Source organism: Callospermophilus lateralis, chromosome 12, assembly GCF_048772815.1.
Source record: "Callospermophilus lateralis isolate mCalLat2 chromosome 12, mCalLat2.hap1, whole genome shotgun sequence".
Classification (NCBI taxonomy): domain Eukaryota; kingdom Metazoa; phylum Chordata; class Mammalia; order Rodentia; family Sciuridae; genus Callospermophilus; species Callospermophilus lateralis.
The window spans coordinates 44,268,530-44,340,618 of record NC_135316.1 but is presented as its reverse complement, the minus strand read 5'-3'; the positions used below and the strand labels follow the sequence as shown (position 1 = coordinate 44,340,618).

The following is a 72,089-nucleotide window of genomic DNA, read 5'->3' as shown; positions in this document are numbered from 1 at the left end:
AAACATTTTTTGGTTAGGATATCAAAAGTATGATTATTAAAACAACAAATGTATAAGCTCAACTTTATCAAATATAAAATATAAAATGAAGATCCTGTGAAAGGAATAAAAAGATGAGTCACAAAAATATTTGCGAACAATATATCTTAGAACATACAAAGAAGATATAAGCAACTTTCAAAACTAATACAATAAAAAACTGGACAAAATATTGTACAGATGCCTCATCAAAAAAAATAGCAAGTTAGCACATGAAAAGTTGTTTAACCTCATTATTAAGAAAATATAAATTTAAATGCCCTAGGATGCAGCTACACATCTCATAGAATGACTGAAATTTAAAAATCTTAACATACCAAGTACTAGAAAGGATGTGAAAAGCCTGGAACTCTTTAGACATGTAAAGTGACACAAACACTTTAAAGAACAGCTTGACAGTTTCTTATATGTCAAACATATGATAGGTGTTAACATACACGTCTCACATGACCTAGCCATTTTCCTTGTTAGGCATTTACTTAAGAGAAATGAAAGCAAATATCCACTAAATATTTCTGCTTAAATATTCATAGAACCTTTATTTGTAGTAGCTCCAACCTTAAACAACCCAAATGCCCATCAACAGGTGAATGAATAAACAAACTGTTAGTATATTCATGCTGTATATAAAATGGAATGAACTATTTATGTGCACCAATGAGAATGAATGTCGAAATAATTATGCTAGGTGAATGAATGCAAACAAAATGAGTATATACTGTGTGATTCCATCTATGCATAATCCTAGAGAATGCAAAGCAATCTATTAGAACAGAAAGCTGACACTAGTTGTTTGGGGATAAGAGAGATGAAAAGTCAAGAGGGAAGGTCATGAGGAACTTGAGGAGGAGAATAGTGAGCATGTTTATTATCTTGATTGTAATGATGGTTTTTGGATACATATATACATCATATATATATTAAATATATATTTTTTATCAAATTCTACACTTTAATCATAGATTTTATTGAATGTAAATTATACCTAATGTATACGAGTACTGCATTTGTGCATAAAAATACATACATAAATAAATATTTTTAAAAAGAATATGTTGTTTTCTATATTACTTTGAACAAATTCATACCTTAAAACAACAAATGTTTATTACCATACAGAGTTCCTGAGAATCAGGAATCTTGGCATGACATAATTATATGGTTCTCTCTCGGGGTTCAAGTGTCAGACAGGGATGCCACTCTCGGAAGTCTGGTTTGTGTCTGGAGTCGTCTTCCAAGAGGCTCACTTGTCTGGCTGTTCGGCAAAAGGTCTCAATTTCTTTCCACAGGGACCTTGCCATAAAGCTGCCCTGGTGTCCTCCAGAGCAAACAGTCCAAGCAAGAGAATAAAGGAAGACATGATGTCTTTTAAGATACAGCCTTTGATGACACATCATCTCCTCCCATATTCTGTGGTCATGATAGAATGTGGGAGGGGATTAAACAAGGGCATGAATCTTAGAAAGAGGGGCTAATTGGGGGCCATCTTGGAGCCTGGCTCCAGCCTATGCTCAATGAAGACGATGTTAGTAATCACATTTAAAGAGAAAGCTCTTGGTATTCACACAAAGTTATCATTTTCCACTGATGTGTATTTCACAAAAGATACCAGGCCTATTGTTTAATGTATTTTTCTCCACTCAGTATCCTGTGAATATTCTTTCTTGGCTCATAAAGATATATCTTATCCTTTAAAAAAAATTTTAAAGAGTTTTCTTTAGTTATAATTGATATACAATAAACTATGTATTTAAAGTAAACAATTGAAAACTCCCAATGTTTTCAAAAATTAATTGATATATCTCAATAATTAAATTTCTTCACGTTGTCTATTTGCACCCCCCATGCCTAATAATTTGTCATTTGATATGAAATATTAAAATTTAATAGATATAAAGGTTAGGCATACCTCAGACTTAGCATTTTCATTTTAATCATTTTAGAACATTTTGAGTTCCATTGTTATGATGGGGGTTTTAGAGGTTATGTTTGGGGCATTTGAGTTGTCTAGACGAGGTGATGCACCCTTGCAACTTTAAGGCAGGATGAAGGAACAGGAAGAACCTTGGTGCTCTTACATGCTGACCACAATGCAAACAGCTAGCAATTAGTTATCTTCATAGTAAGCATTCCATTAACAACATTTAAGTAAAGATGCTTAGATAATAGTCTAAGAATTATGTGTTAATTAAAGAAATCTTGCATACTATCATATGAATGTAGATAAAAAGTACTTGACCTTGGTATTATTTCTTGCATAATGTTTCATATTGAATAAGAAACAAACACAAAAAGTCATAGAAACCAAAAGAAAAGAGTATGAATTTGATAAAGTGGCTTTATCTTCATACTCCCTGTTTTATTTCAGGTATAACATGAGGGGTTTTAAGATTCACATGTAATAGTTATACTTCTTTGGAAAAACTTTCGTTCTCTTCCTTGGAATTAAATTTATTAGGACAAACTTTTACTTTTATAAATATTCTCTCAGAAACATCAGAACTGTTCAGAAATGCAGAGCATCATCAAAACACTTTTTGAGACTGATGGGAGATTTAAAGAGAAATAGACTCTGAGCTGCATGAAGGAAAGCTTACCAGTATGTCCCCAGAGATAGCTACCTGCAGGTGTCTAGAAATAAGAAGTCAAAGAACAAATGTCAAGAGAACTGGACACCAAGCACAGCCCACAGCTAAGCAGCTGCAGGTTGAGTTCAGCAAATTACTTTGACATTTCAAGGTCTCATTTTCCTTGGGTGCAAAATGAAGTTTTCCTGGTAGATACTGTTAATGGGGATTTTTAATTATAATAGAAATTAAAATAAAACCAAATTTTTTAAGATGCTTGGTAGCAGAATTTGTTTCCTGTGGCTAACTAAAAAAATCCTAAAGTGCCACTCCTTTTGCCACATCTGTCCATGAAAGGGTCACTGAGGCCACAGCGTGTAGTGTTCAGAGGCAAGGCCGGTACTATGTGTCCACCCTGTTATTGCTGGCTGAGCATGGGAGTGGGAGAAGGGGCCTTTCCATCCAAATTTAATGGAATGGTAAGAATGATTTTATTAACCAAAGGAAGGATGCTGTAAAAATAAAAACAGCCAATGCCCATTACAGGGAACATCTTCCACATCTTAAAAAATGATTAAATACCTGTTTCTCTTTTCAGGAATTAATATCTACCAAATAATCCCTATATACCTTTTATATGATATTGAGTTTCTATTAGGCTTACATATCTTAAATGTGAAAATCAATCATTTGGAATACCATGTGCAGCTATTAGTCATTTTATGGCATGATATTCTCTTACTCAAAAAAAAAAAAAAAAAAAAAAAAAAAAAAACTTTGAGAAACTTGAGGAAAGTTTCTTGGCAGTAAAGTTCCTCTTATTCCAGACACACTTCCCAAGACCATGTTCTGGACTGGACTTGATTAAGCTACACTTTTACCATTTCTTTGTTCTTTTGAAACTAAATACACAGGCACACTTAGGACTGCCTTCTTCTAAGCAGTATTTATGCAAAACATTCCTCTCTACACAGTCTGTCCCCCCAACTGTGACACAGGGGAGAGGAGAGTCAGCACCTAGGACAGAAGTTTATGTTTTTATAAGACCAAAGTCAGGTGGTGATAACATCGGAATCACTGTGATGTTAATTTCTAGTAAAGTTGTTTTTGTTTTTGCTGTTTGGTACTAGAGATTGAACCTGGAGGCACTTAACCACTTAACCCCAACCCTTTTTATATTTTATTTGGAGACAGGGTCTCACTAAGTTGCTTAGGTCCTTGCTAAATTGCTGAGGTTACCTTTGAACTCACAATCTTCCTGCCTCAGCATCTGTTGCTGCTGGGATTATAGGTGTGCACCACCTAGCCTGGTTAAATTGTATTTCTTTTTACTCTCTTTGTTTTGAGTATGTAAGTGCTTAAACATTGTGAGGTTTATAAAGTATGATTATGATACATGCCTAGTTAAAAATGGAAGGAAGAGAGGGAAGGAAGGAAGGAGAGAGGGAGGGAGGGAGAGAGATAAGAGAGAGACAGAGAGAGACAGAGGGAGAAAGAAAGAAAGCTAGAGATGTATCAAAGAGGATATAATTCTAAAAGCATCAATTGGATCATGTTTTACTGAGAGAGGTATCATTTCTCCAATGCATCTAAAAATAATTTGAAGATTTTTTTCAGGGTAGAGTAGGAAAACTTGGAGTGATGTAATCACTACCTTCAAGTGCATGGAGGGTTTCTATGCAATAGAGACATTACTTTTTCTCTTTTCATGGTGAGTTGAAAGAAATAAAATAGCACTAAATTAAGTCATAGGCAATTTAGGTTGGAGATAATGAAGATCTTCTTGGCTCTCAGAATTGTAATACAGTGTAATTCTTCCAAGGGAAGGCTGAGAACTCTTTGTTCTATATGGTCATCCAAAAAGAAAAAGAAAATATTTCTAAAAAGGAAGAAGAAGGACGAAGAGAAGGTGGGAGAGAAGGAAAAAACGGGAGGAGGAAGAGGAAGAAGCAAGCAAGCAAGAAATGAAGAGAATAGACCATTTTCCCAGTCTCCAGAGTTAAAATGGTTGTATTTGCTCCTGACCTTTGTCTCATTCGATGGTCTTTGGCAAGGGAGACTCTGCTTTGCTTGGACCACAAGATTGCTAAACCCCAGCCAAAAAGAGGCTGAAAAGAAATTGAATGGAGCTTGGAGCCATACATCCAGGCTGCTGATGTTTCATACGTGGTGTAACTTAATACCAAATAACTCAGGATCTGGGACATGTGGTGAAAACAGTCAAGACAATTGCATAACTTTGGAACCACAAAGCTAGGTCATGTCTTCCTGTGTGGAGTGAAAATTATACCAAGACGGGAAATGAGGATATGGAGGGAAAATGAGATCCTTCTTTTTTTTCTGGGACTGGGTTCAGAACTACCTCCATATAGAGGAAAACTCACCATGTTAGGAAACAAGATGGACAGAGCAGCTTCATCAAGGAGGAAAGAGGCCCAGGAGACCCAATCCAGGTGTCCTCTGAAGTTTCCTTTCTGTTTTAAGACACTGCACTAACAGTTAAACATTGGTGTATCTACAAACACAGCTGAAGCCTCAACCACCCACAGGTGACCTTGGAATGACACTGAAGGGAGGAAAATGGTAAACGTGCAAGAAGGAAGACAGCAAGAGTGACACAGCAATGACAGGAGTGAACATATATTGTTGAAGTTGAAAAGCAGTTTGGGGAATGGTTAGTGACCCAACAGATCCCAGAAAGCTGAAACCTAATGTCTGCAAGAAATATGGCAGCTTACTCCAGGGGGCTCAGGAAAGGTGAAGGGCTGTAGGCAGAAGTCATCCCAAATCGGGTGAGGTAAGAGAGCCTGAATGGGGGTAGACTGGCACCCCAGCGGTTCACATTCCATTCTGCTCAACCAAAGTGATGCCCTACCTATACCCCTGGAATGGATAACAGCTCTATTTCCTGTGGAAATTATATCAGAGAAGTCCTGGCTCAGGGAAAGTCACAGAGAGAGGGGTTGAGTCCATCACTCATGCCAAAGAGGTAGTTCCCTTCACCCATTCAGATTGGCTCCATACAGAAAAGGCTGGAGAATCTCCTCTGGAGAAAAAGACAAGGAAAGATTTGGGGTTCCCTCAATACTACAGTTGGTCAGACACACGGCTTTACTGCCTCACTTTTGAGTCAGATGTCAGAAGACATTCAAGGAAAACCTCTAGCTCTAAATAGACAATCCAAACTCACAAGATACCACCATCCCTGTGTAGTGTCTCAAAGTAAGAGAGAATGCATGGAACAGAAAAAAAACTTAAAATCTAGAATTATTATCCTCAGGAAAATATTAGATTTGTGAAGGAAAGCCATGATATTATTTTTGAAAAATAGTTTAAAACATAGGGACATTACATTTAAAAGGTATTTTTTTAAAAAAAATTTGAAAGAAGAGTGAGAAGATAAAGGAACCTACATTATAGGATAAAACAACAAAGAGAAACAGCAGAAGAGAACAGGAAATAAATTATCCTCAATGTTGATCGAACTTGCTACCCGAGACTGGTACCACTTCTAACCTCCCACCTTTTAGATTCCTTGGACTGTGAATATACTGAAGTGATGTGAAAGATAAAAATATAAATCAGACTGGCTGAGTGACTATTTCTCCAATTTCCAATTTGTTGGAGAGTCCACAATATATTTAAGAGTCTTTCTACTTAGCATATACATCATTCTAACTTAATATTCTAACTTAATTAGAATAAGTTATACTCTATGTATGTATAGTGTGTCAAAATACACTCTCCTGTCATGTATATCTAATAAGAATAGACTGGCCTCACCTTGAGCCCAACCAGTCACAAGTAATACTGGCTGCTTAAAAAGCTACCTTTTGGCTAAGACAGGTCTCAGGAGCACAGTATTACTACTTCTTCTCATATGTGGAGCCCCTTTTCAGAAGAAGGCAATCACCATTCATACCCAAGGAACATTTTCCCAGTTGAGTAGGCTATATCCGCTTCTAACTGAAACCCATCCATCTTTTGCCTTCTGTCTTGCCCCTGTGAACTCTTGGTACCTTATGATTTTCAGGGTTTTCCTTAAGAAGCCAACCTCCAATAGATATTCTAGCTCTTAGGTATCACTTTGTGACCATGTTAGAGGGAGAATTAGGTAGAGACTACCTATAAACCAAAAAAGTTGAAAAGTACTCCAAGACAGGAATAGTAGGAGTTATTCACTAAGATGGTTGTGTTTTAGAGAGAAGAAAATGATGACTAGAAAGCTGTAGCAATTTCTTATGTATGAAACAGTTAGACTTCCTTATTTCTAAGTGATGAGCCCAGAAGAATAACCTCCCCCCAGAAGTGTGTCACTTTTCCATACTCTCTGAGAAATGAGCTTATTCCTACACTAGACTCAGCATCTCTCTGAAGACAGGTAGGCATGTACACTTTTAAAAAATGTCCTTTTGACTCTTCCTATATTAATTATGCTCCCTCTTTTATGTTCTTCTTATTATAGATTAAATACAGTCAAGCTGATTTTCATCTTACAGCTCACAAAGAGTAACTATTTCCCCAATTTCCAATTTGTTGAAGAAGCCATAATATGTCTAAGAGTCTTTCTACTTAGCATATGCAATCATATGCTAAATTTTTCCATAATTAGAAGTACTAATTATGACTTATTGAAAGAGGTTTTATTAAAGGTATCTTTTGATCACTCTTAAAAGATTCCAAAATAAAGATAACATGATTTGATTCAATACTTTTGAAATAAAGACATTTATATAATTTTAATCCAGTGAGAGGGAGGCAAACTTCCCAGAAATCATAAAGTAGTAAAAGTCTTTATTTTTCATTTCTTAAATTGTAATATTGAGCCTGTATTGATATATCCATGGCATGAGACTTGCATAAGTAAGACTATTTTAATAACTGAACATGCCCCTCATAGTTAAATAAAGTATTTTAAATACTGAGGTTTAAAATATAGATGTGATCTCAATATGCATATTTTAAAGATTCTGGTCTAATATTTTCACTATTGAACTCTGTAATACACTTTCCTTGACTTGAAAGAAATGAGAAAATTTCTTAACTTCTTGTTTTCCTCTCGGTTCATTTCTGTGCCTTATTTAAGCAACTCCTTTGAAAATCAGAAACTTGGCATTGTTCTTTGTATTTCTGAAAAGAATCCTCCCTCCCACAATTGTTCTTTGGTTAGAAATGCTGATTACAATTTCTCTAAAGAGCTTTTATTAAATGTATCTTTTCATAGTTTTTTAAAGATTCCAAAATAAAAATAACATGATTTGATACAACAATTGTAAAATAAGTGTACTTAGAATGTTCTTCTCACAGGAAAGTAAAAGGCCATTGTTTAAAGACTTTTAAGCACTGGCCAGGCACATTATTATTTTCTGCTTGGAGGCCATCGATCATGGTAAAGTGAGATCTCCTCTGAACCTCTTGGTCTACAAACCATTAATCTGCCTGGTCTCTTAATTACTTAGTTCACTTTGCAGACTGGAATAATTCCCTCGCCTTAAAAAAGCAGAACAAGTTTTATGATCAGCTAAAATCCTAGGACTATCTTCTCTAAGTCTCTGCCCAGTTGTATAAGATTTTAACTACTGCTGGGGCAGAACCTAAGGTCCATAAGCTGAACAACAGCCTGTTTCAAAGGATCATTTTGATCTTTGAACTGGAAATTGTAACACTTCAAAATATATGTAGCCACACTCATCTATGTGATTGTATCTAAAACTAAAAATAACCTATGGTCCTGCAATTGAGAACTGTTTAACTGTTTTATATCCACATGCAATGGGTCATGGCCAGTCATTGAAGCAATGATAAGGATGGATATTAAATGACAGGAAAGGATGCTTGGAATACAGAGGTAAATTTAATAATGCACGTATGAAAAGTATGTGCACAAGATCCTATTTTTGTGAAAAGTGGTATGAAGGTGTTTGCATAGTGCATATGACAGCCTGCGGGAGGGGTTATGAAGACAATTGTGATGAAGACAATTTTTCTGCTTTTCTTCCTCTGTGACATGTTTCCTAATGCTTTCCAGTAAGTACATATTGCTTTGTCATAAAACTGAAAAAAATAATTTATAACCGAGAGGTACTGTCTCATTGAATGTTTGCTATCAGTTCTATCTTGGGATTAAAATGGAGAAGTTTCTGTCTGGATGACCCGTCTAAAAATAGGAGTGAGGAGCAGACTCTTAAGGGATGCTCATGGAAATCACTCCTTGCTTTGGACTTCCAAGTCCACTTGAACTCAACCACATCACTGGCAACCTGCCTGGTGCTCTTTATCCACTGTTGTGATTACCATTTCATTTTCATTTGGGTGAAACACTAACTCAGATTCACATCCAAGCAGCAAAACGGGATGGTAGAATGGAAAAGAAGAGCCCCACTGCTGTAAATTAGCTGAGCTACTCTTCGATGGTAGCAAAATCTCCAACAAAAGACACAGTATCCGCTCTCTCTTTCTTGTTTCCAGATAACAGACTTTAATAATGTATGTGACAGTGTAAGGATTCAAGGGTGACCCCTCCTCTGCTGCAATGGTTGAGTAACTCCTAGTGCCACACTCTGCTCGTGTTCGAATCACTTCAGTGAATTGCAGTCAAGTGTTTATAAACACCTTTGAGAATGTGTCTGGTGCATCATCTGAGGATTCTTCATGATACTATGCTGAGGACTTCACTCATTACCGATGTTCAGTAATTCTGTGTTAAAGAGAAGATAGATACAAAAATATCCATAAGAGACCTTGATTCAGTATAAGCTGGAATAAACTTTTCTTTTCCTAGGATAAAATAATAGTCTTTATTTGTATTTGAGGGATTGGAATTGCCTAGTAAATGATATTACTATCTCCAGTACATCTTGGTATGTTGGTACTGACTACGGGAAGCCAAGGAAATGAAGATGAAGTCATGTTGGAGGATATGGATGGCCACAAAGGACATTTTCATTCTGCACTTGAAAGCTAGGCGGACTTACCACAGGTCTTCAAGGCAGCCATTTCTCAAGGAAATCCTAAGTTTCAATAAACCAGCTCCATTTGGAGAGGAATTTATGCTGAAGTCTTTTAAATCAATAATTCTCAAGTTTCACTCTGCTTAAGAACCACCTGGAGAACTTATTTAGTAAATAAATTGTCAGAGGATTCTGATTTAGTGGTCTGGGTAGAGCCAGTTATGGGAACCTTTTCAGATATGGCTGTATATTGTACCAGGAAACAATTGTCACAATAAGATAATGAACTAATAGTATTTTCTTTCCTCATATAGTAAAGTTGACTTTTCAAAGAGCAAGAGCATGCACAAAATTCAATAAGCAATTAGTAAAAGCAAACTAATTATTGCTAATTGGTGACGAATGTGTAGTCAGTTTTCATGATAATGTTTCTTAAGGGGCTTCATTCCACCCAGTGGCAGACCACACTGCTTGGCTGGAAAAGGCCAGCGTCTGCATCATCCTAGGGGCATAGATATGGGCTTTGGCTTGCAAAGTGACGAATCTACATCAGATGCCCTTGCATTATGTGGCCATGGTAAGAATGCTACAAGCCATGCAAATCAGACTGGGCCTTTGAGAACTGATTTTTCAGCCTGAAAAGTTAGTCATCATATTGGAGGAAACATAAGCTACACAGAAAGTAGTATTAATATCTTCAATGTTTCCAAAAGAAAAGATTGATTTTTTTTTATGTGACTCTTCCCATTCCCTCAATATACATGCAAATAACTTGAAAAAGAACTGAGTGAAGACCAGGTTTAGGCTGAGGGTCACTGATTAATGGCAGTGAAGAGTTCTCCCAGACTCAGCTCCCAGGGACACACCAGTGCTGGTGACAAGGCACTTCTGATGTTATTACTGTTCCCTGTGCTTATGGCTCCTTCTCTCACCCGACCTGCCAATGTGAGAAAGTTACTGGGATGTGAAAGCTGACCCTCTAACGGAAAACTCTTCTTTCTTTAAAGCAAAATGCTTTAAATGAAAGGTGAAGCTTTATTATACTTCAGCAAACAAAATCAAGAAACTAACATTTATTGAGTTGAATTCCTCCTTTGTTCCAGAAATGGCTTACAGACCCACGAAGGAAGTGAGGAGTTAAATATCCCAGGAATTCACTGGGAAAATAAATTATACTCATTGTAACAATGTAGTAATTTACCGATTATTTTTCCCATAGACATTAGTCATGCCATAGTGGCTAACCTTTAAATTAGCTGGCAAATGTTTCTCTTTATAAACGTTCCCGTTAAAGATAAAATGCTGGCTAATTTCAATAGCAGAGAAGACCAATTAGAAAATCAGCGAATCTTTCTTTTCATGCGTTCATTTCAAAACCTTTATGTTACTTTGAGTAATGCTTTATGTTTTGATCAGAGCTATTAGCAGATGGTTCTATTTTATGAAAGACAAGAGTACATCTAAAATGCCAACACATTTGTGAAGTCCAAATCTAAATTGCATTAATTAATGTCTATTAATAAGGTATAAATTCTCTGTTAAAAACTTATTTGATCTGTGCAAAAATGATTATTAATTTAGTCGTTGTCAAAAATCTTTTGGTCATGAGTAGCAGAAACCCACCCCAACTAGCTAAGGCAAAAATGAGTAGTTTATTGAGAAGTAGCAGATTTGTTCTTCCATTCTGTTCCCTGTGTTGGTTGTTTTTTTCTGCTAATCTGTGTGCTTGGGCAGCACAAAAAGCGGCTCCTACCCACAACAGTCTCTCTTTGTTCTAACTCTTCCTCAATTTATGTAATTTCTGAGTCATAAATCTATTTGGATAGAAAGGAGAAGCTTACAAGTATAACTTGGGTTGACCAACTGCTTCATAGTCCCCATAGGACTTGATTGAGCAAGTAGCAGTTTCTCTGGAAAGTGAACTAAACACAGCAGTATAGATTTGAGCAGTTGCCAGAACTGCCACTAACTGGTACTTGAACCAGTTGCTGCTCAGGTTTATGGCTTCACCATAATCTTACCTGCAGAATCAACAAGTCAGAATAGGTCATTTATAAAAGTCTCTTTAATTCAATATTTTAAGCAATTATAATCATCATTTATTTCAAGAGAATACCTTCCAGGCTAATGATAAGAAAACATTACATCTACATGTTGCAAGATTTCAATGAAAGCAAACTCAATTGTTAGAAAAAATCAGAAAATTGAAGAGTATTCATAACCATAATCAATAATTTTGTTTACTTTATTATTTCATAATAACAAATTAATTATTTTTCTATTGAAGGAAAATATTACTATTTTAGGGTGCAATCTGTTGCTACCTAAAACAGCAGGGCACTATACTATTTAAATGCATGATCTAATTTAGTTTCACTTTTATGCAAATTTGGCATCATTATCCTCAATTGGAGGTGAACTTATAATTGAGTTAAGTAACTCACTCAAAGTCAAATGCTTCCTAGAAGGACATTTGATCATCAGCTTTGATTCTGACACTTTGGGCACCCTGGGTATGTCTGACTGAACTTTCATTTGAGCAGTCCTCTATTGAGGGCTTGTGTGAGATCCTGAGTAAGGGGAATTCAATTTGATTTCGAACTGGTTCTCATGTGCTGCCATAGTTATTTGACTCTCCCACCCAACACTACCTCCCAAGGCATATACAGAGAAGTGGAAGAAAGGAAAAAGCAAATGTAAAGTTAAGGAGAGATGCTGTTGGCCTATGAGACATAGGGGATAACCTTCAAAACATCACCTGATGTCTCCCTATCTTATTATTCTACACCCTTTTATAGAACTACAGACACCAGTATATTCCATGCCTACATACTAAAGAACTTTTTAATTCAGACTGATCCCAGGGAAGCCTGTCTAGCCACTCAAGGAAAACATCACAAATCTTGATAATAATCCAAAGAGATAACCAGACCAGGAATTAATGAGAGTTGACATTATGATTATTGGATTTATTTTTGAATCATTACTAATGGGGAGAGAGAAAACTTTTCAATTCAATATCCCAAGTATTTATAGAACAGTAACTACAAATATTTAATGGACGATATAAACACATATCTAATAATGTCTCAGATAATATCTTGGATTAAAAAAACTATCTAGTTCAGCATATCTGATAAGACTGAGAACACAAATAGGCATGAGTCTATACGGAGGCAGACTCTCAGACTGAGCTAGACAGGAAATAGATGGAAGGAAGCCAGGTCTACAAGACTGATCACCATATTCATAGACTTCATTTTCTTTGCCATCAGTGTGGTCTTTGCCATTGTCATTAATATTTGCCAGAAAATGTACTAGGTCCCTGGGAATCCAGTGGTAGAGACAAAAATGACCACTTCCTTCATAGAAATTAGGTGTCGTGTTATTCATTAAGTAGCAAACCCAGCAGAGATTCCTGATTGATTTAAAATTGCCTTAATGTGGCCTCCATTTTACATTTTGTGCCTCATTTTTTTTTTTTTTTTTGTGATCCAGAAATCACCCAAGCTTTTCCAGGCTTATTTTCTTGAGAAAAAATTAAAAAGGGAGAATAGTCAAAAAATGAAAGGAGAAAAAGAAAAGCATTCCCATCCATTCCCTGTAACTTTCCCCTCTGGGTTTAGAAATGTTTATTTTGCACTTTTTGTGTTGAGGGTAACATAAGCCAGAATTATCCTAGGAGTTATATCTGGATGCACAAAAAGAGGACTGTCAGTCTTTCGCTGTGTGAAGTACCCGCTCTGGTGCCTCCTTCAACTATGAAACAGAACAATATTTTCCTTCACCTCTAGTTATATCTATTCTTCAGAACTATGTCCAGCATTCCAGTCCAGATTCCTGTAGTAGGGCTTCAATCTATTCTTGAATTCAAAAGTAACCAACGAATCCAAACTACAAGTAGGGAATTATAAACATCTGCTTATATAGTTCATTGCTGTATTCCTTGTGCCTAGCAGAGTGCCGGGTACATGGCACTCAGAAAGCAGTCAATAATCTTTACTAAAGGAAGTGACCACTTCTGCTTCTACCACCAGATTCCCAGAGACCTAGTACACTTTCTGGTACAGATTAAGGACAAGGGCAAAGATTATACTAACGGCAAAGAAGATGAAGCATTTGTAGGTGGTGATCAGCCTTGTAGTCCTGGCTTCTTCTTCCTTCATACTTTTATTTCAATTCAAAACGGAGTATTTTAGGGAGCTCTATCAAGTCCCCTATCCATTTCCATCTCTTTGCCTGTTCCCCAAGGCTGTTTTATTTTGTTGTCAGTGTAAATGTACAAGTTAAGCTACTAGCTATGTGCCTGGGCCTGTATTATATCTACTTCAGTGTCCCAAGTATATCTAATACTATCAAGCTTCTTCATTAATTTTTGTTGTTATTTGTTTTCTCTATGTGGTTTTGTTTTCTCTATGAATCTGTGTATTCTGTTGGAATTCCCTTTGAGCTGTTATTATTAAGCAACTACGATGGCTTTTCCTTTACAAAATGCATATTTGGTTCTTTCCTTCATTCATTAGTAAGAATCTTTTCTTTAAATATAATAGTTCATAAACACCAAAATAATTTTTAAAAAAGCAAAACTAACGTGCTTGTTCCCAACAGGAATATCTTTAAATACATGAAATTAGGTAAAGGCTAAGAAACCAGCTACCCTGTTGTTTGAAATTCAGTTTTCCTTTAGATTAATTTCCAAGACCAAAATTCTGAGTTAAATTGTAGATTTCAGGTTCCCAAACAATTAGAATACTATGTCTTAAATATCAACACATCTGAATAAAAATGATAATTCCTTAACAGTATCTGTTCTGTTAATGTTCACATTTTCTAAGTTTTCTTGTAAGTGCTATACAATTTTGTTTACAATTTGATTTATTTGAATTGAGGTAATATTAAAAATGGCTGATGCATCTCTTAAGTCTCTTTTAATTTATGATTTCTCCCCTCTACATCCTAATACTTTCTACAGAGGAAAATAAATCATTTATTTTGGAAGATTTTTTTTCCCCAACTCTCTGGATTTTGCTAGCTGCATTAAATTTTAAGTTTCAATTATTTTTAGAAAATAATTCCTTAGTCAGATATCTATTCATGCCATTTTAAAATTATAATCCCCACCTTGATGAGACATGTTTTAAAAGTTAGTAAAAAATATTCTGTTAATTATTAATGAATTAAATATTTTTATATGGCAAAATATTTGACACGTCTACTAGAACCTTTGTTTTAAACATGCAAAGGAAATATTGTTTATGTGACAGAACTTTATTCCATACTCCAAATTTTCTTCCTACTCTGTCCTTGCATATTGAAGCCATACTTGGAAGACAGACCATGGATCATGAAACAAAATACAAGTTAAAATGCAGTTAAGTTCTTTAGAAATTCATCTTGTGCTGCATGACTCCTTTACCCCTATTGTCCTAAAAATACAACTCTTGTCTTTGACAATTTCCTCTGAGACTCTCCTGACCAAATCTATGTGGTTTTCCCCTTTTGAAAGCACTCCTGACTTTAATTAGAGTTGGAGTTTGCATATTTAAAGTCAAAATTTAATCATACACTTATAGAATACTTTGCCCAGACCTCAGAACTATTGTTCCAATCCTTCAAATATTCCTAAGGAAAATGGAAATAAAGTCTGTCCAAACTTGGCTTCTGTGTATATATAAGTTAACTCTGGTAAGCACCAAGCACACTAAAATTCTTTATTCAGCAAGGGACCACTCTGTGTGGATGAAACACGTTCTGCGCCTGAAAATATGACTTCAGTTATTGGTTGAATCTACCCACTTTCCTTCAGCAACACTTTAAATGGTGCTCTGGGACTCTAGATTTTATAGAACTTTTGGCTAGTCAAAGGTGAATTAGCCCACACCACTTACTTGATTTAAATTGCGAGTGTGATTCTGCTGTTAACTTTAACATCTGCTGTGTGAGGACAATGAATTCCTTGTGGAGGGAGGTTCCTTGTCCTGATCTTTCTTTACTTTCTTCAGTGTATCTCCTCCATGCTCTAAGCCAGGGCAAATGCCACACTTCTTTTTTTCAACATCTTATAATGTAAACACCTCTTCTTCATATCAGAATTCACACACTAATTAAGAAGCATCAGTTCATTGCAGTTGCTCAGGCCTGAAAGAGTCATTTTGGACTGTTTTCTGTTATTTCACTGCTTTCATTTATATCTTCCAAAGTGCAGGTCCATTCTGCTCACTTCCTATGCACATATTATCAAACATGCCTTTTTCAACTGCTTGGGATTGTCCTAGGAGAAAAGAAATGGTGGGAGTACCAATTAATATCAGTTCTCATAGAGAATAACTTTGGGCTAAGTTTTACTCCAAGGTATGTGCCTCTGATCTTTAAGGAAAATGAAATAAATTCCTAAAAAGGAATTTAGGAATTTATGAGCATGGTACAGCTATTATCCTAGTCTGTACAGACACTGTATTCAGACTAAATACCCATTGATTGCCAATGCTCTGTATGGGGGTCACCCTTCAGACACAAAACTTTCCTTAACCCTCATTCCCTCTGTATTGGCAACAAAATGGTCAGAAGGAAAACAACCTCTAAAACAAAAACAATAAAAGTTAGCAACTAGCAATTGATGACTAGAGATTATAATGTGACAATAGTAACTTTCAGTACCAACTGGATAACAGGAACAGGAACAGAGGAGAGATTTAAATGTTCACATATCTCATCAGTTAGTAGTAAGACAATCACATAAAAATGGCGGTCTTGTCTGACCACAGGATAGGCCACTAGAGAGTCCCAACGTTCACAATATTAGAAGCTCTCTGGTTTATTCAAGTGGAAGAGAATGGAGCTCACATCCTTGTATTTGGCTTGGGGTTTTAATTCACTGGTAGAGGTGACCCCGCCAGCATCCTCTACTTTATAGACCTGAAGTACATAGTAGCTGCTCTTCTTCTGAGCTGTCACAGTGCCTAAGATTAAGCTTCGTGTTGCATTTTATGACCCATAAAGCATGGCAACAAGAAGAGACAGTAAAATTGTCTGACTCTCTGGGTCCACAAAGGAACTACACGTCGTCCATGTCTTGTCACCTTCTAAGTCAATGTTTCTCACTCACTATATCTAACTTTGCCTTTATTTTTCTACCCCAATTGAGAAAAAAAAAAATTCTTGTTGCTAGCCTGTTGTCTATACAATCTTCTTGATCTGTTTTGGCATTGAATTATATTATTAGGTCACAGAGAAAGTAGAAATCTGAAGAAAGCTACTGTTAGCTCAGTGCCATGCACAAAAAATTCTTGGAAAACATACTGGACAAAGAAAAATTGTCAGTGGGCTTTGCAACGCATGCCTCACCAGGCAACACAGAGAACTCGGATGCTCAACTCTCAGCAGCATGCAACACTTATTTCTGATTAATGTTAGGTATTTTTTTCAGGAGAAAAAAAGGAAAGCAACAACATATAGGTAGCATATAATGAAATAAACAGTTTTTAACAAAGAAGATGCTAAAAGAAGAATATTGCAATCCCAAGTGTTATAGTTTGGATATAAGATGTCTGTCAAAACTCCTGTGTTGATGCAGGATGTTCAGAGATCAAATGACTGGATTATGAAATTTGTAATCTAATCAGCTCGTGTGAGTCTGAATGGACTGATGGAATGGTAATTGTAGGCAGGTGAGGCATGGCTAAAGAAGATGGGTCATTGAAGACATTTCCTGGAAGGGTTCATCTTCCCTGCAGCGCCCTCTCCTTTCTCTCTCTCTGCTTCCTGGCCACCATGAGCAGAGCAGCACTCTTCCACCATGATGTTCTGCCTCACAGGGGCTCAGATCAATGGAGTTGGCAACCATGCACTGAGCCTCTGAAACCATGAGTTCAAAACAAACTTTCACTCCTCTAAGTTGTTATTGTCAAGCATTTGGGCCACGGAAATGAAAAGCTGACAAGGAACACCAAAATGAGGATTCGATGAACCCAAGAATAAATAAAAATGTTTCCAATGCAAATTTACAGCTTATAGCCATTGTTTCCGGTTGCCTTGAAAGTAAGTCAAATGTTTGTGTTTCTCTGAGTGTGCTGACCTGGATATAGTTCATGGGACTTTTCATTTAAATAAAGAACTGGCAACCCATTGATGGTGGCAAGATATTGCTCTGACATATGAACCTCAAAGATAAGAGGCACAGATTACTAGAGTAGAGGACATTTTGGGGATCAAGTCACCCTCCTTAATTTATAGTCACTTATCCAGGCAAGGTAAATGACTTGCTCACTTATTTTGCAAGAAAGCCAGATTTCGCATTAAAAAATCCAAACCTCAGGCCCATTGTGTCCCAGGGCTATCGTGCTGCATTCTTTTAAAAGTGACTTACATAGGTGGAGGGGGGAGAAAAAAGAACAACATCAATGAAAAAAACTGAACAGTAATAGAAGACTAAAAATTGTATGTTTGGTGATGAACAAAGGCCAACCAAATACATCCAAGCCTCACACTCCATGTCCATACAGACCAGTCCCAGGATGAGAAATGCAATCATCTGTCTGGTTTGAACAAGCTCCTGGGAGCCCATGAGTATGCCAAGCAAGAACCTACACATTGTCCTTAACAGCACCCTCTATCCTGCCCAGTGAACTCTTCCTGTCCCCACACATACACGTGTTTTGTTTTTCCTTCATAATATGTTACTTCTTCAGAAAACATAGTTGCATAAAAGAAAACACTCTAAACCCCCTAAATTAAGTGAGGGAGGCTATAGAAGGATGAACTCATTTTTACTTTACCCAGTGCGCTATTAGCTTAATGATAGCATGACCTATTCAAGGGCAGAAAAAGAGAAAAAGAATATAGAGTTTCCAACAATTACCTTCCAAAACCCTGCCTCCACACCATTCCATATAAAAGTCTACCAAGTCATCTGTGAACACAAAAGCATATTTTAAATCTGTCTTCTCCATCTCGTCATTATTTTCCTACTCTAAGTGATATCATCTTTCTGTGAGATCATCATTTAGCTTTCTAAGTGATATTCTTGCTTTTCCTCTTATCTCTTACCACCTGTCCATCATTGAATGCTCCCTTCTGATAAACATAAATTGAACCTGTCTTTCCTGGTTAAAAGCTTCCCAAAGCCTTAACCCACTCAAATTCCTTTACCTAACTGGGAAACTGGGTTGCAGTACTCTAGACAAAATTTAAAGAAGAACTAATTCTTTCAGGAGAAGACTACTAATTCTTTCATCTCCTATGTTTTTTGAGGACTCTGATTTGGATAAAATGAAGCTTTTTAACCCAGAAAGTGAAATCTATCCTGTAAATAATTTTGCCTAAAACCATAATAGCCTCTATGTTTATTTCCCCTTATCTATCCCAAAACTTTATCCAGTTCTTGCTTGGCCCTTCTAGATTCAGCTCTATTCAAATGAAAAGACCTTTTATTGTTTTGTACTTGATATTGAAAGATGCAAAGGAAAAGTTTACAGATCCCATTATAATGAGGAGGTGGTAACTTACAAGAGATCTGCCCTATAAAAGTACTCTCTATCTGAGATAGAATTAAGACCGTATGCTCTAGCTGCCATCGGTGCTTTCAAAGTGAATATTAGAAGTTTAGTGAAAGAAGAGGCATCATTCTATTTGAGTGAACACTGAAATCTTTGACTTAAATGAGAGGCATGGGAACAACTGCAATTCGAGATTCAGAACAAAAAGAAATAATTAGGACTATTATTGGGTCAACTTAGAGCTGAGGGTAAGTCTAATGAAAGTCATAGCTCACTATGTGTTCCCTACCAGTTAGGAGCCCCTCAGGAAAAGACTCAGGCTGTTTTGCCTTTCTTCCTATCATTTGTCTAGAAAATATGAGACCAGCTATCTCCAGATCAGCTCCTGAAAACCCTGGATGGTCTATGAGCAGTCCCCCAGGATCAACCCATGGAAAAGTAGGAACCATTTTAGGGGTTAAGAGTTTCTTCTGCCTACTTCAGAGAAAACCCTTCCCATCCTCTTCTTGCCTGCTCTCATGCATGAGTATAACCAGTAGCTTTTAGAAATTAGACATGATCTGGCCACACCCCCCGGAAATAATGATTTTACATTAGTAGAAGTACCTCAAACTACAACAAAACAACTTTCTGCACCATTCTGATGATTACTCCTGGTTGAACCACTACCCACTCAGAACTATAGGGACAGTGCAAAACTACCCATCTTAGCTGGTAGAGTCACTGCCTGGTCTTGAGATCCTGCAGCCTCTGCTGCCCCCTGGTGGTATCTACTAGACTTACCTTACCCCTCATGAAAAAATACCTGTTGAGAATCAACTGTGTCAAAAGTATAGTGTGGGGAGATATGATACAATGTCTTATGATGTGTTCCTTTATTCACATTTTACCATTCCAGAAAAAAATAATTCTCCTTAAAAAACATCTTAATATCTAACTATAAAACTGCCACTAAAATTTTTATTAGAAATGCATGGTAAGCAAAAACTAACCTACTCTAATATCAGAAGTTTAAAACAAAAGCTATGCAGGTAAAGGGAAATTGATTTTTTTATTAAATGATAGTATTTTTCCTTTTCTCAGAACACATACTACTTAATTCTCTAAATTCCCTAATACAAGTCTTGATTTGGTAACTCTCATAAACCAAAATTAAACATACTAAGATCTGAAACTGAACTAATGAATAAAATTTAGGTCTTCTTTCAGTTATCTAATCTTTTCATCAAAAATTTCTTGTTCAGGAAAATTCTCACAAAAAATGAATTATAAGTGAATTACAGAGTTTTTTTTTTCCCAAGCATCCCAGAAAATTGTCTCTAAATCGATACTCCGTACTTAGGAAATTTGAAGACCATGACATATTTTTCAACTTATCTAATATTTCTTTTCCTTGGACTCAGAGTCCACTGAAAAAAATCATTCTTGTAATTGTGTGTTTCATTTAAAGAAACATCAACTAATAAGATCATTTTCACTTTGTGGGAAGACATCTGTTTCCAATTTGATTTCTGGAAGCCAGGCAGAATTCTGAGCAACTCAACTATTTGATAATCTCCCATCTTTGTTTCCACTGGTAGAAACAGCCTTCTTAAATGTTCAACTTTTCCAAATGAATTAATAATATCTTAAATTTATGTTCATGTCTAATCTAATGTTCCCAAACTGGGATAATTTTGACTCAGAGACTTCCCCACAGCTGTTTGGAAATACAAGGTGTTCTGTACATTATTTTTTATGTGTCTGCATATCATTATAAACACAGAAACCACATTTTAATGTATCTAAATCTGTCTTCCTTTGATGCTCATAAATTGAATGTGCACTCAGGGCCATGTGGGGTTTTTTTTTCCACTGTAATAAACTGTAGTGAAATCTGAGGAGTTATGATGTATAACCTTGGGCTACTAGGGGGTACTTTTGACACATGAATGTCTCTAGGAGATGGAAAATTCAATTTATTTTATTGCCACTCTTGAAACTTCTAAAGTTAGAGGGAATTTAAAAACTGCTTTTCTTACTTTTTAGAAATCTTAGGATCTGTGACTATTAAGAATTAAAATGTCTAGAACTTGTGCAATACATCAAAACACGAAGAATAAATTACTTAGAGTCGGAGCCAATAAAAAAGACCGACACACTGACAGCAGACGAGAATCATCTAAGTTTCTGGTTTGAGGTTAGTGTAAGTTAAGTGTCAGGTTCCTCCAGGCACCAAATGGATTAACTGTTGTTCTTATTTTCTTCTTTTTTAATTATACTTATAAAGAAAAGTTTTTTATTTTTAAATAATAATACACAACAAAATTTTTTTTAAAAAATTAAACAAACTCAATAATTACAAGCCAGGGAGATTCTATTTCTAGGTTGAAGTGTAATGCATATAAAAACAGTTGAGTTCAATTTAAGCTATATTTCCAATGACTCAAATTGGAATTCAAATAGTGTGTTTTAGAATATCATTGTATTTCTGGAAGTGTGGAAGGATAATCTAATTAAAGTGTCCCTACCTTAACGTCAATTATTTTTCCTTAAAAGACCACTCTCAAGGGGTAGGTTTCTGAATATCAATGTAGCAGATTTTCAAGACTGAATTTTTCTTTGCTTAGTGAATGACTGTATAGGTCCTTCTGCCTATAATACCCTACCCTCTTATAGTCACTCCTGATCCAACTAGGATCCCTAGTTCTGCCATTTACCTGATAAGCCCTTAATAATTTCCAAGACCCAATTGGGAAACACATTGTCTGTGAATTGTGAGTTGGTATTTAACCTGAGCCCACTATCAATTACTAAATTTTGTATAACTTGACCTGACTAGAAGAGAAGACGGCAGTCATTTGCTTTGCTATCATCCAAAGAAATCTAATGAGCAACTTAGTAGCACAGACTTTAATTTTCAAATCCTAAGCACCATGAAAACTTATTGACACATAAGCGATACTAAAAATCATTGGTTGAATGAGTATAGACAGCACACCATAAAGACAGAGTCAATTTCCTCTACACATAAAATTAAAGATTGTTTCTAGGAAGTTAGAGTTTTGTTGAAATAGGAAAGATGTCTCTTGTTTGCTTTTGCAAGTTTAATTCTGGGAACAATTTTGTTCATGCAAATATTTGCCTCTATTGTCAAACTGTAGCTAAAACAATTTTTGTTATCTATGGATGATACACAAAGCAAAATTCTGGTAGCAAAGTAAATCAAATAGAGTTGAGCAATGTTTCTGTCTCCCCTCTCTCTTTTTTTTTTTTAATTTGAAACATGGTTAACATTGATTAATAGGGTTGGATATATTATTTTCACTGAAGTTAATTTTCAAAATTTACTTCTTTAAATACGATGCATTATCCAAAGTAAACATTGAAATATTTATTTGGTATTTAAGGTAATAGGAAAGAATAGCTTGGATAAATTAGTTCTTTGACTCATTGCTACAACAAATTTTGCCTAACTCCACAGTACCAAATCTTATACATTTTGAATTGATGGCTATTCTGTAATATTATCTACCCTCCAAGATTCCTGTGAGACACAGTATTTGAATCTAACATTCAAGTCCTTCTTGTCTGCGCAGAGGCTCACATTCATTACAGGAAATAAGGACATAAATTACATTGAAATAAACTCCAGTACTGCAGAGTTTTAAAGATCTGACCACGCTATGCAAAATCTTAATTCTCATCTTCCTTCCCACTTCTGAAATTTCAAAAGACCTAAACCAATATCAGGTAAAGAAAATGCAAATTATAATAGGGGACAGGAAAAAAAATACATAAAATCGTCATCAGAGAACCATTGGCTTCCATGAGGGGAAAGAAATTTATGACCTGTGCAAGGAAGAACAATGGGAGCTCAATGTTACCATCAGTAGATCTTAGGGTGACTGACCCTTGGCTTCATCTGGCTGACCTAAATTTGATGTCCACTGTCTGTGTTCCGTAAGATGCCACCATTCCACAGCCTCATTTAGAATTTTTCTGTTAAATAAATCAGATTCTTCCTCCTGGACTTGAGGTACCTAGAAGAGAAAAACACAGGGACTAAGATTCCCTTGCCCAGTTTTATTAAGAACTATACCTCAAAGAGAAACTCTACTGGTTACTGCTGATGATTATTCTGCCTTTCTGTTCCTATTTAAAACTCTCCACTTTTAGTTAAGTTATAATGAAGTTCAGAGGCTTGATACTAAATGAAAGGTAACATATAAGAATTAAATATATGTTAGTGAGAATGGTTACATGATGATGATGGGTTCATGCTGTGATTCTCAATTGAATTGCTATTATTAGACTGTAATTTTGACTATAGAGAACTAAAGTACTATGTCAACTATAACTACACCCCAAATCTGGTATGTGGTTAAAAATTTGACAATGTAGCCAATTCTCACTAATTGGTTGGTTGGTTGCTTTTTGTTGTTGCTTAACTCCTATCTCTATTTTTTAATATGACTTCTTGGTATTCGACCTTCTTCAGTTTGTTTGTATTTATCATGTACAATATATATATATATATATATATGTATGTATATATATGTGATATATATATAATGTCATGTATATATACAATACATACATATAAATGTGTGTGTGTGTATATATATATACATATATAAAATCGAGACATCTATAAAATTTTGAAGCAACTCTGAGATAATGTAAGAACCAGAATTTTACCAATACTGTGTAAACTATCTGACCATTATTATAGTTTGGATCTAGAATGTTACCCAATGCCTTCTCATGTGTTGAAGGCAATGCATAAAGGTTCATTGGTGGGTCTTTTAGGAAATGGTTGGATCATAAGGGCTCTAACCTCATCAGTGGATGAATCCATTTGATGGATTAAAAATTTGAATGGACTACTAGGTGGAAACTTCAGGCAGGTGGGACGTGGCTGGAGAAAATTGGTCATTGGCCTTAGGGACTATATCTTGTCCCTGGCCCCTTCCTCTCCCACCCTCTGTTTCCTGGCTGCTATGAGCTTTCCCCAGTCAGGCCCTTTAGCCCTCAAGTTCTGCAGGCCCAAAGCCATGGAGCAAGCTGATTCCGTTGACACCTCTGAAACCTATGAACATGAAACATCTGGCATATATGAATATGTCACCTCACATCATACATGAATTCCTGATATATAGGAATCCCTAAGTTCTTATTTTGACTTAAGCTTCTTAGAATTACTTTATGCTACCAGACAAGTTAAAATAATCATATAAGAGTTTGTGCAATTCTACTACAGTAAGATCAAGACTCTTGCAAGTTGGAAGACAGAATGAACTCTATTAAAGCAAAATGCAGGTGAGGTTTTAAACATTGGAATGAGCTAACAGAAAAGTTGTGAGGGCTATTAGAAGGGAGATTAGAAAATGTAATTAGGCCTTTGTTTGCAAGTTGATACAAACTGGGGGTGGGTGGAAGGTTCCTACCCCCCACCAGAATGAAAGATAAGGACTTTATCTTTCTTGATGATTAGAGTTCACAAGGATGAAATGTCCTAAGAAAGTCTTATAAAACTGGTAAGAGACTGGGAGAAGATCCAAATGTCAAGCTGCTTGAGAAAGAATTTACAATTGCAAGTTTTCTAAAGTAAATATTTTAAGTAAAGGTAGGTCAGGGCCTATATTTGAAAACAAACCTTTCCAAAGCTTCATCAAGCTGAAGAGAAAAAAGTTAAGACCATTTTTAGTTAAAATGTACTTTCAAGTTGCTTGTTTTCTCAATGTTATATTTTAAAAATTCACCCACATGAGTGGGTGTAGCTGTAATTTATCTAAAATCACCCCAGTGTGATACTGAATTATATTAACAAGCCACATTTCAACATCTATTTTCCTGAAGCTGGACAGTTGAATTTTATTTTATTTTTTTAATCTATTTTAAACAGGGTCAGTGTATTAATTATTAATATGCTAGGATTGCCCTAACAAAATATTACAGACTGGGTAGCTTAATCAATAGAAATTAAATTTGCATGGTTCAGGGAGCTGGCCATCTGAGATCGAGGTGTCAACGTATCTGATTTCTCCTGAGTCCTCTCTCCTGGACTTGCAGGTTGCCACCTTCTTATGGTGTGCTCACATGGCCTTCCTCCGGGTGCAGGCATCTCCAGTGTCTCTCCTGTGTTGTAATCTCCTTTTCTTAAAAGAACACAGGCCAGATTGAATCTGGACACAAGCTAAAGGCCCCATTTTAAAAGAATTTCTTCTTTAAAGACTTTACCCTCCCTAGACCTACCCAACAGTCACATTTCTGAAGTCTGGACTTCAGAATGAGAATTTCTGAGAAGACAAATCAGTCCATACTAGTAAGCACGTATTCTTGTGCTCCTACCCAAAATATTTTTGGATATTTTTCGTGGTTTTACACTTTCCTCCAAGGTTCCAGGAGAAATATTTCCTTTAGAAGTGTACCTCAGATGAACAGGCGGAGCGTCAGGAGCGCTCTTGATTTGCATCTTCATCATACTTGGTATCATACACAGTCTACTTTTCCCAATCAGTTCAGATCTTTACTCTGAGAAGGAACACAATCAATCTGTTATGTACAGTGCAAATATCTTCTCCTAATTTTGCTACATGTTTTGCTTCTGTGATGTTTTAATGAACAGGTATTATATTTTATACAATATAATTTATCAGTATTTTCCTTTCTATTATTTCCTGTCCTTTGCCTTTGCTGTTCGAATTCTTCCCTACTCCAAAGAAAGAAAAATCCACTGAAATATTTTATTCAAATATTTAAAACTTTGCCTTTTATATATATGAGTCATTAATCTATCTTATTTTATTTTAGTATCCAATAGGAAGTAGGAATATAATTTATTTTTTTCGAATAGGAATAAACAAATGTCCTGGCTCCATTTATCATGGAGTCTATTCCTTCCCTGGTGGTTTACAATACCATGTGTCATATATTATTTCTAGATATTCATGGGTTGCTTCTGACCTCTCTATTAGAGCTAATTGGACAACATTTTTCTTCCTTCCCAGCAATACCGTGGGTTTAGAATGGGTCTTTGAATGTACAAGGGTATGATCATTCATTTTTTTCCTTCTTCAGGAAAATTCTGAATTATTTTTCTGCTTTTGCCTTGTCAAATGAATGTTAGGATCTGCTTGGCTGGATTCAAAATAAAATCCATTGTGATTTTTCTCTAATAGGGAATAACATTTTTGCATTGAATAAACATTTAAAAAAAGACCTAGGAAGGTTTCTCTTACATTTACAACTACTTGTCTTGTCTACTGTGTATTTTGATATTAATAAAGTTACATATATTTTTAAGATGTTGTTAGTTTTATATTTTCCAGAAATTTACATGCAGCATAAGTCCTGGGATATGACTGCCAAGAACAAGTTATAACAGCATTTTAATTTCTACCTTGATATCTCATATCACTCATTCTGGGAGAATCTGGTACCATGGTATGAAGACACTCTTAGGGAAGTCACAACCAGCATCTGCTTCCAAGCCATGTGAGGGTGCCACCTTGGAAACGGATCCTTTGCCAATATTCACACCTTTATATGACTATAATCCTAGCTCACACATGACTACAACCTCATGGGAGACTCCAACCCAGAACCACCCATCCAAACTGCTTCTAAATTTCTGATTCATAAAAACTAATAGAGGCAAATAATGGCCATTATCATTTTAAGCTATTAAGTTTTAAGTTGATGTGATACTCAGCAATAGATACCTAATTTATACATTTACCAATCTCTTTTTTCTTCACTTTTGTTACATCTTTCCTGTAAGGTTTTTTTTCCTTCTTCTTGAAGAAAAAAAAAATTTAGACATTTCTTTAATGAATTTGATTAGGGGTAAATCTCAAGTCTTCTTTATCTGAAACCACATTTATTTCAACCCAGTTATAAGAAAATAACTATTTGAAAGTTTCATTCTGTTCATTTGACTTACAAGTATTTGTTTAAAAAGTTCTGACTTTTAAAGTGATGCTCTTTGTAGGTAGTTTGTATTTCCCTTCTGGCTGCATTTTTTTTCCTCCAACTATTCTATGGATTTACTAAGTCTAGATTTCATTTTTAACTGTCCTGCTTTGAATATGTGGTGCTCTTTGTGTCTTTGAATCTGAACCTTACATTTGTTTTAGAAAATTATCAGCCATTATTCCTTTAAACATTGTAATTTTTCATTTTATTTTTCTTTATGGGACAGTAATAGGATTCTTTTTTTTTTTCAAATAAAGAGTGAGAGAGAATTTTAATATTTTTATTTTCCAGTTCTCGGCGGACACAACATCTTTGTTTGTATGTGGTGCTGAGGATCGAACCCGGGCCACACGCATGCCAGATGAGCGTGCTACCGCTTGAGCCACATCCCCAGCCCCAGTAATAGAATTCTTAAGCTGTCCGTTCAATCCTCTGTGCCTCTGGTTACCTTTTCAGTTTTCTTTATTGCAGCCTAGATAATTTCCTCACATATATCTTCCATTTTATTAATTCTTTCCTCAATTATGTTTTGTGCATTACCTAAACCACACACTAAATGTTTATTTTGATTATTAATATTTCTTTAAAAAAATATATTTAGTTGTTTCACATTCTGAGTGTCATTTGGAGGTGTCTTCCCCCTGTCTTTGGTTTTTAGGAAAAGCAGAATTGTCATTTCATACTTTAAGGTTTAATATGAGTCAGTCATGGTAGAAGCATCTGAACTAGACAATCATTTTCTTTTGGGAAAAATTATAAATCTTATAAATATTTGAAAGTATGGAATTATAAAGATTTTCTATGCTTGTATAAGTAGTGATAAGTTGTATCTTTCAGGCATGTATCTTTTATTAAATACCTTGGATTGTTATTGTCCCAACTTCTCATTAGGCTTTTATAGCCTGGTTTAATTTTCCCTTTTTAAGTCCTGATATTGATTATTTGTGGTTTTCTTCTTTCTTAATTGGTCTCATCAAATATTCACCAGTTTTGTTAATTTTTTAGTATTTCTGTACTTATAACACTATAATATTTCTTTTCTTTCATTTTCACTTGGTTTGATTTACCATTTTTTTTATAAATTCCTGAAATGGAGGAATGATTGATTTTAGCCTTTTTTTCAAACTAACATATGTGTTTTTAAGGATGTGTGTTTTTTCTCTAAGCATATTTTAACAGAAACATGAAAGTTTTTGGAAAGTGGCGTATTATCTCTAATTGAATAAAACTATTTTTACCATTATGATTTTTTCATATGACCATATTTCTTAGCTTTCAATATATGGAACTTTCCAGAAAGATTCTTTTGACTTCAGATTTGTTGGTAAATTATAGTGTGATTAGAAAATACAAAGTAAATCAATTTAATTCTTTGATATTTATTGGGATATGATTTGTGAGGTAGCATATGGTACATTTTTTAACTGTTCCATTTATCCTTTAAAAAACATGTCCTATAGTTATTTGGTGGGAGGGATGTATGTATGTGGGAAGAGGCCAAGTCTGTTGATTAGTAGTTTAATTTTTTATTTTTCATTTAGTTTTTCTCTAATTAATTAATTACTGAAAGAATTGTGTTAGAAAAACTCAACTCAAAGTGGATCAAGGACCAGGAATTAAACCAGAGACTCTGCATCTAACAGAAGAAAAAGTAGGCCCTAATCTTCATCATGTGGGATTAGTCTCCAACTTCCTTAATAAGACTCTTACAGCACAAGAATTAAAACCAAGGATCAATAAGTGGGATGGATTCAAACTAAAAAGTTTCTTCTTAGCAAAAGAAACAATCTGTGAGGTGAACAGACAGCCTATATTCTGGGAGCAAATTTTTACCCCTCACACATCAGATAGAGCACTAATCTCTAGGGTATATAAAGAACTCAAAAAGCTATCCACCAAAAAAACCCCAAATAACTCAATCAATAAATGGGCCAGGGACCTGAACAGACACTTCTTAGAAGAGGATATACAATCAATCATAAATATATGAAAAAATGTTCATCATCTCTAGCAATTAGAGAAATGCAAATCAAAACTACTCTAAGATATCACCTCACTCCAGTCAGAATGACAGCTATTATGAAGACAAACAATAAGTGTTGGCGAGGATGTGGGGAAAAGGTGCACTCATATATTGCTGGTGGGGCTGCAAATTGGTGCAGCCAATATGGAAAGCAGTATGGAGATTCCTTGGAAATCTGGAAATGGAACAACCATTTGACCCAGCTATCCCTCTCCTTGGTCTATACCCAAAAGACTTAAAATCAGCATACTACAGGGACATAGCCACATCAATGTTTATAGCAGCACAATTCACAATAGCTAAACTGTGGAGCCAACCTAGATGCCCTTCAGTAGATGAATGGATAAAATAATGTAGCATATATACACAATGGAATACTACTCAGCATTAAAAGATAATAAAATCATGGCATTTGCAGGTAAATGGATGACATTGGAGAATATAATGCTAAGTGAAGTTAGTCAATCCCCAAAAAACAAATGCTAAATGTTTTCACTGATATAAGGAGTCTGATTCATAGTGGGGTAGGGAGGGGGAGCATGGGAGGAATAGATGCACTCTAGATAGGGCAGAGGGGTGGGAGGGAATGGAAGGGGGCAGGGGGTTAGCAAGGATGGTAGAATGTGATAGACATCATTATCCAAAGTACATGTATGAAGACACGAATTGGTGTCACCATACTTCATATACAACTAGAAATATGAAAAACTGTGCTCTATATGTGTAAAAAGAATTGTAATGCATTCCACTGTCATTTATTTTTTTTAAAAAAAAATCAATAAAAAATAAAATAAAATAAAAAAGAATTGTGTTAAAATATACCAAAAATCACTTTAAATTTGCTTATTTCTCATTCCATTTCTATCAATGTTTGGTTGAGCTCACATTATTAGGTTCATGCTAATTATTTATTGTTATATCTTCCTAGCTTTCTTTGTCCATTTGATATAATACCATTCCTGAGACTGGGTAATTCATGAAGAATAGAAATTTATATCTCACAGTTCTAGAAGCTAAAAGTCCAAAATTAAGGAACCAGCAAGTCTGGTGTCTGGTGAAGGCCTCATCTCTGCATCCAACATGGCAGCCCCTTCCTACTTCCTGCAGAGAAAACAAATGCTGGGGTCTCTCATAGCAGAAGAGACTAAAGGGAAAAGGTCCATGCTAGCTCCCTTTAGCCTTTTTATAAGGCACTAATCTGTTCATGAGTGTGAACTCCTCACGACTTAATCACTGCCCAAAAGGCCCCTCTTCTCAACACCATCACTATGGGAATTAAGTTTCAGCACATGAATTTTGGGACATGTTTAGACCCCAGGCTTGGAGAAATGAATTTTTAGCATTCTGAGTGTTTTCCTTTCGTCTGTCTACTAATGACTTCTGAGAGCAGTACCAGATTTTTGTGTATTATATTACTATTTATTGGCATATATTTTCCCACTTTTGGTGGCTTCATGTTTCATCTTGATCTTGGCCCAGGTCTTGTTTTGTTTATTTTTATTTATTTATTTATTTCACTCATTCTATAAGCTCATACACAAAAACACACGTCACACCACAAACCCCACACATTCCAACACACACACGTACACACACACACACACACACACACACACACACCTGCAGCTTTGCTTTGCTCCTTTTTCAATAATCAACCCAAATCACCTAGGAATTGCCAGAAACAAAGCTACAGATTATTTTAATAATCCTTTTTTCCGTTTTCCTTGAGCATTTGCATGTGTATATTACTTCTTAGACATTTCAGACATGGTTACTCTATAATTTTAATCTTATGATGCCAATATCTGAAGTATTGTAGCTTTTGTTATTTTGTTTTTGAATTTTACATAATTATTAAACTCCATTTATATTTAGTCAAACTTATTCCATGGACTCCTGAATGAATAAAATCACAATGCTTTCTTTCAAAAAGAATGCACGCTTATTCCTCCCCAATGTTATCTGAGTCTCCTTTGAGGATTTCCTGTTCATATCAGAAATGCCAGGACTACCTTCACTCCCTGACATTGGTCTCAATGTCTAATTTCCTGATTCCATGGGTTCAGCCAATGGACTCCAAAGTAGCTTCAGCTTTTATGTATGTTGTTCCCCTCACTCTTCACTGTTCTTGTTTCTAATTTTCTCAAGAGATCAAGAATGTGTTTATCATTTTAGTCAGGAATGATTTGCTTGTGTCCAAACGTGGTTCCTTTGGATTCAGTTATCTGCCACACTGCTTAGAGTCTAACTCCTCTGCTTTCAATCTTCCATCCTGTGTTTTTCTAAGGCAAATCCCATTGAAAGGAAATCTACTCCTCCCCCAGCCTTTTTTATTACAAAAAGCTCCAAGACCTTTCATTATTAACCTTAAAAATACTTAGAAGCCCACTTGTGCTTTCTCATGCAAAGACCTCAGTTTCTTCCCCTTCCCATCAAACACATCAGCTTAGAAAGACAGGACTGGAGGGATCACCATAGAAATGTACTGAGGACTATAACCCAAGGGTGCTGCCAGTCACAGACTGGGGAAGTAGCATGATGAGTTCAGTGCAGAATGCATTTTACAGTGTTAGACTCCCTTTAACAGGAGGGTGAATTATTCCGAAAAGTGAGTGAATTGATAAGATTTTAGACAACTTCAAAGGCAAATTGCCATGACCATCTGCTCTGAAATCTGTGTGAACACTAGAAGCATGATTTGAGCTAATGTATTCCAAATTCTCTCAGTGAATGAAGGCTACTTGCACATCTTATTTCCTTGTATATGTAGAATGCAGCCTTTGCTTTTGGTAAGAAGCCCTGGGCAGTTTTATTATTATTTTCAGGGGCAGGGTAGCTAGTGAAGATGATTTTTGCAAAAGAAGTCACTTCATTAGCAATCAGCATCACTGCAGTGCTTATTTATGTCTGTCTTCTGAGTGGCTGGAACAGAATTCCAACCTAATACCATTTATGCTTTCAAAGGACTCTATCTTCTAGACCTCATTTAGCATGAGGATAGAGAAACACAGATAAATGTCTTATCAGGCGAAAAAGTAATTTCATGTTCTTGCAGTTCTTTTCTCTGTCTATTCAAATGCTAGATGCCCTTTCATCTTCTACAAATGATTTTCTCTTAATCCGCAAGAAACTAGTTCATTCTTTCTAACAACATCATTATATTTTGAGTGAATTATCACAGAACAATTAAGAGCTGTTCTCATGTGACACACTTATCTTTGGCTGTTTGTTTCAAAATTTGATTCAGCTGTGCCCTCCACTATTTCCTCATTTTGTTGAATGCTTGTGTTAGCTTGAAGGAAAGAAAATAACACAGTAGGGGGCAGGGTGGATGTCACTGTAGTAGAAGACAGCATTGCCTTTGGAAACTGTTCTTCATTATAGTTCAAGGAGCTAATAGCAATACATTATTTTGTTAAAAGGCATTACTATTATCACACAGCAAAGCATCCTATAATATTAACTAAGCTGTTGTTCTGACATTTGGGGATATGAAGAAATTTTTTTTCATAAAATCCTATTTTGTCAAGGTTTACATTTTCCTGTTTTCCTTTTGAAGTTGTTTGTTTTACAAAAGGCTTATTACCAACCAAGTGATGGCTTTGGAGTCAGACAGTCCTGAGATGGCATCCTTATTTCATTAACTGCAAGTGGAGAAATTTCTTTAATTTGCAATTTCTACATCTACAAACGGAGATTTTTAAAGTATATTGGTCATAAAATTAATGTGGCCAGCTCAGTCTTTACACAAGGAGAGACTCTTAAACAGAGAGGCAACATCACTACTATTAAACAACCTTAAGGTAGATTTTTAAATTTTTTGTCTCCAAATTCCATTAAGCCATTGAAATAAATAAGCGACAGAGAGAGAGAGAGAGAGAGAGAGAGAGAGAGAGAGAGAGAGAGAGAGAGAGAGATTATAAACCTTTAACAAATCCGGAATGCCTGTTGTTTCATAGACATACCTATTATGACAGAAGCAAAATTTCTTGTTTGGTCTTCTAAAAAGAAACCTTAAGCAGCATAAGTGTATATAGACCATTTTATAAAATCCCTAGAGAAAATTTTTTTGTGCATTCAGATGTTCTCTGATACCTATGACATGGCAGCATGAAGAATTGCTGATATCCTTCCCTGACACTTCTTAGTTACATGCAAGGCAGAAAACATCACAGGACAGATGTGAGGGCAGCTATCAGAACAAAGAAAAAAGTCAAACATCTTTACATCATTGAGCAGAGAACTAATCTGGCTTTATTTTTACTGTTAAGTAACATAGCACAGAATTCTCCTGTTCACTGTAGTAAAATATACTTACAGCAAATTTTGTGTATTAATTCATCAATAATTATTTAGTAGCCGGGTGTGGTGGCACATGCCTGTAATCCCAACATTTTGGGATGCTGAGATATGAGGATTGTGAGTTCAAAGCCAGCCTCAACAATGGTGGGGGCACTTAGCAACTCAGTGAGACCCTGTCTCTAAATAAAATACAGACTAGGGCTGTGGTGTGGCTTAGTGGTTGAGTGCCCCTGAGTTCAATACCTGGTACTAAAACAACAACAATAACAAAACAACAACAACAAAAACCCACAATGATTTAGTAAGTGCCTCCTTTGTGTCCAAAATCGAATTAGCCACTGCAGACTCCAAATAAAATGTGATGCCTGTGCTTCAGCACCTAGAATTTGGTGGAGGAGACATACACATTAAGATCATTAGGGTACAGATTCACTTCTCCCAGCTCTCCCTTGCTGAGTACAACTATAAACCACGGAAACAATATAGGAAGCAAATAAAGGGAATGCTGAAATGTGGAATGAAGAAAGCAAACTGGGTAGTCATTCTGGGACAAGAACAAAAACAAAGTGGCAAGGAGTCCACTATGAGAACTCTGATATGGCAAAAAAAAAAAAAAGGCTACCCAGCCCTGGCATGTCAAATTCCCAATCTAGCAATAGAGGCAGCCCACGTAGGCTTATTCCTCCCCTAAATCAAAGAGGAGTCCTGTTTGGCAATACCAGACAAGCAAGGCAATACATTTAAGGGTGAACCATCATGACCCAGGCTGTAAATAAGCAACGTGGGAAATGAGAATCTTCTGCATCAGACCTGAGCCTCTGCTCCCTGCATGAAGACGCTGGCCAGTCAGGCTGCACCAGCAAGGGGAGGCACCGACAAGCAGGCTGGATCGGGAAGCCTCTTTGTCCCTACAGATTTTTCATTTCTCAACAAGACACCAAGTGAGTGGGCAGTAATGGCAAAGGAGATTTAACTACATCGAAGTACTTCTGAAGTATTTATTTTTCATAGAGGTGAGAGGGTCGCCCTTCCCCACCTAGAGCCACCAGGTAGCCCAGTTTAGAAAGACTCCTTCCTCTTCCTCAGCACCAGTCAGTGAGATCTCCAGTGGCCCCAGATAAGCTAAAGACAAAAATAGCATCATGAAATCTAAAATGGTTAAATTGTTTAAAAAACAAACAGACAAAAAATAGAAAATAACAAGTGTTGGTGAGGTTGTGGCCAAATTGGAGTCCCTACATTTGCTATTAGGGTTATAAAATGGTGTAACCAATATGAAAAACAGTTTGGTGGTTCTTCCAAAATTAAACATGGAATTATTACAAAACCCAGAAATTTCACTCCTAGATATATGCCCAAAGAATCAAGGACAGGTGTTCAAACAAAAACTTGTATGCAAATATTTGTAGCAGCAACATTCACAAGAACCAGTTGTGGAAACAACCCAAATGTCCACCAAATAATGAAAACATAAACAAAATATGGTATAGTCATACTTGGAAGAGCATTCAGAATCGTCATGCTATGTGAAAGAAGCCAGTTGCAAAAGAATTCATTCATGTAAAAGACTGAACAGGAAAACAGGCATCAAAAGTAGACTAATGGTTGCTCAGGGCTGGGTGATAAGGAGATAAAGAGGTGATTTTCAAAGGGTACAGGGGTTCTATTTGTAATTTGTGTCAAGTGCACTAAAACTGACATGAGAATGACTGGATAAAACAGTGATTATCATAAAAACTATTGAGATGTATATTTTTGAAAAAACTGAATTGTCACTAGAACCATAAGCCCCAAAATGAACCTAGAGATGTGTGCTAAACCTAAGCAGATAACTGCCTACTTTTAAATTTTTTTTGGTACTGAGGATTGGACCCAGGGTACTTAACCATTGAACAATCTCCACAGTCTCCTTTTTAAATTTCATTTATTTATTTATTTTAGTTTGAAACAGGGTCTTGCTAATTTGCTTAGGGCCTTGCTAAGTTCCTGAGGCTGACTTTGAATTTGGGATCCTCCTGCCTCAGCCTACCAAGCCACTGAGATTACCCACCATGCTCAGCTAAGGAGACTGCCTATTAAAATAGAAGATTTAAATATAACTCAGAATCTCCCAATATAATTAACAAAATGTACATGATGTAATTAAAAGTAATCCATCATACCAAGGAAAGACAATCAACTGATTTCAAAACTAAGACGAATAGGCTAATGGAATTATCTGACAAGGATTTGAAACCAGTCTTTATAAAAATGCTTTAACAAACAACTGTAAATTCTCTTGAAACCAAGCAAAATAGAGAAAAACTTAAAACTGATCTCTGGAAAGATAGTTAATAATATAGTAACTAAGCTGAATTCTGGAAAGTATGATAGAAGTGGGTCAAGCAATATTCTCACTTTTACCCTATAACTTTTTTATATTCTTCGAATTATTTTCAGGGAGCATGATTTTTTTCCCCTAGTTTGGGGAATTAAAACCAGGGCCTCACACATGCCAGACAAACATTTTGCCCCTGAACTACACCCCCAGTTCTATTATTTATTTTTAAATAAAATTAAAATTCAATCTTCACAAAATTCCTAAATTCCATTTGAAAAGAGAATAGATTCTTCCTGCTCTTATATTAAAATTCCTTCTGTTTTTAATATTTAAGATACCCTTTAATGGTATTACATTGAAGTTACATAAAAGATGAACTCATGGCATTTCCCCATTAAAATGTTGGTAAACTGCAATTTGCAGGGTGGGGGATAATATATACTTTTCTAGAAAAAAGTAAGGTTTCCTATTAAATATATTGAGTTGAATTCCTATAGCACTCAGGGACTGTGATGAATCACTGTGTTAAGTGTTTGGGAAAATAGTTAAATATTTTTCTGTTTGTTTTTAAATAGCTGAATTTTTACTTTTAACTACATTTTTGTTGTTGTTGTTGTTTTTCTAACTTGATTGGAAACATTGGATATTATAAGTTGCAATGTTATGTTCTCTGTGCCCTATTGTTTTATCATCAATAAGCAAAAGTGTAGCAGCCAACAAAATATTTTCAGCTTTCACATCACACAAGGCTGTTTGTTCCAATGTTATTGCTAACTTCAGCTTTGAGAAATTATCACATTTTAAAAAATTGCCACTACTTGGGAAAATTATTATCTAGTTAATGACGTGGAACTCAAAGTAGAAGACATAGCTGGAAATTATCTGTATTTACCCTATTCTTCTCCCTGAGGAGTTTGGATGATGAGCTCTATTTTTTTTTTTTTTTTTTTTTTTTTTTTTTGATGTAAGTGGAGTTGACTGAAATCCTGGAAACAACTGTTTCTCGAAAATAAAAAGACAACAGAAAGAATATCCTCCTTGAGATTTTTTTTTTTGCCTATTTTTGTTTATGTTTGTTAGCCTCACACTGTCCAAAGTTCCAACTAAACATAATAATCACAAGTCACTCACCTAATTAGTTGCACCTGTAATTATACTGCTTAGAGCCAAGCTTCCATGTTAAGCAATTAGACCACAAAGAATGATAAGCTTCCCCCTTCTTATTGAACCAGGAGCTGCAGAGAGAATGATCATGCTACTAACTCTACTTTTCTTTTTAAACCTAGAGGAAGGCTAAGAAAACAGTATGATGCACACAAAGCCAAAATAAATGGGTCCTTCCCTGCGTGCATGCTGCCACTCCTGGTGGAGGCTTCTACCCCTCACTCCAGCAACTACAGTCCTTGGTTGCACCAAAAGTCCTCATTGTAACACACACAGGCAGATTTCAATATTACCATCAGAGCAAACTATAAGTTTCAAAATGAACCCCCAAAGGGTTTTGTCACATCAGTGAGCATGAATATTTGGATTTATGAATCCACCATTCATTAGAAGACACGTGATGTATTAGAACAAACAAATTATTCCTGGGTAACTGTCTCAGTCTAAAATACAGAAATTATCAAAAAACTAGGAAATGAAATCACCATTTCACCCAGTTATCCCACTCCCCAGTATACATCCAAAGGACTTAAAATCAGCATACTAGAGTAATGTAGCCACACCAATATTTGTAGCAACACAATTCACAAAAACTTGGTGCCCTTCAATAGATGAATGTGGCATATGTACACAATGGAAATCTCAGACATAAAGAAAAATAGCTTTAAGACATTTGCTGGTGAATGGTGGATTTGGAGATTATCATGCTAAGTGAAATAAGCCAATCCCAAAAGAACCAAAGGCTAAATGTTCTTTCTGATATGTGGATGCTAACTTACAACAAGGGCAAGGGGAAGAATAGAAGTTCAGTGGATTAGACAAAGTGGAATGAAGGGAAGGGAGTAGGAAAGACAGTGGAATGAATCTGGCATAATTTTCCCATGTTCATATATGAATACACCAGTGAAACTCAATATTGTGTACATCCATAAGACTGGAATCCTAATTAGAATAAGATGTATTCCATGCTTGTATAAATATATCAAAATAGATTCTTCTGTCTGTAAACTAAACATAACAACTAAAAATAAAGTTCAGAGGTTAGAAAGAAGAGTTGCCATTTTAAGGGAAAAGATTAAAATCTAGTAAAAATAATTGGTTAGGTTTATGAAAAATGATTCAAACAATGCAGAATTGGATTAGACGGTGTCATCTTCTTGCCATCTCTCTTCCCTCCTTGGCTCTCATTACCCATGTTTAACCATAGGAAGAGTTTCATATCTAATTTCCCAGAAAAATATGTGTGAACATTATATATATATATATATATATATATATATATATATATATATATATATATATATTAGATATATATATATATTTTTTTTTTATTTACACAATTATCCGTGTTGACAATTTTCTTTTCTTATTAACCAATGTATTGGGCTCTGCTTTCCATTTAAGTAGCTAAGTCTACCTGCTTCTAATCATAGTTACAAAATAGCACAACATATGGTTATTCTTAACACTTTTTCCTATTGATGAACATTTATGTTGTTTCTATATTTGGTCCTTGGTGAGCACTTTTGTATATATATCCTTGATGACTATGAGGGTAAAACTGTTAGATAAATTCCTGAGGGTGGAAAGTGAAATTTCTGGCTCTCAAGAAATCATTGTATTTTCAACACATTTGAAACTACTTGTTTCTCCTAGTCAGCCCTGGCTACGATAAAATATATTTGTGTTTCTGATATGCTAGGAAGAAACAATGTCTCATTGTTATTTAAATTTGCATATTTAATTAGTGAATTTTAGTATCTTACATGGCTGGATTCTTAATATAATTTTTTTTCTGTGAAATGTTCAAGTGTTTGTTTATTTCTCATTTGTGAGACTTCTTTGTGTATTAAAGAAATATGACATTTGTCTGGCATATATTTTGCAAGTATTTTCCACAGTTGTCACTTTCTTTTAATATTGTGAAAATTTTTTGCAAAGAAAAATTATATTTCTTTATATGGTTCAATTTATGACTTTTGGCGTATGAGTTAGAAGAAGATTTTTCTACTACAAAGGCTTTTTGAAAATAAAACATATAATATATTTTTGTTGACTATACCCACCCTGCTGTGCAACAGAACACCAGAACTTATTCTTCCTGTCAATCAAAAGTGAAATAAAATTTTTAAAAAATTTTTGATGCTTTTAGAATAATTCATTTTTATTTAAATATTTATAGTTCTGCTGTTTATTTTAAAATAAAGCATCAAATAGGGATCCAGTTTTACTATTTTTTTTTTTTTTGCAAAAGAAGTGGCCAAGTGGTCCAACAGAATTCTCTGAATAATCTATCAGTTCCTTAATCATTTTAGATATGCTCCTTACCAAATTTTTATTATGAGTTTATTTTTGAATTTCTTCCAGTTTCCTTAATCTATTTGTGCATTAGTATCACATTATTTTATTGTAGCTTCATGAGTTTTTAAATTCATAAAACAACTCACTGTTAATTATTTTCTTATTTTATCTGAATATTCCAAGGCATTCTTACATATTTTTTAATCTGATTTTTAAAAATTTTTACATAATGCATTGTCATTTTAAATGAGGTGTAAATAATTCTATTGTTTAATTTGGAGAAATTTTTCCAATAAGAATTCTGTTTTCTTACCCCAGAAAAGGGTATGGCTTCCTACCTACTTTCATGTCCTTAGTATCTGAACCTCTTTCATTGGGTTTATTATTATGATTTTTATCTCTGTTGTTTTCTTGATGATATTTTCTTTCCACAGTGCTGCTAAAAGAAACATGGAGATGATATGATTTGTGAACTTTAGAAGCTCAGAGTCTAATTAGGAACTTGCAAACATGTAAAAATATGATATCACTGAGAAAATAAACATAGGCAGAAAATACTGTGGGAGTTAAGAGAAGATAGTGTCCAACTCTGCAGAGTAAGTTTCCTTCTAGAATGCAACATTTGGCCTTTAAGAATGAGTGGACCTATGTGACTAATGTCAAGTGCCTGAATATCTGTGTCCTGATCTTTGGCTTTGGACCATCTTTGTGGTCACTGGCTCAGTTAAGAAATTTCGAGCAATTTTATAAATAATGAAGATCCTGCCTATTGCTCCCACCCATCTACATGCTAGCAGTTGCTGGCCCTATTCTTTAAACCCACTCCTATATACAGTGTTTAAACACTGAATAAATACAGTTTCAGATCTGTCTATAGTGAAACTGAATGAAATAAATGTGTTCAGGGGGAAAAAAAAAGAAGTGGTGGAGTCTCTAGTGCAATACCAAAAGGAAAGGACTATGCAAATAGAGAAAGAGCTAATGCAAAGACAGGAGTAGTGAAGAGAGAGGACATAGGCTGAGATGCTCTGCAGGAATTTGAGATGGCTGGAGATATGCAGTATGAGTGAAAGAATGGTAGAATTTAACTCTTAAAGAAATATCTGGACCACATACACATAATAGATTGTATTGCACACAAGGTAAGGAATTCAGAATAGATTGAATGTGTTTTTATTGCAAGTCGATATAGGGAACTGTGAAGAGGTCTTTCTAAAATGGGGAGAGACACATGGTAGGAAATGCCAAGAGGGAATACAAGGTCAGAGTTAGGTATAGGGAATCTGAGGTTCTGGCAATACAGCCCAGTGGTAACACCGCTCCTAACATACAGAAGGTTCTCATTAAATATTGAATGAGGTAATGAAAAATAAATGAAAAAGCAAGGGTTTTTTGAAGTCGGATATTTCTAGATGTTTATAATTTATAATAGCTTCATCTCATGGTTTAAACTACTCAATTCTTTCAAACTACAAGATTTCCTAGAGGGGTAGTATTTTGCCTAATGAATATGGCAACATTTAGGAACCAGAATTTGGAACATAGCTCTGTGCTGTAATAGCAGCAATTAAGTAAAGGAATAAATTTTTTTTAAAGCTTCTTGCAACACTACTTTGCACAAATTAAATGCTGTATAACTGGTATAACTGTTTGTTAAGTAAACAATGAAGGCTTCAATGCATGACCAAGATAAGAATTGGAAAGTTGTAAATGTTTAGGTCAGACATCAGTTCCCTCCTTTTAAAATACTTTCTACCCTCTAACTTTCCCTTACATTTGCTTTATCCCCTCTTTCAAAGTCCCAAATATGTCTGTTAATTGAATGCTGTAGTCAAATATAGATAATGTCTCCTGAGGTCCATGTTCTACGGTGCGGGTTCCAGAGTGGGCTGTTGGGGAGGTACTGTGGGCTTTGAGAAGCAGGAGCCAAGTCACTGGGGGTCATGCTTTCAAAGGGAGTTATAAGACTTTGACCCCTTCCTGAATCGCTCTTCTGCTTTCTGGTTCATGAGATGAGCAAATTTGTTCAACCACACAGCCCTGCCATGACATGCTGCCCTTGCCAGAGGCCCAAAGAAACTGGGCAGCCTGAACCTCGACTCTGCACCAAGGGCTATTGCATGCATTGAACCATCCTTGCAATATTTTCTTCTCTTAGCTTCCTTACTTCTCTTCCCCCCAGGATCCACTCTCCCAGGATGAAAATTTATTTGGAACATGATGAATAATCTTTATAATGTGCCATTGGATTTAGTTTTTAATCACATTTTTTGAAGACTTTTGTCTCTGTGTCCATGAAAGATACTGGCCTGTAGTTTTCTCTATTTTGCTGTGTCCTTATCATGGTAATGCTGCTCTCGAATAATAATATTAAAATTAATATTCTTGGAAGAATTCCTTCTTCTTTCCTTTTCTTTTTTTCTTTTTTTGAGGGGGGATAACTATAGGAGAATTGATATTAGTCATTCAAATGTTTGGTAAAACTCAACAGTGAAGCTCTCTGGCGTTTCTTTCTGGGGAGATATTTTATTATTGATTTAATCTTCTTACTTTTTATTGATCTATTTAGGTTTTCTATTTCTTCATGGTTCTATCTTGGTAAGGTAAATGTGTTCAGAATATGACCATTTCTACTAGGTTATCAAATTTGTTGGCTCATGGTTATGTGCCATAACCTCTAATAACCCTTTGTGTTTCTGAGCTGTCAGTTGTAATGTTGCCTTTTCGTCTCTGAGTTTGTTTGAGTCTTTTCTCTTTTTTAGTCCAGCTTTGTCAATTTTGCTTGTTTTCGGATATCCAGCTCTTTATTTCATTAATCTATTTTACTCATTTATGTTAGTCTCCATTTGTTTATGTTAGTCTCCATTTCATTTACTTTTTCTTTGCTCTTTATTATTTCTTTCTTCTCCCATTTTTGGGCTTGATTTTTTTTTTTCCGGTTCCTTGACATGCAGTGATAGGTTGTTTATATAAGCTCTTTTTATTTTTCGATATTGGTGTTCATTGCTATAAATTTTTTCTCTTGGTGTTGCTTTTGCTATATTCCATAGGTTTTGGTATTTTTTTTTCCTCCATTTTCATTTGTTTCAAGACATTTTAAAAAATCTTTCTTGATTTCTTCCTGTATACATTGGTGGTTCCAAAACAAGTTATTTCATTTTCCTGTTTTTGTGTAGTTTCCAAGGTTTCTCTTGTATTTGATTTCTAGTTTTATTGCATTGCGGTCAGAACAGATACTTCACATAAACTTACAATCTTTAAAAATGTGTTGAGACTTGTTTTGTGTCCTGTCGTATAATCTGTGCTGGGAATGTTCCATGTGCTGATGAGAAGAGTGTGTCTTCTTTAGCTGGTGGATGGAATGTTCTGTGAAGCTCTATTAGGTCCATTTGATCTAGTGTGTAATTTAACTCTGCTATTTCTTTGTTGATTTTCTGTCTGGTTGATCTGCCCATTACTGAAAATGGGGTGTTAATGTCCCTAACTATTATTTTATTGTGGTCTATCTCTACCTTTAGGTCTTTTAAAATTTGCTTGCCTGTGATATCTTTTGGGTACAGTCACACTTGGCTCCAGCTGTAGGATGCATAATAAGTTGAACTACTGTGCATACTGCGGATGTAAATATTTCCTAGGATGCATTCATCAATAGCTAAACCAAATCAACAATAACTTTCAATTTGGTTGTTATTATTGATCTGCTAAACATTTGCTTGAATTTTCATCTTTAAGAGATTAATTTGAAGTTACATCTCCAATGATATCTGAATGATAATGCTTATATACCCTTCGTCCATACAAAAAAAGCATCTTGTGGAATTTACCTGATATTTAAATCACTCCCTAATTTCATCCGGATTATTGATAACAAACACTTTTCATGAGAGTAGAACTCAGATTTCCTGTGATTCCTCCATCTCTGTGTTTTTGTAAGCCAGGGTCACTTATAATTCAAGCCTTGTACCACCTCAATGAGGCCAACTTTTCCTTCCTAGCAAAGTCCTTCATGAAGAACATTTCAAACAGTTAGTAGTCATTTTCTCTGACTCCTACTCACAGCTGGCAAAGCAATGGATGAAAGACTCAGAAATGCAGACACATTTTGAAATATAAGATCTCTCAGTATCCAAATTAAAAGGAAGAGCTCAGGTCTGTGTTCTATAACCCTGGTTACAACTTTTGACAAAATACGGTGCTAAAAAGGAAAAACAAAGTTTGACAGAAAAGAAATGACTGTTATATTTTATATGAAAATGTCAATAATGTTATTAAGTTCTTGAATTCAAATGCTTTAGTCCTACACTACAGTGTATATCAGGATAATCAAACATACTAAATAGGAATAATTAATGTGTATTGCGAATCAGGTATGGTTAATGCTTTTCCTTTACTGAATCTAAATATTTGATTAACTACATGAAGTTACGTTTTATTATATGTATTTTGTAAGTATAGAAACTGAACTAAAGAGCATTTAAATGTCAGGTTAACAGAGCTTAAGAGAGGTAGAGGCAGAGCATAAATCCTGTGAACTCTGGCTCTAATCCATGTTCTTAAACCCTTAGGGTAAAATTACTCTCCAAATATAATTAAGCAAACAGATCATTTAATTCTTCCTTAATCTATGTGAACTTTCTGGCACAGACTTTTCACATTCTTATATTACTAAAGTTAAAAGCCCAAAGTAAAAGACGTTCAAAAACACGTCTAAAATAGTTTTGGGTTGGCCCTGAAAGCAGGGACCTCAAGATTCACCGTGACTATTGATTGATGGTTACTTTCAGCCAATATCAAATCTACATGGCACCACAAATCAGCACACTAGAAAAATCCAACTTTGTAACCTGAAATGCCCTCTTTTCTCATGTCATTCTTCATCAGATTCAAAAGCCTCCAGTGAAAGGGAGACTCTATGCAGATGAGGAATCAAACAAAGAGGAGAAATTACCAGTCAGAAAGAGTGGCGTTGGTTTTTGCCACCTCAGCACAGCAGCTGAGCCAGCCCTGCCATGGAGCCTGACTGCTCCAGCCACCCACGCTTCTCAGAGGCTGAGGCTGAGGCTGATGGCAAAAACTTTTCAATTGTATTTCACTTTGTCTTTTCCTTGCGTCTGGAAAGTCTATGTAAATTTTGCCCCAAACTGAAAAGCTATTTCTAACAATTAAAATCCGTCTATGCTGACGGAGGGGAAAAATACACACTCAAAGATGAACATACAATACAAAGAGGATTTAACTGAGCACAAAACAAGTTGCATACTATTTCAGGGGGAAAAATATTCACATTGAAGATCTCCGCTCTTTTCCCCATACTTGACAAGGACAGAGATTTCGGAAACAAAATATCACATTCTTCTCAGCAAAGGAAGGATAGTATGGTGGCATTGCGGCATCTGCCAATGCCTGGCGATTCGGAATAGGCTGATGTCTGGGCCATAGCAAATCTAAGCTTGTCACTGGAGAGCCAATCAAGCTTCTGTCTGGAATCCCACTTTTGCCTTCTCTCCCAAGTGGTTGTGGACACCCTGTGGAGGCTGAGACCAAAGGCAAGGGGTAGCAGACAGAGGCAAGCAGGTTCAGAGCATGCTTCCATTTAGAGAACAGAACACAGGCCTCTGGATGTCCACAGAGCAATGTTCAGATTTCAGTGCTGAGCAGAGTGGAACCTCTACCTTGAGCACAGTATCTCAGGCAACACAGGGGGCCTCCATCAACAACGCTGCCAAACACACTGGAGTACACAGTCAGACATTTGTTCGGTAAACAGTAAATGCATGAAATAAATTACCTTGAGAGGGACATGTTTACTTCAGATGCATGGTTGATGAGCAGGATAGCTGTCACTCAAAGTATCTTCACACAGGGCACGGGCTCACACACAACAGACACTACAGGTCGTTCAAAGTCATCGCATACAGACTTCACTTTGTTCAACATGGATTTTGGTTTTGTGAAATCTAGATCACTCATTCATCTCACAGCCTTGGATTTCTCTCTCTCTCTCTCTCTCTCTCTCTTTGTGTGTGTGTGTGTGTGTGTGTGTGTGTGTGTTTTCCTTTTTCTATGACAACATCGATGCCTAGTCTGAATATCATCATTCAAAAGTGGGAGAAGAACCAAACTCTTCATATGAACAAGGATGGATGGGGGATGTTAGTTTCAGCTGATTGCTTTCTCCTTTCAGACTTTTCCTAACAAAAGTCAACTTGTTGTCCAAAACCAGATGATAGTAATAAGGATCCTGTGGTCCTTCTGAGGCTGCCTCCACCCTCCCACCTGGGCCACTAAGACTATATATAGGTTACAGAAAAGTGAGCCCCCCACCCACCCGCACAATGGGCTAAGGATGGGATAGAGAACCTCAGACAAACAAGGGATTTCTTCCAAGTAGTCAGTTTAAAACAAACAATTACACACAACAACAACAACAACAACAAAAGACTTATTAGAATCAAAGAGAAAATACTGTGTGAGAACCAGGCTATGGAGCTGCCTTTCCAAAGACCCACAGCTTCCTCAGACCATCTGTTCATGGAGTACAAGGAGATAACAAGTCCTGCAGACCGTGTGCTGGGGGTGGATGAGAACACTGGTCACCAATGGGCACAGACCAAAGGGCAGAGATGCAGGAAGCTGCATTTCTCTCTGTTCCCAGATTTAGAGCCTACTGCTCAGAGCTACCCCACCCCAAGCCCACACACAAATATTTCCTTGTGGCTCAACTGCAGCCACACTCTCAGAAGGCCAACCTGGGAAAGAGCACAAAATTCCCTTGTCCAGAAGAGAATTCTTGCAAGCCCACGGGTAAGGCTCTTGTTTCTAGCTGGCTTTTGTTGTTTGTTTTTAAATAGGAAAAAAAAAAAAAAACCAAAGAGAATGCAGTCTACTCTTCCACACCTGAGCCTGCTGGGAAGGAAGGGGCCCCTCCAGGAAGCACAGTGGTACATTGCTCTTGTCACCGGGAATTTGAGAGATCAACAAGCCTCCTACCAACCTCTCCATCAGCTCTCATCCTCCCACAGAATTAGCTCAGTCATGGCTGTTCAGACACTGGCAGTCACAGCTGCAATCCCCAGGCCTCTGTGGGCTTCCTTCTTCGCCCAGGGCCAAGATGGGTTGCCTCTCCTAGACCGAGACACAACAAAGTTCTCTCATAAATCCACTGTATCACCCAGAATCATCTCAGGGCACAGTCTCGGTCCTCTTCTTTAGGGGCTTTTAAAACACATCTCTCTAACCAAAGCAGGTAGGTGACATATGACTTAAAAGGTGGGAAGAAGAGGATAGGGTGGGGAGGAGGAATGAGTCATGGGACCAACTTCTCAGGCCTCCACAACACTGTGCTTTTGTTGGGGAGAGGCATCCGCACCCCAAACTCTACTTGGAGATGTAGGAAAAAGCAGGAGAGAAGAAGGAAAAAAAAATGGCCACACCACTTCCTCTGAAAGTCACTTAATAGGTCTCTCATGGGTCTCCTTTACTCTGGTTCTTTGCCAAGTTCCTAGGTGCACAGAGGGCCTACTCTAGCTGCTTCTCTGGGAGTTGGGAGGGTCCTGCTTATTGATGGTGTTGATGGCAGCAGGCACTCGGGCAGCCAGGCTGGTGGGCACCCTCAGGCGCTGGTAGAGCCCTTTCTCTTCATCACCAGGAGGCCTCACATGGCAGCTGTCACAGAAATCCAGGGACCCAGCTAGAGCTTCATCGATGATCGTGTTGAACTCTTCGAGATTGCCATCACTGTAGCCCTGGTTGGACACACACCTCAATGTCTGAGTCACCTGTGAAGCAGCCATGTCTTCCAGGCCTCTTGTCTTTGCAGTGCACACTGCCACGCTCAGAGCTGGAATCTTTAAATGGCTCCTCCTTACATTCTAAATCCTTGTCCAGGAAGGCCGCTGGGTCTAACTCCCCCAGGCCAGCCACTGAGCCACTGGGCTCCATTCCAGGGGCTTTGGTGGCTGCTTGGTCAGCTGACACATCAGGTGCTCAGGATCAGCAATGCTGGTGGGGGAGATCTCATGCTACTTCTGCTGGGCCCAGACAAGGGGCTGCTCCGTGCCCCTGGTAGCCCCTGGTGGGACTGGCACCCAGAGAGCTGCCACCTGCAGGGCCACACTGAGGAGGCAGCTGCTGTGCTGCTGTGGCTAGAAGGCACTGCATGGTGGGGGAGGAGCTGGAGGTCAGTTCACCACTTCCTCATAAGGAGATATTTTGGCAAAAACCTGAAATAAAATGGCAGTGCTGAGAAATTGTGAGCTTCCTGGTAGACAATTAGGTTGATTTCATGTTGCTGCTGCTGGGCCTGAGGGCAGTACTCGTCTCCAAGGTGGTGGCAGATGCAGAAGCTCAGGAAGATGATGATGGTTCACACCAGCCAGCACCCAACACTGTCCCTAAGAGAATCAGAAAAGGCTGGCCAGCCCATGGTTTCCCAATGAGCAGAGGCAGTAACCAGGACCCTGGGATGCCAAGAACCTCTTGGGCAAAGACTTACACCAGATTCATAGTAGTAGTAGCAGCTCTGAAACTGTCCACAGGAGTGTCCTGGGTCACACATGTAGCTTTGATTGTTGGTACCCACACAGGCTTCCTCATCCTGCGAGGGTTCAGCCCTGACTGACAGGGGGCTAGGTTTCACATAGAGGAGCAAGAGCACCATGCCACCTGGGAGCCTTTTCTCCATCCCCATCCTACTCCTGCTCCCCCGCAACCTCCGTCCTCCTCCCTCTCTTCTTCCTTCTTCCCTTCAGTACACGGGGTTTTATAAATTATTTGATCATTCAGTAAATGCTCATTCAGTGCCCCTCACTCCTTCTGGGGCAGGAAGGCACTGCGCAGGATTCTCTAGTATGATAGGGAATTGGTAGGTCTTGGAAGATCTAAGTGTTACATTTCCACCAGGCAGCAATAAAGGGAATTGTCTGTTCAAAATGTTCTCCTTGGTGTGAAATGCTGGTTTAATGGTCACATGGAAATATGAGTGGTCCACTGGCAGATGGGCAAAACATCCTTCCTCTTTTGAAAAGTTCCACACCTTGTGAACACTGATTTTTTCCTCTAACTATCTTGTGTGAATACTGACCTCTTACAGACCAGACCTGACCCCAAGAAACTTGGATAAATGTCTGTGACCTCCTAAAGCCATTTGGGGCCGCTCTCTTAGATCCCTTGATCCACATTGTTCAGAGCGGGGCTGAGATTTACCTGGTCTCTGAGCACCTAGGATGCATTCCTTTTAGAGTGTGGGTGATATAAAATTGTTAAAATGATTCTGTAGTCCTAGGAATATATGGAAAATAGTTTTTGCACCCCAATCCATTCTCAATCTGTTGTACTACTTCCATTATGTTGAGCTTTGGCAATGAGATGATGGAGATACATTTAGTTTACAAAAACAAAAAATCATGTGCAAAATAAACAGTTCTTCATTTCCAACTCCTTTCTGGGGTAGTACAGCCTGGAAATTGCATATTTGAGCCCCTCAAACACAAGACAAATACAAGTATCTCATATCAGAAACTTTGCTATTATATCAGAAACAGTAGATTCACCTGGCATGAGAATCAAGGTTCAATCTCTTATAACATCATCCTAGAAAGGAGACGATTTTGTTCAATACAGAGGTAACTATCGTCTAAAACCCAGTATACTCAGGGAATGTGTTTTTAAATTCAGATTGTGTTTGTGTGTACATTAAAACATAACTATCAACAGCTTGCATGTGTCACCCTGATAGTCTTGAAATACGGTTAAGAATAGAGCAAGATTAAAGCAAAGAAGAGACATTCTATAATTTTGGAACCCAGCTAAGTGAAATAGCTGGTTTTGTCCCTAAAACATCTTGCAGAAGATCTACGTAGATATATAGAGACTTGCTAGAGTGTAGTTAACTAACCAATATCATTAATAACCATACCCAACTTTATTAGCCAACAAATGCACCAAGGACTTCATAGATTACCTAATTTAATTCACTTTGCAAGCTTTTGAAGTAGTTGCTATCACACATCCATTTTATATAAAAGTAAGCTAAGGCAGAGAAGAGAGACGTCTGCCTGTGTTGTGTGGAGGCGGACACTAAGTGCTACGGCCTTAAGAGCATCAGTGAGCCTCCTGGAGATGAGCGTGCCACATCTTGTAAGTGGCAGTAGCACAAGCCAAACCATCTGAATAACAAGCTTTTAACCTGTAAAGTTGAATGCTGCTTGTCATCTCCATGTCAAATCTAAATTGCATCACCCAGAGTATGGAAAGCAAAAATTCAAGTCATTAAAACTCCACTTGATGGTTGTCCTCTCATCATTTCCTTTACATTGCCAAGGATTCTCTTTTGATTGAAAATCAAATATTGGATACAAAGACGCTTAGGTCTTGGATGGAGTCCGAATTTTACCACTAAGATGCAGTGAATATCATGTTTGTTTATTTCTCCACATCAAGTCCAGCTGTAAGAACCCACTTGCCAAGGTGAGCCAGGAACCCAACATTGGTCATGGTGTCCTCCCATCTTTGGGCATTACCAGAGCTCCTGTGAAAACGTGGCCTAGGAAAATCTCCCATTTTTAGTCTCTGGGGAAGCTGACTTCACTCTCATGTATCCGGGTTTACAATGTGAGTGTTCAGTGTCAGTCTTCCACCACCTGCCATCCTGCTAGGCCAGGGTGCTCCACACTGACCTTGAGAACTCACTTTCCCTGAGTCTAGCATGCTGAGTGACCAGCCACCATAGCTACGGTTTTCATCTACCTACTATGTCCTGCCAACTTCAATCTGCTTCTTCTCTCAACAAATATTTATCGATTGTTTAATCCATCCGAGGCACTGCTCTAAATGTTAGGGATAAAAATATATATCAGGAAATTAAAAATCCTACTCTTTTTTTTTTCATTAGGGATTGAACGCAGGGACACTTAACTACTGAGCCACATCCTCAGCTCTTTGTTAGATTTTATTTAGAGACAGGGTCTCTCTGTGAGTTGCTTAGTGCCCCACTAAGCACTAGTGGTGCCTAAGCATGCTGAGTCTGGCTTTGAACTCACAATCCTCCTGCCTCAGGCTCCAGAACTTCTGGGATTACAGATATGTGCCACCATGCCAACCACAACTCACAAAACAAAACAAAACAAAAAAAAAAAAAAAGGAAAAAAATACTGTTATTAAGAAGACAGATAATAAGAAGGTACAATGATATACTATGTTAAATGATAAAAGCTCACTTAAAGCAGGGTAAGGAGATAGAGTGAAGGTATGGGATAAATATCCTTCAAGAACAGAATACTTGTGTAGAAGTGTGAATAAATCTAGGAAGTGAGACTTAAAGCAATCCAGCACAAAAGACCTCTGGGAAGAGAGAACGGCGCTTTGCTGGAGGGATACCAAGTCCCATTCATTAACTATAGCTACAGGAGCAACGGGGACAATGACTGGAGATGGGATTAGAGACAGGATCTTCTAGGACATCTTAGGTCAGGGAATACAATTCTTATTCTATTAGAAATGTGATTGATTGTCCATTCATTTTCTATTTCTGTGTAACAAGTAATCACAAATTCAGTGGCTTGAGCAAACACAAATTTATTATCTCACAATTCTCATGAGTCAGAAGTCCTATCTATTTTCACTAGATTTTTCTGCATAGAGTCTGACAAAGCTAAAATCAGCCGTGTCATATATCTGCACCCTCATCTGGAGTCTTGTCTGGGGAAAAATCAATCCTAAGCTCCTTCAAGTTGTTTGCAGAATACCGTTCTTTGCAAATATATGAATGAGTGCCCCTGTTTTCTTAGCAGGCCGCTGTCGATTCTCAGAGGCCACTCATAGACCTTACCGTGTGGCACCCTTGACAATATGGTAATCTGCCTCTCTTAGTTCATCAGAGAATCTCTCTTGCTTCAGATGTCTGACTTTTTTAAAGAGCTCATCTGATGAGGTCACCAAGATATTATCCCTTTTGATTAATTCAAACTTAATTGATCAGAGACCTTAATTACATCTGAAAAGGCTATTATAAACACAAGGTTTTTTCAGACCCAAGGGAAGGTTTATCCAAGGCATGTACTCAAGAGGTGGAAATAGGGCGGATCATCTTAGCATTCTGCCTACCACAGATTGGAAGCCAGAAACCCAGAGCATGAAAACAATAATGCCATGTGATTTTTGCCTTCAGGTGAGTTGCCTGGATTCCAGTGTATACAATCCATGGAAGAAAGTAGCAGCAGGGAGACAATGTAGGAGCCCGTTGCCATGGTGTAGGCAAGAGATGGTGATAAGAAGGATAATTTAGAATTAATCTGAAGACAGAGCCAATAGCCTTCATCCGTGCATTGGCTAATGGGTGCCAGGCCTGAGTGGGCACTCTGCTTTTCCATTCTTGAAGTCCAGAATTGCCTGACTCTTCCAAATTTTTAGAATCCACTGTTCACACTATAATCCCATTCTTTTCCCTCTGCTCTCTGGATAAAGTCTGAAACCAAGTGGAGCCTCCCAGATCTTGTAGGTTCTGTGCTTTCTACCCTTTAGCCTCATCTAGGACCTTGCTCTGCATTGGCCTACCTCATGCTTCTTGGATATTGTCTTTCTTCATCCAAGTTGTTCCTCTGTCTGGAATAATCTTCCCTACCACTTTGCCCAAATAACTTCTTCCCTTTCCTTTAGGCTCCAGATCAATCATAATTTGGGATTAGGGAGCATTCTCCAACTTCTCTGACTGTGATATGCATAGTCATAGTGCTTAAGGGCACAGAGACTCTACTTATCTGGTACATAAGTTTACACTTTGTTGTGCAAATCCTTTAAGGACGTTCACTTTCTCTGTTAGTCTCTGCTTTATGAGGGTAGGAAGCGTATTTATGAGCTCACCAATTTACTGATCACCAAAAGCATAGCATCTTGCAAATAATAATCCCTCAGTTAAGTGAATAAATCTGTTAAATTAATAAATGACTAGCCTCCAAATTTGCCCTCTCTAGCAATCACACCTAATCCCAAACCAAACACATAACAACCATTATGAGAAGGCTTGGAATCTTTTAATTGAAGGCACAATGTAGGAGAAAAGGGGGAGATGGCTTTGATCTACATCCCCCAAAGAGGCATTTGGAAGAGGCACTGTCCCTAGGTGCACAGTTCCTGTTCCACCACTTCCTCCTAGAGAGGGTGGGCGCTAGGTCTAGGTTCCTGAGTAAGTACTAGTGGAGGCTCCAGCTATAATTAGTCTCATCATCAGGGAAAGCAGTGACTGATTGATAGGTGGGGCTCTTAAAAATGAACTCATGTTGCAAGAGGCTAATGAGTGTTTTGCCAGAAGTGCTCCAGGTCCAGAACTCATCTCCTATCTTTCATCCTGCCTCCTATTGGGGCAATAACCCAGGATCCTTGTGATTGAGGGACATCCAAACCTTTCTTTAACTACCTTAAATAGTAAGAGTGTGAAAGTCTTATCTAACCCTAAAAACTAAGACTATTTCAGCCATCCAGAATGATTAAGGTCAGTTTCAATTAAATACTTTCCAGTTCTAAATTGCAACCAAGGTTAAAAAGAGAAAAGAAAAATAAAATGCTAGGTAGGGATTTTGCAACATAATGTTCCTCTGTCTGGAATAATCTTCCCAGCCACTTGACCAAAATAACTTCTTCCCTTCCTTTAGACCCCAGATCAATCATAATTTGGAGGGAGCATTCTCCAACTTCTCTAACTGTAATATGCACAGTCATAATGCTAAAGGGTGCAGTGGCTACCCTTATCTAGTACATAAGTTTACACTTTCTTGTGCAAATCCTTTAGTCTCCATAGCACGGTGCAATTTCATTTTCTTCTCTACCATAGTAGTCACTATACATAGTTGTTTCGTTAAATGTGAAATTACTATAAAATTGGTCTTTTGCTTCCCTTATCTCAATAATAGCAATTTTTAAAAATTTGCCTTCACATTTCCTATTTGGGAAGTTTATAATTTCCCTATGAGTTGTTAGGAACTTATAAAAAGCTGGATCCCTTAAAATATCACTATTAACAGGACAAAATTGATATATTTGCCTTCAAAGGTAAGAGAAAGTATTATCTTGATAGAATCTTAGCAGCATCTTAGAGGGTGAAGGGTAAAATTGGATTACTTATGAAGTTTGGGAGTATGGTATAAGGTAAATCTTTCACTGTGGGAGCTTGATTACTATTGGGTAAGGACTATGCTATTGCAGTTTAGATTTGGTGAACACAAGGTGGAGATTTAAAGGTTTCTAAGATTAATGAGGAGAGTAATTTGATGCTAGTTGTTTGAAAGTTGAATGTCTGATGTTCATTTAGATGTCCTATTGTGTGCAGTAGGAAGTTTTTTCTGAAATCAAAAATAAAATTATGTGCAATTTTTATCTTCCGGAAACGAGTTTCCTGAAATAGTATTATAAAAATAATATTATAAAAATCATATTAATGCAGACAGTTGAACAGTACAATTTTCCTAAGCTATGTAGATATAGATATTTTTGGTTCTCAAATGCATGTAATTTTTAAGATTACTGATTCAGTGAGAATTAAAGATTCCAAAATTTGGCTAGTGACTTAAGTTTAAAGAATTAACCTGTGCAGGGTCAATTACTTTGAGCCTGTATTTTTTTACATTGATTCTGTTTACACATAATATCAGATTCAGTTTACAAATATTTTTGTGGAGTGTTATTTCATTTGTATTCATCTGAGATATTTGTTTCTAGTTTTCTTTATTGTAATGTCTCTATCTGGTTTTGGTATTAGATTAATTCTGACTTCATATATCAAGTGGAGGAGTAGTCCCTCCTTTTTATACTATTTCTTCCTTAAACATTCAGTTTAATATTGCTTCTATGAAAGTTCTAAATCACAAATTAAAGTTTTAAAATTAGAATTATGGCCATTCAGGGTATCCACTTATTGTTTTTTTAAATTTTTTAAATTTATTTTAATAAATTATACATGACAGTAGAATGCATTTATGTACTTTGATATATCATACATAGATGGGATATAATCTCTCATTTTTCTGAGTGTACATGTTGGAGAATCATATTGGTCATGTAGTCACTATATACATACAGTAAATAATGTCTTTTTAATTCTACTATCTTTCCTATCCCCACATCCCCTCTTTTTCCCTCCCATAACTCCCCTCTACCTAATCTAAGGTATTGCTATTCTTCTCTACTGCCCCCCACCTTATTGTGAATTAGCATCTGCATATTAGAGAAAACATCTGCCTTTGGTTTTGTGGGATTTGCAAATCAAAACTACTCTAAAATTTCATCTCACTCCTGTCAGAAGGGCAATCATCAAGAATATAGGCAACAACAAATGTTGTCGAGGATGTGGTGAAAAAGGTACACTCATACACTGCTGATGGGACTGCAAATTGGTGCAACCACTATGGAAAGCAGTATGGAGATGCCTCAGAAAATTGGGAATGGAATCGCCATTTGATCCAGCTATCCCACTCCTTGATTTATACCCAAAGGATTTTAAATCACCATACTATAGTGACTCAGCCACATCAATGTTTATAGCAGCTCAATTCACAATAGCTAGACTATGGAACCAACCTAGGTGTCACTCAATAGGTGAATGGATAAAGAAAATGTGGTATATATTCTCAATGGAATATTACTCAGCTTCAAAGAAGGGTAAAATTATGGCATTTGACAGTAAATGGTTGGAGTTAGAGAATATCATGGAAAGAAAAATTAGCCAATCCCACAAAACCAAAGAGCCTGTATTTTCATCTGCTACTATGTTATCTCTACTACATGTTGACCCCTGCCTAGACATTTTTTTTATATTCATGGCACTGAATCCTAGAATGAAATGCCCAGCTCACAGATGAATTCATCATATATTTTTTTATATGCTAGAAAAGCTCAGTATATAAAATGTCATACTTCGATATAGAGTAACTCAGTGGATTTAATTACTACACATTTATTTTTAAATTAATTCAAGGTACCTAAGTTATTACCCAACAACTTGTGGAAAGGGCTAGTGTGCAATTTATTTCGTTTCATAGAATATAGTACAGCTCACTCACTGTATGTGCTTGGATGAATGAATAAGGACATGAAAAAGTACTTTTAGCACTAAAAGTTCATCGAAGAAAATTTTAATAATTTATTTGCTTAATAAATGAGTGCTAATTCCTAAGACTCTTCTGGATGGTATATCAAAGAGACTTCATCATAACATTAGTCATAACTATTGCACTTTTTAAAATCTGCACATCAATTCTTTTGGCTATCTATAACTTACTTCTAATTGATCAGACTACACTGGGGACTTAGCTCTCAGAAACAGTTGGCCGTTTCATTTGCATACGACTGGGATTGCTCCAACTCGTCTTTTTAAGGTTCATTTTTTTTCTTACACTGCTGTTCACATTCTTCATAGATTTCACTCTCAGCTTAAATGTCCAGAAGATCTCTTAATCATGATGATTTTTCACAGAGTTCTGCCCTCCAGAACACATCATCTCTTTTGTTAAATTAATGAGCAAAATAAAACATAAAATTCTATGTGAAAGTTTACAGATATTCCTTCAATGGTTGTATATAATTACTGTGATGAAATCTCCAGGCAGAATAAAGTTAAAGAGAAGAAGGAAAACTATTTTGAAAGATCTCATATATGAGGCTTACATTTTTATTATTTCTTTCATATTCGTTTTATTGTTCTTTTCGGCAGCTCTTCTTTAAAATCACATTGTCCTCCCACGGATAAAATTTCTTTCATCTCAGGATTCTAGCAATAGTAGCCTCTATATCCACCTGTGTAAATATCCCCAAACTTAATTTCTAACTAGTAATAAATCTTTGTCCTATTACTTCTCCAATATAATCACCACTTCTTAATAAATCTGCCTTTCCCTCTGTCTGTTCTCTCACATTTAGTTATTTTGCTTCTTTGAAAAAAGAACGACAGACACTTTCTCATTCATCCTATTTCTTCATGGGTCTCTTAAATTTTACAGAGGTAAAACTTAGCAGCCACTTTCTTCCAGTCGTTGTCTTCCAAGATGGTCCTTAGAAGTTACTTGGAGGAGGAGTCAGCAGAGTTCCCTAAATATTTGTTCCCTTTCAATATCTATCATACCTCTAGCATCCTGCAAACCAGAATCCTCACTGCATTTTAAAAATCCATTCTACTTCTATCTCAAACATGGAGTCACACACTTTTTCCTTATTTCTCCTGTTAAGCACAGCTAAAAGCCCTGCATAAGATAGATATATAAAACAAACATAAGGAGACTCTGAAAGTTGGAGAAAGGAAACCTGGAAGTCAGAGGAACAGCATGGCAGTGAGTTCCCATTGTCTTACTGTGCCACAATTGAGGTAACTAGTCCATACTGCTGAATATTTAGGCAGAATACAATTATTCACGCCTCTGATGTTATAATGACCTAAGTTTAAATATTATACCATTATATAAAGTAGAAGGTAACTTCCTGTCATTTCACCCTACACTTCTCAGATTCAACCACCAATAACAATTTGGTAAACATTCTCCCAGATTTCATGAGATTCTGTTTCTCATGTTATTTTGTAACTTGTTCCTCTTTAACGTCATAAATATAAGAACAAATGTACTGCAAAGCATTTTGGAGTAAATTAATATGTATATTCAATTTTTATGGTAATTATAAAAGTATATAGTCTTAGATGATAGAAATGCTTTGTTTGATTTCCTGCACTCTTTTGAAGCATTTCTTAGAATAAATACTTTTGTTGAACTGAGTTTCTCCCCGTGGGAGATATATGTTTTGAGCATATGAAGCAAGAAAGAAATGATTCCATGAAGATTATTTTCTTCCTCATTAAAAAAAGTATAAGTTATGCCAAAACACTCTTCCTACTCCTCAAAATATGCAAACTAAATTTTTATTAAACAAGGGATGAACTTAATTTGAACATGTCCTCCAGCTGTGTCTAACTTACATTATTAACTTTCTTATTTTTGTTATGTAAAAACTTATCTGTTTGTGATTATATATTTTATAGTACTTTCATCATTATTGTTGTTGCATATTTATATTTTCCTCCTCTGGATCATTCATAACTGAAAGATTTGTTTGTTCTAAAGAAGCAGCACTGTATGGATTTTTTGTTGTGGTGGTGGTGGTTCTGGTAGTTTTTAATACCTAATTCATTAAGTTTTAATTTTCTTTTTTCATTAATTTCTTCTTTCAAATGTTTTAGTCATTTTTTGTAATTGATAGATCTAACTTCTAGTTCAATTGTTTTATATATTTTCTATTAACTAATACAACATTTTAAATCATAATGTTTCTCTTGGGATTATAGACATGATATAGCTTTATAAGTTTTTATATGTAGCATTTCATGGACATTATTTTCAAAACATCTTTCATTTTAACTTTATTTCCCTATTAATTATTTTAAAGAATGGTTTGTTATTAATTTTGTCTTTCCAAATGGTTGTGCTTGGAGGACTCTTCATTTTCTTTCTACAGAATTTATCTACTTTTCTAGTCTGGTTGTCATATCTGTTTATTTGCTATATAGTTTTTACTTTTGTATGTTTTCCATGAATAATTGAAAATAATATGTATTTTGTGGTTTTGAAGTACCATATATTTATATTAAAATTATCCTGCATATTTTCATCTTTAAAAATTATTTATTTACTTTATTTTTATGCTGTGCTAAGGATTGAACCCCTTGCTTCACATATGCTAGGCAAGGGCTCTGCTCCAACTCTCCCATTTTTTCATTTTTGATACCTTAACTAAATTCTAAGGAGCTGATGTGTGAGGGGTAAAGATTTGCTTCCAAGATGTAGGCTCTCTATTCACCTCACAGATTGTTTCTTTTGCTGAGAAGAAGCTTTTTAGTTTGAGTCCATCCCATTTATTGACTCTTGATTTTAATTCTTGTGCCACAGAAGTCTTATTAAGGAAGTTGGGGCCTAATCCCACATGATGGAGATTAGGGCCTACTTTTTCTTCTATTAGATGCAAGGTCTCTGGTTGTATTCCTAAGTCCTTGATCCATTTTGAGTTGAGTTTTATGCATAGTGAGATATAGGAATTTAATTTCATTTTGTTGCATATGGATTTCCAGTTTTCCCAGCATCACTTGTTGAAGAGGCTATCTTTTCTCCAATGCATGTTCTTGGAACCTTTGTCTAATATAAGATAATTGTAGTTTTGTGGGTTAGTCTCTGTGTCCTCTATTCTGTACCATTGGTCTACCTGTCTGTTTTGGTAGAGCACTAATCACTAGGGTATATAAAGAACTTAAAAGCTAAACACCAAAAAAACAAATAATCCAATCCATAAATGGGCCAAGGACCTGAAGAACACTTCTCAGAAGGTGATGTACAATCAATCAACAAATACATGAAAAAATGTTTATCTTCACTAGCAATTAGAGAAATGCAAATCAAAACCATTCTAAGATTTCATCTCATCAGAATGGCAGCTATTATGCATACAAAAAACAATAAGTGTTGGAGAGGATGTGGGGGAAAAGGTACACTCATACACTGCTGAAGGACTGCAAGTTGATGCAGCCAATATGGAAAGCAGTATGGTGATTTCTTGAAAAATTGGGAATGGAACTTCCATTTGACCCAGCTGTCGCTCTCCTTGGTCTATACCCAAGGGACTTAAAAACAGCATACTACAGGAAAACAGCCACATCAATGTTTATAGCAGCACAATTCACAATAGCTAAATTGTGGAACCAACCTAGATGCCCTTCAGTACATCTACTGAATGGATTAAAAAATGTGGCATATATACACAATGGAATATTACTCAGCAATAAAATAGAAAAAAATCATGGCATTTGCAGGTAAATAGATGGAGATAGAGAAGATAATGCTAAGTGAAGTTAGCCAATCCCAAAAATACAAATGCCAAATGTTTTCTTTGATGTAAGGAGGCTGATTCATAGTGGGATAGGGAGCATGGGAGGAATAGATGAACTCTAAATAGGGCAGAAGGGTTGAAGGGGATATGGGGTAATTAATGATGGTGAAGTGTGATGTTCATTACTATCCAAAGTACATGTTTGAATACATGAATTGGTGTAAATGTACTATGTATACAACTAGAGATATGAAAAATTGTGCTCTAGATATGTAATAAGAATTGTAATACATTCTGCTGTCATATATAAACAAAACAATTTTTATTAAAAAAAATCTAAGGAGCTATAGTTACTCACCTCATAGTGCTGTTTTGTTCAGGAATGGACCACGTATATGATGGTGGTCCTGTAAGGTTGCAATGGAGCTGAAAACTTCCCATCACTTAGTGACGCTATAGCCGTCAAAATGTGATAGCACCATACATTGCTCACGTCTGTGATGATACTGGTGTAAACAAACCTACTGCACTGACCAGACATAGTGGCACATGCCTGTAATACCAGTGGCTCAGAAGGCTCATGAATTCACAGCCAGCCTCAGCAACTTAATGAGGCCCTAAGAAACTCATTGAGACCCCTGTCTCTAAATAAAATATAAAAAGGGTTGGGAATATGGCTCAATGGTTAAATGACCTAGGTTCAAATCTTGGTACAAAACAAACAAACAAACAAATATCCTACTGCACTACAGGCATATAGAGTACATACTACTTGAAAATGATAATAAGTGACTGTGTTAACTGTGTTACATATTTACTACATTCATGTATTTATTATTATTTTAGAGTGTACTCCTTCTGCTTATAACAATTACACTCTAAAACAGTGTGCAATACTATGCCTGTACTAGTCTCACCCATCTCTTGCTCACATGTCTTTTGATTTCATCATTTTCTCTTGTGCTTACTATAATCTTGTGTTGCTTTGTTCAACATGGGCCTTATAGCAATAGGTGATATCATGTATGTTTCATATGGCCCAGATGCCCTAAGTAGTCTATGATCATCCAGGTATGTGTAAGCATGCTCTATGATGTTCACACAATATCAACATTGTCTATGATGTACTTCTTGGAACATGTCCTCATCATTAAATGACTCATAACTATATATTAAAATTTATTTGAGCTGTGACTTGGTTGAATTCTGCCCAAATTTCTAAGAAAATAAAAGAGCATAGATAAACAATATGGGTAGATAATGTACATCAGTGATTATGCCTCATGCTTGATGAGAATAGTCATCTTCACATGACCTAAATCATTACATTACAGTGTTATAAACCATCACAGTAATTCAGCACCATATTTGGCAGAGAATCTGTGTTCAAATTCTGTCTTCTCTATTGTCATGGTAATTTTAGACTATTTTTAAAAATTCTTTTGAGTTTTAGTTGCCTCATTTTTGGAGCCAAGATAATAAAAATCTATTCTGCCTTAATAGATTATTATACAAAGCAAATGAAACAAGTAACATAAAAGTAGGTTTTCAAAAAGTAGAGTTTTTCCAAATATGAAATAGTTTTTCATTATTGTTGACTAGTAAGTTTCAGACTGGTGGCTTACAGTTTTCTAAGGCTGCAATTGTCTGGCTTAAAAAGATTAAATCTTAAGTTAGAGAAAAAATTTTAAGATTTGTTCTAAAGTCTGAGGTATTTACTATTTAGCTAGTCAAAAATTTACACCATTTTAATATAATTTTTCATTAAAACTGTCTATAATAGAGGTTAGCTATTTTATATTATTAAACTGCTTTTTTTCACCAAAGTATTAGGGAAAAAGAAATGAAATGTCACTCTTATATTTAGAAATAAATATTGCCATCTTTTCACAGCTTGAGCATTAAATGTGAATCCTTTTCAAAGTTCATTTTATCTCCTAAATTAACTTTACTGTGTTTATTTTAGAACATTATGCTCTTATATGTGAGTCAAGGGGCATATGGTTCCTTTATTGGAAAATAAAGAGCAGATGTGTGATCAAGATAAGTACACATAAACATCCGAAGGTCAATGGCAGGTGACTCACCACTTTCACCATGTTGTAGAAGGGATATGAATAGTTTCCTTTGGAGGAAACTTAATCCTTGAAGCAGTGACATCAAAGAAGCCATTATTTTATTTAATTTACTAGATAAGCATAAAAGGATCTAACAAAAAATATGTGTTTCTTCTTTGAGTTGTTAATAATTCTCTTGGAATACAGATGATGGATTTCAGAAAATATATTAAAAGTCAGTCCAAGTACTTGACTCATGTCAACACAGACCCACATTAACCAAGAACAAGAACTTCTGAAACAATTGTGTTTAATTTATTTGAAAATTCAGTTGATTTTTCACAAGAAAACTGGGTAGCTTGGCAGATTACAGGTTACGTTGCTCTACTTAGTTTGCCTCTAGAAATTAGAATCCTTTATTGAAACAGAAGCAGGATATCAAGCTTTTAAAAGAAACAAAAATGAAATTGTTTCTGAACACCTTTGAAATTTCTTTTCACTGGTTTTTCTTTTTTTTTTTTTCTTATAAACTGCCAATTTGATCAATTCAAATTTTCTGGATGGCAGAGCAAGTCTTAAAACTGAAATTCCAGGACCTGGGGTGGTGGCTCAGTGGTAGAGTGCTTGCCTAGCATGCATGAGGCACTGGGTTTGATTTTTCAGCACCACATATAAACAAATAAATAAATAAAGGTCCATCAATAACTAATAAAATTTTTAAAAACCCTGAAAGCCCATACTCTTTTTCTTTTCTTACCTTCAGAAAATATCACATTTATCTTTTCCCAAATAAAGCAGTCTACCACACTCATTTCCATAACTGTTAGAAAACTAGTCCAGACTCTACATTCTTGGATCTAGACTTCAGAAATACCTGCTTATCAGTGTTGTTAATATCAGCTTCTAAATGCATTTGTTGATTCACCCATCTCTCATTAATGTATATATTTTTTGAAAATTTTTTATTCTGTTATACATATACAGCATGATTTTTAATGTCTCTGGTTGTACACAAAGCATATTCATATCATTAGTGTCTTCATACATGTAGTTAGGGTAATGATGTCCATCTCATTCCACCATCTTTTTTATATCCCTTGCCCCCCCTTCCTCTTTCTCCCCTTTGCTCAATCCCCAGCACTACCCAAAAAAAGTAAAATTCCTAATGTACGCATTTTTAATTGACTTAAAAATCCATCAACTATGTACGAAGAATTCTACTAGCTTGGAGAAATGGAGGCAGTGTTCTTTGAAACCTGGGACCCTAGAGGATCTCAGATCATAGTGGAGAAGAGACAGGTACACAAGCTGTTACAAACAGGTGTGACAAGAAGACAATGTATGAAAGAATGCCATAGAAAGAATGCAGACTTTTATGTGCTTGGTCACTGTTGTATTTTAGCACCTTGAACGCTAAGGCCTATATTATTTGGTGAACAGGTGATGAAGGCATGGAAGGAAGAAGGACGAAGGATGGATGGAAGGGTCAAGAATGGCTTTGCAGAAAATCAATCCATATGTAGGTTGAAGACTATAAGTATATAAATGAGAGAGATAGATTTACAACAGATTAGCATAGTACTGAAAATTTGAATAGCACTTTCAAGTTCAGGGTATGGGTATATGGGCTTGTGTGACAGAGAAGAATGTCTGTGGTAAAATGACAGAATGAAATCTGGGAAGTTAAAAGAAATCACAACATGAAAGACTTTCCATGCTTCACTGAGAAATGTGGCTTGGGTAGGCAATTTAAACACACAGAAAGATTTTAAGCAGGAAATGAACATGATCTGATTTATCAGTTGAGAGAAGAATAAGGCTACTGGGAAGAGAAGAATTTGAGGGTAGTGGCAAGGGGATGGTTGAAACTACCGACTTGGTGATACAGATTGATAAGAAAAGTACTTTTCCCTTTTAGAATTCCTGAGACTTGAGAAGTGTGTATAATGGCTAGGACCAAACATACTAAAGGCACACTGCTTAGGGTTGAACTCAAGCTATGTCACCAGCTGGGTAACCTGAGAAAAGTTGCTTGACTTCACTGAGTTTCAGTTTACTCATCTGAAAACGGACATGTCACTAACAGTGCCTGCATCATACAATTGTTTGTTATGTGCATTAAGTCAGTTTGTGAAGGGTTCAGGAAAGCAACAATAGTGTTTGTTAAATTGGTTAAAGGAAAGTCTCTTATGTTATTCCCAATAACTTCATTTAAAATTGTCCAGACATGTTTAAATGTTCTCTTTTTACCTCTGCAAAACTATATATGTATGGTTTTATTTTCTGAGAAGCTAAAGAGGGAAGTTCAAGGTTCATAAGGACTCTAAAAGCAGAGAAAATGAGGAGCCAGAGGAGTGTTCCTCACATGTATCAACAGAACTGCCAGAAAAACATCTGGCAGGAATTGATCTATAAGTGAAAAAAGTGGGCTTGATCTTGCCTGACCCAGGCCCAGAGTGAAAATGGCTTATGATGGCATGAACCTTCCCATCCCCCTACATCCCCTTGCTCCCCATATTCCTACTTCAGAACCATCAAACATCATGGTTACTGAACTGGAAGAAAAAAATCAAAGCAGGAGAGAGCCCACATTTCCCTCCCTACTGTGTTAGCTTCTCATCACTGTGACCAACACATTCAACAAGAACAACTTAGAGAAACACAGTATTTTAGACCCTTGGTTTCAGAGGCTTGGTCCACTCTGGGCTGGTTTCACCGCTCTGGGCCTGAGGTGAGGAGGAGCATCTTGGCTGCAGAAGAAAGCCACTCGATCAATGGGGGCTAGGAAGAGGGAAAGGGGAAGGGGCCGCCGGGAAAATGGATCCTTCCAGGGCATGCTCCTAGTGACCCACCTACCTACAGTTACCACCCAGTTGATCATTCAAGGTATTAACTTATCTAATGGTCAATTCACTGATTAGGTCATGATTTTCATAATTTAATCATTACAGCTCTGAACATTCCTACAACAATAGGAGATTTGGGGGATTTCTCGTATCCAATCCACAACAAAATTTCATGTCTGTATCAATCACAATGCAAAATATATTCAGTCTGTTTCCAAGACTCTGAATAGTCTTAGCAGTTCCAGCCTTGCCCCCAATTCCAAATCCAAAGTCTCCTCTGAAACTCAAGGAAAACTAACTCTTGGCTGTGAATCCCTGCAATAATCAAAAGTAAGACACAGCTGGGTACAGTGGTGCATACCTGTAATTCCAGCAACTCTGGTGGTTGAGTTAGGAGGATTATGACTTCAAAGCCAGCCTTAGCACATATGAGTTCAACCCCTGGTACCAAAAAAAAAAAAAAAGCAAGTTACATATATCCAATATTCAATATAAAATGGCACAGGATAAACAGCCCCATTCCAAAAGGGAGGAATAAGGGCACTGAAGGAATAAGGAACTCAAACAAGATTGAAATCTTGGGAAAACAAGTCCTGTAGCTCCAAGTCCAGCATCTGTGGAACATGGTGGTGAGACATGATCTCCAAAGGGCTTTGACAGACCCACCCCTTTGACCATGCTGGTTGCAACACTATGACCTCGCTCTTAGCCTTGGTCTCACCAAGCCAGCAGTTTTCCTCAGCAGAAAGTCCACATTACTGGTGTTCCTTAATTCCTGGGGTCTCCATTTCAGCTTCAGCTTCACCCTCAAAGTTTCATGCATCACCTTCTCAGAGGAAGCCCACAGAGATTTCAGCTCTGCTGTACTTTGCTTGACCTCTCCGGTCTTCCTTTGAAATCTTGGTGTAAGCCTCCTTGATCTCCTAACTCCAGCATCCTACATTCTTGCAGAACCAGCACTCCATGGATGATATCAGTGTCTGCCACCAGCTTGAGCAGTAGCTGGACCCCCTTGGACCATGGCTGCAGTGGACTCTTAAGTTCCTCCATGGCTGAACATGGTCAAACAACTTCCTAGACCCTCCTTTGTAAGCAGAGAGCTCCCCCAACTCTTCTTAAAGGAATCATTACTTTTACATGCTTGAGCCTATGACATGTATAGTTGTGGTAATTCCCTGGATATCCTTAAGGCATCTTTCCTATTGTCTCTGTACAAAGTACTTTAGTCGCTGTGATTTCTTCAACAGCCACAATCTCCTTCTCCCCAGTTTTACACACATTTTTCTGTTCAACCTGAAATATTTTTTTTTACCATGTTTTTGTTGTTGTTGAAGTCTGGTACTGAGGATTGAACCCAGAGGTGCTTTACCTCTGAGCTATATCTCCAAACCTCTTTGAGACAGGGTCTCGCTATGTTGCTGCAGATCTTCATATGTTACTGTGATTCACCTTGAATTTGCTGTGTTCCTGTCTCAGCCTCCCAAGGCACTGAGAAAATCCTTCTTCTCTGATTTCTGCTACCAATTTCCCAGTAAACCTGGCTAAAAGCTGCCACTGTCTGAATGCTATACTGCCTTGAAGTTTCCTTAGACAGATTTATTAATCCATCACCTTTCAATTTGGCCTTACAGAAAGTCTCATGATATGGGGAAAATGTAACCAAGTTCTTTGCCAGAATATAACATGAATGGCCTCTAATCAAATTCCATATAGTGTTTTCATTACCTTCTGAAATCTCACAAGTACAGTTGTCACTGTCCACATTCCTATCAGCATGCTGACTCTTTTCATTAAACTTTGTTTATAACATTCTAAGGCTTCTCCAGCCTGCATCTCCAAATTCTTCTATATTCCTCCCCCAAACCAGCTCCAAAGACTTCAGAAACAACACAGTCATTTTAGTCACAGTGACAGATACAAATTTCTGTGTTCGTTGTTCATTGCCGTGACTAAAATATCTGACACAAACAACTTAGAGGAGGAAAAGTTTATTTTGTCTAATGGTTTCAGAAGTTCAGTCCATGGTTGGCAGGTTCCATCACTTTGGGCCTGAGGTAAGGGAGAGCATCATGGTAAAAGGGTTGCAGTGGAGGAAAGCCACTCAGCTTATGACAGCCAGCAAGCAGAGAGAAATGTGAAGGGGACTCAGGAAGGCAAGCCCTTCTGGAGCACACCCCCCGTGAACTAACTTCTTCCAGTTATGCCTTACTTGTCATAGTTATCATCCAGTCAGTCCATTCAAATGATTAGTCCATCAAATGAATTTATTCACTGATTAGTTACAGCTCTCATTATCTAATCATCATAAATCTGAATATTCCTTTATCATCAGGACCTTTGCAGGAAACCTCATATTCAAACCTTAACAATGTCTATATATGAGACTGGACATTTTAAGTACTGAAATGAGACTATTTTATGACTTAAAGTGATCTTAAGTCTGTGGCTTGCATTCTTCAAAGTCCTGTAACTTCCCTCTTTTATACAGAGGCAGGAAGAAATCTCATTCACTGAACAATCTAAAAAAAAAAAAACAGAAAAGGAGGAAATAAATTTGCTCTGTGAATTGCATCCTACGAATTGCCCTGGTTTGGGGTACTGGTTACAGTTTTGTTTTTTAATTTTGTCTTCTGTTTTATCCATTTGCACATTTAACTCCCACAAACCTACTCCTTGCTCTATATAACACTCAGCAATTTTATTTCCAGACCGTTTCTCATGCCTTTCTCTCTCAAGTGACTTGAAAGTACTTGTCACATTCAGGACTTCAAACAAGCACTCCATTATTCTAATGATGTCAACAATCCCTTTGATCAGTTTTCTTAACCTGCCATCTTGGATAGATTTCAGAGAGAGTGTTTGAATTTGTGAAAATGTCCCACGAATTTTGAATGAATGTAGGAATTATATCTTTGCTAGATTCTTAAATGAGGAATAGAAGGGAAAAAAAAGGTAAAGAAAATGTTTCTTCATTCTTAAAAACATCCTCCCTTACAGGCTGAAATAAATCAGAAATATGCATGCTCAGGTTTTTACAGAATCTTGAAGAAGATGAAGTTTTCTTCCCTGAACTTACTATTTATTTTTTCTTCTTTCCTCCACATTTTGATCCTGTAGTAATAGAAGATGTTGGTATCAAGCATATATTCCTTAGACTAATGAGTTACCTCTCCCCAGAAGTTTTCATTTTTAAGCTTTAGGGTTATGCCCTCATAAATCAATTTCCAGACGTAGACAACCAGGAGGGAAATGTTCTTCATTGTTAGTGGAGGTTTCTGAACTCATGAAATTTAATTATCTAGACTGTGCCTGTCAACCTATAGAACAGGTTTATGTTTTCAGGTGGTATTATAAATATACATATGTATTAAATTTTTAAGTGCACCTAAGTTCTTACCCATTCTCTCAAAGAATCATACAGAACTGTCGAGTAAATGCACGGTTACCAGGGTTCTGGTTGGTTTGCAGAAATTGAACCATGCTGGTGGTTGTAGGATTTCCATTCATGGAGGGATCTGCCAGATGTACCCTCTTCATTGTGTCTTTGAGTTGTTATTCTGAAAATTCTACTCAAGTGCTTCTCCCTTCAGTCCTTCTCTAGGATTAACTGTTTTTCAGAGTTGAAGGAGTCATCCTTCGATGGCTTTCCATTGTGAGTTAAAAAAAACATATCAGTTTCAAGGTGCTTTGCATTCCAATCGTTATTTCTTTTCCCCAGGAAAACAAGGACTGTGCTTTTCCTTCATCTAATCCACAGTAACTACATCTATTAGCTCCAATTCATAACTTCACACAAATGCCAACAAGTATCTATTAATAGGGAGGAGAGTTTCTAGAGGGAACAGACTTTAAAAATAAAGAGCTATTTATAGATGTCCAGATGTTTTTCTGACTTTCTATTGCACTAGTGGAGTGCACAATTATTGTGCTGAGATGGTCCACTTCCCAGCAGTGCAGAGATGCTCCTTCTATTGGAGAAAAGCATCCCTTCTTCCTGAGTGAAGATTCCTTTCAAATCTATGAACAGACAGCTCATGCTGACAACACACGAGGAAATGAATAAAGGAAAAAAATAATGGAAAAAGTCCATTTTAATCAAACGGAGTCCCTGACTTACATTAATTTTAAGTAAGAGTCTTTGGATCTGTTAAAATAAATTGAAAAAAAAAGATAACTTGAGGAAATAAACGAGTTCTCTTGCCACTAACTCAGTGATGGTATTGATGGCATTACACTGGGGACACAGGACTAAATGAAAAGAGATATAAAATCAAGCCTTGTAAGCTGACTTAAGATTTGATGTAATTAAGAAATATATCTACTAAGGAGTGTGATTATACACACTTACATAGATACATCATGTTCTCTGATTATTCCTGAACCACCTGCCTTATGGATTTATTGGTAGACATATTTCATCTGGCTCTTTGGAGCTGACTTTTGCATAATCCCTGATGTCTCATTGCCTGGCCTTGAGACTGATGTTCTTTGGTTGTTGTTGTTGTTGTTTGTTTTGTTTTGTTTTAGTACCAGGGACTGAACCCACTGGGTTACATCCCCAGCCCTTTTATTTATTTTTAATTTTGAGACAGAGTCTCATTACACTACTTAGGGACTTGCTGAGGTTATTGAGGTTGGCCTCAAACTTGGGATCCTCCTGCCTCAGCCTCCTGAGTTGCTGCAGATGTATGCCATCACACTAAGCTTTTCAAAAAATTATATATATATATTTAAGGTGTACAACATGATGTACATTTGCAAATGCATGTAGTGAAATGATTGTTACATGTAAGCAAATTCATGACCTTCTATGGTTACCTTTTTTTTTTTTGATGTGGTAATAGCATCTGAAATACATTTACTCTCTTGGTACATTTTCACCATACAATACAATATTTTTAACTATAGTCCTCCCGCAGTCCATTAAATCTCTAGGCTTATTCATTCTACATAATGTAAACTCTCTGAGTTTCTTTTTTTCCTACTATAATTGAGAAAATAATTATATCTATTTTATAAGGTGGTTTTTATTGTCAACTTATAAAAACACTCAAGAACTGAAAAATGTATGGCAAGCACAGTGTAAATATTATTAGTCCTTGCTATACTGTAATATTCACCAACAACTCTGTCACTTCTCAGTAATTGATAGATCTCTTTCTATGGTGATATATAAAGAGTTATCCTCAGTTAAAATACCTATTCTATTCAAATAAAATTATCCCATATTCTGTTAGGACATCTGTACCTACAATTTAGGTACAACATTAACACTATATTGTTTTAGTTACTGTGACTTTTGACAGTTATAAGACCAGATAAAGAAAGTAACATATTTATTCTTACATTCGTGTAACTAATAATTATTGCATCTCACTTTATGTTGAAATTGTCATTGCTCCAGGAAATGTATTAATGAGAAAAGAAGAATATATTTTTTAAAAAGGTTCACGATGATTTTTAGTAATTTATTTTACCATTGGTAATTTTAAAATAATTTACAATTGCATAAAAGAAGAATTATATTAAAATTATAGCTTACTTTCAAGAAATATTGCCATTTTATTACTCAAAAAAAATTTGATCTCTCCATTCCATCTATATTTCAAATTCATTGCCATAAACTATATACTGTGAGTCCTTCATTCTTTTTACTCTTACCTGCCTTTCTAGTTAAATATTTTTTTCTTTTTCCAAATGCTTTATAATATTTTTGTTTGGATTAGTTGGGGATACAGTTTCCAGTGGCATCTGTATATCCTAGGAGTTTGTAAAATTTTTTTTTTGTAACACACATTTATTAATGTTATTTTAACATATTACCTTTTTCTTGTGTAATTATTTTCATCATTTTTTTCTCATTAGTGAAGGACTACATACAAAGATTATTAATATCTTCTTCACTTATAAAAATAAGTTTTTAAAGTTTATTATGAAAAATCATACAAGGATTAATTTTCAACATCTTCCAACCATAACCCAATTTTAAAAAAACTTAGAAATTCTCAGAAGATAAAAATAAAAGGAAAAATTAAGAAAAGTTAAAAAAAAGTTAACAGTACTGATAAAGCAGAATTTGATGCAAAATGCATAAGTAGGACAAAATAATAATTTCTTGTTATTAAAAGTTATAAAGTAATATATGCCATTTTGCCAGTAAATGAATGGAACTAGAGACTATTATGCTAGGTGAAATAAGACAATCCCATACAATCAAAAGCTGAATGTTCCCTCTGATATATGGATGCTAACACACAATAAGGGGGTATAGAAGTTCATTGGATTAGACAAAGGGGAATAAAGGGAAGGGAGGGAGGATGGGAATAAGAAAGACAGTAGAATGAATTGGACATAACTTTCCTATGTTCATATACAAATACATGACCTGTGAAGCTCCACATCATGCATAACCACAAAAATGGGAAGTTTTACTTCATGTGTGTAAAATATGTCCAAATACATTCTATTGTCATGTATATCTCAAAAGAACAAATAAAAAATAGAAAAAAAATCACATCATAAAAAAGCATTATGTAGTAAAAGAAGAGCAAACTTAGAAGCAACAAAGAGCATTGCATTAAAATACATAAGATGAAAAGTGAAAAAATTACAGAAGAAATGGATGAACATTCAATGTAGGCACACAGGTTCAATATAGTACCCTCAGGTAATAAAAGATTGCAGAGAATTTATCCAAAAATAGTCTGTTTAAATCATAAAACAACCCTAAGGATTTCAAAAAAAAGTATTTTTTTTCAAACTATGTTATAACCCAAGTCCAATATTACCCATAATCTAACAGTAAATGTATGATTTTGACACGTATCTAAAGATTCAAAAATCTTCTACAAACTAGTGCCAAAGAGGAAATTAAAATGATAATTACAAAATATTTAAGATATGGGAATATATTAAAGCATAAAGCATACCAACAAGCTCATAAAATGGTAAAATATTACACACAAAGATTTAATAATTTAAAGGAGAAAGGACAATAAATGAAGCACAGCTTCGTGTTGAACTAGACAATCTTCAGAATGTCTGCCATGCTCACACTCTGATGTGAGGTGAGCCACCTGCTCATAGGTCCTACTGTCCACACAGTGCAACTCGGTACCATGTATCCTTCCTCAGACAAGGCAGCTAAGTGGACCAGAGACATTTGTGATCACTGAGCTGCACATACTTAGGTGGGACAGTGATCAGTGGAAGCCAATGCAAAAAGAGGAATGGAACCAATACACATCATGTTGGGTTATCACACTAATCCCATAAATCTGTACAATTATTATGTGTCAATTAAAAATACTCTCTGAAGTCGGAAAAAATAAAAAAAGATGAACAGAACTGATGAAGCTCTTCTTTAGGTGCTTAAACATCGCAAGATGTAACAAGCTTCTGTCATTCTAGCTACTGGTTTTTATAGTTTCCAAATGGGTTAAGAAAGTGGAAACCTGATAGTCCTGTGTGTTGAGAGATGGGTGGAGATCTGAAACACAGATTATCTTGGTGCTGACTTGCTAAAAAAGAAAAAAAAAAATCCTGAGCGAATAATTATGGGATAGCTACTTGCTTTCCACATCAGTGTTTCTTCTAGAGACCATTTCTACCAATTAGCAGGACACCATAGGGGGCCAAATTCCTTTCTTCTCTCAACAATTTATGAGTTTCCTATTAAAAAAGTAAAACATATGGTGGATTATCAAAGAATCTCAAAGCATGTCTCTCAAAGATATACTATTACCCATTGAAGGAAAGAGACTTCTCTTAAGAAGTCTTCCTCATCTTTAGTCAAAAGTGCAATTAGTAGTTTCTGCCTTATGATCTTTCAAAAACTATTTAGCAGAATGTTGGAAGAAAACATACCAAGCTAGTGTGCTGCAATATGAATTATTTAGCTATTCACTTCTTCCTTTTGTTTTACTAATTCATTTGCATTTTTCTTTATAAAAATGCATGTAATACAAAAGGAGTGAAATCAATACTAGGTGACAAACAGAATAAATGAACAGAAGATAATAAAACTAGATGTTGAAATAGACAGTAGAAAATGTGTACTGTGCAGTTGCTAAAGGTGAGCTGAAAATTTATCTGTTTGTTCCATCACCAACCAAAAACAAAAAACAAAAAAGCAAGAAAATAACATCAGCTTTAAAAAGCATATTGTTTTCCAGATACAAACAAACTTCATATTTGGGAGAATTCATGTTTTTCCCTTA

At 36.3% G+C, this 72,089-nt stretch overlaps 1 pseudogene; it reads right to left on the bottom strand.

The window, feature by feature from the left end:
• Nucleotides 1-46,642: 46,642 nt before the first annotated feature.
• On the bottom strand, nucleotides 46,643-47,802 carry LOC143411384 (WW domain binding protein 1-like; annotated as a pseudogene).
• Between the last annotated feature and the right edge of the window lie 24,287 nt (nucleotides 47,803-72,089).